This window comes from Hydra viridissima, unplaced genomic scaffold (genome assembly GCF_058129835.1).
Source record: "Hydra viridissima isolate aposymbiotic clone 2 unplaced genomic scaffold, HvirCarnegie_v1 scaffold_11, whole genome shotgun sequence".
Lineage (NCBI taxonomy): Eukaryota > Metazoa > Cnidaria > Hydrozoa > Anthoathecata > Hydridae > Hydra > Hydra viridissima.
The window spans coordinates 15,262,501-15,317,627 of NW_028324310.1; the positions used below are offsets into that span (position 1 = coordinate 15,262,501).

Here is a 55,127-nt window from a genome sequence, read left to right on the forward strand (position 1 = left end):
TTAAAGATTTTTTGCTTAACATTTAAATTAAGAAATATTTTTGTCGAAATGAAAGTTTCATAGCAAAACTAAAACAAAAATCTTATTTTTGAGTTTAATTGGAATTTTAAATTAAGTAATTTTCCTGTATTGCATAAAAATATATTTGTAATAATATTGCATAAATAATAATTGTATAAATATTGTTGATTTATTTAATTTTACGTATATTTATTTAATTTTAATATCAATCAATGGTAATTTAATGAACTGATGGCTCATAACGGTAATCTTTTCTCCAAAAAGTAAAAAAATTCCATCATGGCAGCACTCCATGCCATAAAGTGAATATATATTGTGAGGAGGGAGAATTAAATTAAAAACAACGATCAGAAAAGGCGTACACAACATGGCTCGTCAACCATTCATATCAATAAACGATAAAGCGGAAAGAAGAAAAGTCTAAAACAACTGGGAAAAGATGTACACACGGAGACTTATTCAACCTGCCATGTAGATAAATGATGAATAGGTATCGCAACTATAGAAATAAGCAAAAACTAAAAAAAGCTCAAAAAACATATATAAAAAAAGAGTAGAGGTAAGAGAAGGACAGAATGAGAGGAAGATTCTTAAGATTCTAAAGACTCTTAAAGAAAAATAAAAGAGAAGTTTTAAAAATGTTTTTAAGAAGAATTTTAAAGACAGAAAATATTTTTGTGATTGAAAAAAATTGGGATAAACAAGAAGTTTTATAAGTGAACAAAAGAGAAAAAGAAGAAGTAATTTCTGAGAATTAAAAGAAGTAAGGAGTTACACAGAAGTCAGAAGAAATATTAATCAAAGAAGAATAAACAGAAGTTTTGGCCTTTTCAAATAAAGAAGAAAAGATATTCGTATAAAAAAGAAGAAGAAAAAAGAGGAGTAATTGATAAAAACAATATCGAACACAACAAGTAGAGTAAGAGTATATTATTAGTGTTTTATAAACGTAATGAATAAAAGTGTGCTAACCATTACACACTAATAGAACGTTTATTGAGTTATATTGTATAATAAAATATACTGAGGACGGCAAACACAACCTTAACAAATAAACCTTGCCCATTCCTAACCAAAATATCCCCAAACTTAGCCCTTTCCCATCCACACATCCCCAAAACTCGCCCTTTCCTAACCAAGTAATCTCCACATCATCAACCTCGATCCCAGCCTCTACATGATACCTTCCACATAACCCTACACTCAAACCTTCCCTAAATCCCAAACCATACTACAGCTACAACTAACAGACTTTAAGTTATTTAAATCATTATTAAAAACACCGCCTTCACAATACATATCAACTGTTCTCTACCTTGCGCTGAATCCACATCAGAGATTTTCAAATGGGATGCTATTGGTAAAAAATCTTTAATAAAGAAAAAGAAGTGATTCATCTGATTAGAAAACCCGGGGCAAAAGGTGCTTCTTTCTTTTTCTTCTTTCATTAAAATCTTTATAAAACAGTTTTATCAAATCATTGAATATCTTTAGCAACCATTTGTTTATAAACACAAAAAGGAAAAATAGCCAAAATTTAAAATAATTACAGATAACTTTTTAATTATGCAATGGTGCTAAAACCTTATTTCGCCCCCTTATCCGGACGGAATGGGATAGGTTTTTAAATGATGAAATAAAGTAATTCCAGTGTTTGAAACATAAATAGAAAAAAATTTGGCTAAACCTAAGCGCCTCTGCAAATTCAATAGTCCATTAATAAAACATATTTATTCATTAAGTGCTAAATGAATAGATATGTTTTATTAATACTAATAATGTATTAATGCTTTAGTTGGGACTAAAATATATAAATATATTGTGATTGAATAAAAAAAAAAGTGTCAGAGAAAAATTAGATTTAGACCTAGTTGTCATCATGGCTGATGCCAGAATGTTTAGGTTTTTTGTGTGGAATAAAAATGTTTCTTAAAGTGAAATTTGCTTGCTTTTGTTTCATCTTTTGTTTCGTCAACTTGTTATCATCTCGCATTTTAATCTGAAAGTAACCAACTTCTTCTTCGAATGAAAGTAACTCTAACGTTTCAGTTTAAAAATCAACGACCCGAAAAAAATCAACGACCCGAAAAAAATCAACGACCCGAAAAAAATCAACAACCCGAAAAAATAAGCTCGCTGAAAACAATTGCACAGTTCTTGAAGAGCTTCATTCGAAAACTTATCATCATCTTGTCAATTTAATACTGGTGGAATTAGGGTGCAACCAGCATCACTTTTTATGCAGTGCACCCTCAGAATTGGACCTCAGTTTTTCTCACGCCTAATTCATACATCAAACATTTGATTACGTCATTAGCTGTCTATAAAATTATTTTGCTGTAAATATAGTATGAATGTGTTATTAATGAATTAAATTGAAGTTAATTTAACACGTTAATAAAACCTCCGGCATAAACAGCTCACTCAATCGTTTTTATCAAAAAAGCTGTGAAAATCTCGTGGTTTGGCTGATAACCAATTTATAGGGCTAAAATAAATTATATCTCCTTTCCCTTTATGTTATGATTTCTCTCTCGATGACGATGAAGGCTAGATGCTGGCAATAAATTTGCAAATAATAATTTTGTTGCATTTTAATTGTTATTTCCTTTTCAAGTTGGTTGAAAAGTTTATTCATTTCGTTGTATTCGTTTTCTGAATTCTTGCTATAAAAAAATAACTTTCGAACACATTGTTTGAAAAAGGTGATTCATTCGATTTTTTTTCTTTTTCGATTTAAGGAACGTTTTGATGTATTGGATCGTGGTCTGACATCGTACAAGGAAACCAATTATAGATTGATAATCAGCAAGAATGTGAAAATTATCCTACTGCAAGAATGTCTTTTTTTGTCTGGTTCTCTAGTAAATGGCTTTGAAGTAAATATAAAAGAAGGCCTAAGTTGGAAATAACATATTTAGCATATTTAGCATAATTAATTTTACCTTAGCTTTATTATCAAAAACCTCTTACTCTTGAATTTTCTCTTCGCGTCATGAAGACTTAAAGATGCAACGTCATGAACGTCATGAACTCGCGTTGTTACTGCTTCGAATTAAAAATCAAGAATAAAGATGAGTTTCCACTCATCCGTTTTAGCTACAGGAAAGGGAAAGGGATGGGAAAAATAATCACTTAAGCATGCGCAGTGAGTAGTTTTCAAAATTAAATTAAAAACTGCGCATGCTTACGTGATTAATTTTCCCATCCCTTTCCCTTTCCCGTAGCTAAAACGGATGAGTGGAAACTCACCTTAAGACGATAATCAAGAATGAGATGATACTCTATTCATGCGAGAATAAGAATACTTTAAAATCATTTTTACATCTCAACTTTATTTTTAATTATGATAGAAACATCAAAACAAAAAAAATGGACTTATTAAAAAGCAAACAGTTTTTTTTTATTTCCATGAATAAAGACCCCACTGTACATTGCAGTGAATTCAAATCTAAAAATTACTAAATGTAAATTGGTCCTAAACCAAACAGTAGTTGAAGAATCTGTCGTGAGGTGTATGTGTATTAAGAAGCAGCCTGGAATAAAAAATTTTATTATAAGAACCTTAAAAATAAAGCTTGCAGCTTCAGATTTTAAGATAAAAAGAAATTACAACTTTTAAGGTTTTGATTAGAAGAGTTTTCAGTGAAGTATTATGAGTTAAATATTAAACTTTAATATAAAAAGGGAGCGATTAGAAGAGTTTTCAGTGAAGTATTATGAGTTAAATATTAAACTTTAATATAAAAAAAGGGATTAAATACCTTATCGTAACAAAAACGTTATCGTATATATACGTCATCGTACTTGAATGCTACTTTGGCTTTTAGAAGCAAAGCGAAAATATTTTCGTATCACACTGTACGTAGGGGCAACTCAACTTACAAGTGTTGTTCCTCAGTAAAATCAAAAGCAAAGATATACATTGAAAATTTTGTTTTATTAAAAATATCATTAGACTATGTAGCAGAAGAAACGCCATTTAATTAGAAAAATAACCAGTTATAAGAAAGATTGCTATTTGATCTTCTCCATAAAAAACTGTCGTCTCCAGTATTTTTTCTTTGATTTTGGATCGCTTTGTTTGGTTGTGGAATGAGACCTTTTGTTTAAAAAACGATTATAATGATTGCAATCTGAGAAAGGGCTTTCATGAAAATATGGGTGCCGTATATTTCATCAAACTTCTTTTATTTCGTTAAAATAATTTTTTACATTTAACACAAGTACTTTAATAGATAACTCTTTTTTTTTACACTTGAAATATAAAAAGAGATCTGTTAAAAAGTCCCTCCTCAAAAGTAGAAAAATAATTTGGTTAACGGAAGTTTAGTCATCAGAAAAAAAAGAACAGCACTCCAGTTTCTTATGAAGACGTTCGTTCAACGATTATCATGACTCGATCATTCGGTTTGGCTTAATTCTTTCCGCCATCAAAAGATTTTATCTATAAAAATAAACTTTACTTTAACTTGTGATCCAAAACTTTTCCAATTTTCTGTTTCGATTTTTTAATAAAATAAATTCTACAAAATGTCTGCAAAAAGCTCAAATTTTATTACAGTAATTTTACTTTCCATCTAAAATTCCACCGTGCATCATTTGAAATTAGAAAAAATGAATAAATAAGTTTACCATTTATAAACTGTTAGTTCTGCTGAGCCAAACCATTTCTGATTCTAAAGTTAAAAAAGCAATAAAGATTCTAAAACAGGCAAAAGAAGGAAAAAATTGTTTATGCAAAGCAAAGAAAAAGAAAAAGAAAAGAATGCTCGAACGTAAATGTGAATCATTACCTATTTTTTCGAATAATCCATAATATTCCTAATACTATTAGTAGCAGAACGCACGGAATTATTGCGTACAATGCATAATACCAATTGACTATATTTAAAAAAAAAGACCAACATTATAATATTTATTATCGTCGTCGTCGTCGTCGTCGTCGTCGTCGTCGTCGTCGTCGTCGTCGTCGTCATCATCATCATCATCATCATCATCATCATCATCATCATCATCATCATCATCATCATCATCGTTCTTGTCATCGATAACGATATCATAATCGTCTTCATAATCAAAAACGACAAATAAGAGTACCTTCCTCTTTTCCAGAAAGCGAATCTAAAATTATAAGAAAACCTTATCAATAAATTTACTATCATACAATAAATTAAATACGAAACATTAAATTACAAAATTTTATAATTTTTTTTTTACATTTTCAAAATTGTTATTTGCCAACCTGGACAAGTTCCAGTACAAACTTGCATTTCTGATAGCTTGCCAGAACAAGGTTGGAGAAAACATACCCTATTGCGAAACGAAATACCGGTGCTACACGTAACATTGCAGACACTCCACTGACTCCAAATTCCGTATATTGGGGCTAAAATGTAGAGCTTCTTGGAAAATAAAGTTTTTTTTTTAAAGTGCAGTGTTCATATTGAAACATACTGAAACCCTGCACAAACTACCCAATTTTTAACTCATTTATTGGACATAAATCAGCGAAAATTAAAAAATATATTTACTATCTACTTACTAAAGTCAGCAATTTGAAAATATGTTGTTATTTCATTATTAAATATTTTCAGATGGCAAACATATGTCCCATCATTCGCTACGCTTGAGGTGAAGTTTAAGAATTGTCCATCGCCAATGACTTCATTATTTCCATATTTCGTCCAAAAAACATCTGGACTAGGAAAACCGACGCCTTCACAGCTGCAAGTGTAAATATTGTTGGTAGATTTCTCGCATGTCGCCGGCAAAATGAATTTTGGCGGAACTAAAAATTTCGGTTTACAAAACCTTTAAAAATTTTTGTAAACATAAAACTGAACAGTTAAATATTAAACAGTTAAAAAGTGACTTACTTATTACGAAAACAGCATAATTTATTGAATCACCAACTCCCTCGCTATTCTGTGGTATGCAAGAATAATTCCCTTGTGTGTCTTGCTAAAACATAATTGCCAATTGTGAAGTAATATTTAAAAATTAAGGAAAACAAATGATATGAGCCTCTTATAAAAATCATTCGTGGGTTTAGTCAACTAAGTTTTGTCAACTAAGAATAAAAATCCACATTTAACAATGATCATATGAAGCACACTAACTTGTGCATTTGTTATAACCAATGTTTCCTGATTGACATCAAGTGACTTGTTGGACTTTCTCCAATTATATTGATAAATTGGAGGATTGCCATCTGCTGCACAGCTTAGAGCAAGATTGTCTCCGACCTCAATAAAAATGTCAGAAGGTACCACACTCAACTCTGGGGGATCTGAAAAAAAGAATGAATAAAATAGACACAAAGTCATAGAAGGTTTTGCATATACAAATAGGTTTTTACAGATAGATAAAATACTACTTACACAAAACATCCAAGTAATGCCACATTGTTGCTGAACCTATACCATTGCTTGCTGTGCATGAATAATTAGCTCGATCACTTTTTAATACATTTAAAAATGTCAATGTACTTTCACTCAATGTCATTGACGAATTAACTTTGAGGGGTGTCGTTAGATAGCCAATATCGGTAATAAGAACTTCATTTTTAAACCAATTAATTTGACTCATAGGATTGCTATAGAAACGACATATGAAAGAAATTTTTTGGTAAAGAGAGATCTTTTCTGACGCCGGAATTCTCGTCTCAATTTCAGGCTTCCCTGCAACATTTCAAAAAAGAATTTTTTTTTTTTAAAAAAAACTCTACTCTATTTCTAGCTATCACATTCCTTAATTTGCAACTAAAAAACTCTACTGGCTATCAGATATATTCTTCAATTCGCAACTAAAAAGCTACACAATGGTAATGTCATGTGAAAAGTTTTTTTTTTTTTTTTATAAAAGATAAATTGAAAATTTATAGAAAATATTTATATAAGAAAAACATAAACCATTTAGAAGCAATTAAAAATTTAAACTCATTGAAGATGTTTTAAACAAATTTAATGACAATAATATTTCCGACATATCAACAAAGTGAAAACTAACCTTAATCTCAAACTTATTTCTTACAGTGGTTTTTATAATAAACTTTTGTTAAACTAAATTTTTTTTTATACTTACAGTATACAATGAGCCATGTCACCAATTCTTTTACTCCAAATATGTGTGAAACCCTTGCTTTATAAAAAGCTTGATCTGCTCTTAACAAAATACCAGCAGGAAAGTATAGTCGGCTCTGAATTTTGTATTCAAAATCACGCACTAATATCAATTGAGTTGTCTCAATATTTTCAGTTAATTTTCTATATGAAGTACCATTATCACGGGAAATGAACCAATCAATGTTAGGAGGAGGATTTGCTTCAACACTAACTTGAATGAACTTTATTGAAGACTCTGGATAGGTTTGAATAGGAACTTGAAAATCTGGTACTGAAGTGGGTGGATCTATAAATATAAAGGCCTAATAAAAGTTTTGCATTTGAAAAAAAAAAGTTTTTACTTTATTACAGCATCACTTTCAAAGAATTTTGAAAAGAATGATTAATTAGCTGAAAGAATGTTCAAAAGGAAGGCAAAATCAGCAGAAAAGATGCATCAAATGCTGCATTTAAAATAAAGTTTTGCTTAATGATTATTATTAAAAAATATGAATATGCAAAAAATATTACATACAAAAATAGCGCAAAAGTAAAAAAATATTTCTATTTTTATTTTAAAACATCAAAAATTTAAATTCCTCTGGTTTGCTCTGCAAATATTTTATGGTTTTTAGTATACTTCACATTCAAGCATTTTAAATAATAAAGTTTATTACAAATGAAACTGCTAAAATAAAAATCTCACATTGAACCACAAGCTTTATTGACTTTGTATTTGAAACAATTGAATTATTTGTCATACAGCTATACTCTCCATACTCCCTCTTAGTTATGCTTAAGATAGTAAGTTCAGCAATGATAGAGCCAAACTCTGAGTCGTCTTCAACAACAGATGATGTAAAACTGTATCTTTTGTCAGGTTCAATACCAAATGGTAGTTGCCACCAAACATATGGTTTTGGTGATGCTTTTATGCGACATAACAAGATAACATTGTTTGAAACATTTACTGGAAATGGGTTTGGTGGCAAAAATTCAAACTCTGGAGGGTCTGGAAAGAAATATAAAAATAGTAAGCCAACATAAATATTTCTAGATACTGAAATTAATTTGAAATGACAGCAAGTAGATACAATAAATACTCAAACTTACAAGTCACAGTGAGTCGAGTTGTTTGCTGATCAACACTGTATTTCTGAACAATATTATTGCTGGCTTGACATGTCCAGTTTCCATAATCATTTCTTTTTACATCGTTTAAAACCACAGTGCTGCTCATAATTGTAATTATAGAAGTAGATGTAACCACATATTCGAATAATGTATACGTGGATTTTGTATCATTAAAAGTTAACATCTTTCCATTTTTGAACCAAACTATAGAAGGCTTAGGATTTGCTTGAGCTACACAATTTATCCTATAAACACTATTATGTTCATAAGTTATAATCCAAGAGGCTGGAAACTGAACTATTTTTGGACCAACTAAAAAAAAAACAAAATAAAAATAATTTTAAAATTTTCTAAGTGTAAAATCAAACAATATATTTCTTACTAATCACTATAGCAACCAAGGATTATCTTAGGAACATTTTTTTGTTTTTGAAAAGTGTTAGTAACTTCAAGAAAAGTAAGAGAAAATCTTACAGTAAACAGTTACAAGAGTGCTTTTGCTATCCATTCCCAAACTGTTATTAGCTAGACATGTAAATACAACATTGGAGTCATCATTTGATATTGGATTGATTGACAGATAAGATGAAACAAACTCATTGCCAACTTTTATTTCTTCTATTTGACTCCTATCTTTATTGCTTACAATCAGCTTTTCATTTTTGTACCAATAAAACTTTGACTGTTCTATACTTTTTGCAGAGCATGATAAAGATAAACCTGACCCAAGATTGACATAAACAGCAGGACTCATCTGGGCTGTTATCTCTGGTTTATCTAAGACAGAAAACTTTTCTTACACACCTACAACTACATGATTTAAAAGAGATGTTTTACTCAGCATGCACAGAAAAAAATTTAATGCCTATAAAAAAAGCTTTACTTTTTATGCTAAAAAGCAGCCACTTGCATGTGATTCTTTGGTTAACTAATTTGTTTTACCTCTTGAAATTAACTAATTAATATCTTTTTTACAATAATAACTTATAACAATAATTTTTAATATTTTACTTAAAAAATTTTTCGTTCACTTACAATAGACATTAAAATTAGTTTCTTCAGAAACTTTTCCTACCACATTACTTGCTTCACATTTTAACTTTCCAGTGTCATATTTTGATAAATCATTCAAATTAAGTATGCTACTGACTTTGACAAAATTAGCCCCTATCTCATCAACATTATTTGAAATAGAATGTCTCTCATCTACTATTTCCACACTGCTGCGATACCATTTTATTATTGGTTGTGGGCTAGCAGTAGCACTGCATTTAAATGAATCGCTAGCACCTTCTTTAGCATAAAAGTTTTCTTGATCCAATGTAGTATAAGTTATGGATGGTTCATCTAAGAAAACAGAACTTTATCAAATGCAAAAATATAGCATAAAAACATTCTGATATTTATGTTAAAAAATTTTTAACTTATATTTAAAGAGTATGATGAATAAATTCTTACACTGTACATAAAGTGCAATGCTATACTTGGTTTCACCAAAAGGATTTTTTCCAAAACAGGTATATGTTCCATAATCCTCTCTTTTTGCAGGTAGTATTTTTACTTCACTAAATAATTCTACCAGGGTTGCATTTGTTTGTTTTATTTGTGTATTTACATTTAAAAGATTGTTATTACTGTTTTGTTTCTCCCAAGTTACATCTGGTGAGGGTTTGCCACGGAAATTACAAGCTATGCTGACTGGATCCCCTTCATTTATGGTAATGTTAGCAGATTTTGTATCAAATATATAAGGTTTAACTAAAACACACAAGAGATATCTTAAAACATGAGTATATAAATTTGCTAGGAATATGGAAAGTTTATTACTGATTATTTATAATTCTTCATGATTACACTGTGTATGACACATTTTTACTGTCTGGAAATAAGTAAAAAAAACAACTTACCATTTACTGAAAGTGATTTTGTATCACTAGCCCCCTCTCCAACTAAATTTCTTGGTACACATTTATATTCTCCTTGGTTATAGTTTTTAACAGGATTCAACACAAAAACTTTGCCTGTAGAATTTTGAAGTAAAACGCTTCCAAAATAAAACTGGTACCAAATTTGCATTGGAATCCCATTGGCTGTGCATGTCAATTGGTTTAAGTCCCCTTCAAGGGAAGTGTCAAATTGTAACTGCAGAGCTGTATTTATAGGCTTGTCTTAAAAAGAGTATAATTGTAAATTGTAGGATTCAGTTTAAACTAAAACTAAAAAGAACAAAAACTTTACTGTTAACTTCCATAACACTTTGATTTAAATAAGGTGACATTTTTATAATCAAGGGGAGGACAAATAAATTGAAAAAAATTTAGAAATAAAAGAAAAATTTCATTGAAATAAAAATACACTGTAGTATGATATATGCATAATAAAAGCATTTGTAACATTTTATATTACAAATATGCTGACACTTTTATAAAGAATGACATAACTTACAAAAAGGCGACAATCGATCGCCTTAACTTAAAGCACTTTAATATTAAATTGTTAGTGAAGTTAGTTGTTGATAGTTGTTAATAATTATAGATAGAATAGTTGTAAACAAAATGTTTTGAATTTAATTTTGCATGAAAATGGTAAACAAAAACAAAAGAAAACTTACATTGTACAATTATAGATGTGTTTAGAGTTTCAGAGCCAAGCAAATTTTCCACTCGACATTTTAACAGACCGGTTTGATTTATCTGAATGTTGATTATCACAAAAATGCTCTGAGCTTGTGTTTCAAAACCAGTGTAAACTGATGTTGGTGCTCTGATGTAATATCTGCTGCTATTTTGAAGAACATTATCATCTTTATCTAGCCAAGTAATTTGTGCCTCTGGTTTTGATGATGTTGTGCAAGACAAGTTTAAATTTTTATTTTCAGTTGGAACTGATGCTAATGATATTAACGTATTTCGTGGCCTTCCTGCATAAGATATTTATTTTTTTTAAAACACTTTTATGTATAAAAGTTTTTTTACACAACATTTACATAAGTAAATTATATTGATTATATATGAACTTAAAATAACTTCCTTACTTCCTACATCAAGGTAAACTTTATCAAAGATAGCACGTCCTCCATTGAGATCAACAGAACAACCAACCCACCCTTCATCAGACTCTTTTAACTTATCAATAGTCAATTTAGCACTTCCACTTTTAGAGACACGACCACCGTAGCTTGCTGTATCTTTTTAAAATGTAATTTGAAACATTCATAATGTATATCAGATGATATTATCAATTACAACTAATTAAAAATGAACATTTATTATTATTACTATTACTATTATTATTATTATTATTATTATTATTATTATTATTATTATTATTATTATTATTATTATTATTATTAGTAGTAGTAGTAGTAGTAGTAGTAGTAGTAGTAGTATCTTTATTATTATTACTATTATTATTATCATTACTAACATCCTCATGGTTATTATTGTAACTATATTATTTATATTTTATTTATTAGTAAATTCCAGTACCAGTGAAAAAAATTTAAAAGTAAATGCTTAACATAAAAAGATAATTTTTGATTTCTTAAGTAATAAATTAACATTAAAAATTTTACTTTAGATAATTTCTCCAAAATTTCCAATGTTCAGCTTCATTTAAATTCCAAATTGTTTCATGAGAATTAAAGGGTTCTATCTGCTTTTCTTTATATTATAAGAATTTTTTCATAAAATTTTTAATTAACAATTAGAAAGTAAAAACAAAAAATTTAAAAAATTATATAAGTAATATCAGTTTAATTATAAATCATAAATAACAAAAAAGACCTTTAGTTTTAATTATAAAAAATGACAGAAACAAAACATTTAAACTAAGAAAAATTGAAAGTTAAATTCTTACAACAACAACAAAAATTAGATAGAACCCTATAATTCTTATGCGACGAAATGTAAGCATGATTCTCAAATATTCTTCAACTGCGGTTTAAATTCAATGAAGTTTTCAAAATACAGGTTTATTAAATAAACTTTTTTTAAAGTTATTCAAAGTGGTAATCGTTTTCACAGTAACAAATACAGTTAGAATTATAAATCTGATAAAGAAACTTAAGTTAAAAAATTTAAGAACTTTAGAACTTAACAAAAAAATTAGAACTTAAATAAATATCATGACAAATTATGATGAATTCAACAGCACATCTTATATGGAGACATTTCTTAAGAGGAACAGATGAGTTACATCAGTAAACGTGAATAGTGATAGTGATGTTCAACTGAGCGAGGTTTTGTCAAGCAAGGAGTATGATAATAAGATCAAAACTACTAGTGAAGAATTAAATCAAGTTATGGAAAACGGATTGGCAGCAACACAAACACTAACTATAAGGGTAGAAAGTGTAACTTCTAAAATTCAAAGAGAAATTATCGTTATTTGAAAGTGGTGACACAAGAGTTAATCACCTGATTATATACTATCTATACGGTCAACAAGTGTAGAATCCAAACTAGCATCCTTAGTGGCTGGGTTTTTATGCTCAAAAAATCAAACAACGATTAAACGATTAACGCGATTAAACAATTAAACGATTAACGCGATTAACGCAATTAAACGACGAAATGATTGACGGTTTCAGTTTTTTAAGGTGGCAAATAAATAAAATTAAAAAATTAAAAATTAAAAATTAAAAAAATTCACCAATAAATAAAATTCTTGTATACTCATCTTTATTCATATTATTTTTAATTGTTATTTTTATTTATATTGTGTTATCTTTTTAACGTATTGTTTTACAATTTAAATTACTTAGGTTCATTAGTAAATGAACTATTTTAGTTAACTAAAAAATTAAAAATGATTGATTTATTGATAATATAATTATATTGTCAATTAATCAATCACTTTTCAGTGTTTAATGAGAACTTAAAAGTTTGTTCTTCAGATGATTCACCGCCAGATTTCCCGGGGATAAATTTCTCAATCCCAGGATTTCTGGATAGAGAATGTTCTATCCCTACTAGATTCCTAAAGCTTCTTTGGTTGTTTATAAATACTGTGCCTTTAAATTGTTCAAAAGATGTCTAGCACATTTGGCTAATGTGAAAAAATTTGTAATGTAGAATGTTTTTGGTGAGTGCAGGTATTTTTATCCAGTTTCTTTTTTGACAGTTTTTAAGCAATTCAGTAATCAGAATCACTAACCACTTCAGTTTTATAATTAACCAGTGTTTGCCAAAGAAATTTGTTGATTTATTTGAAATGAATGAAACTTTTTCTTAAACATTATTTATCGCTTGACATCGCTGATGTTATTTTGCAACCAAAAAAACACTTCATGTATTCAGAACATTCAATGAAGTCTAAAAAGAACGCTTTGATAATAGTCTTAATTTAAAGACTCAATGCATTCATTCAAAAGAGCTTTTCATGAATTTGTGATATGTGTCATCCAAAACATATCACAATTTCGTGACAGTTAAGCTAAAAAGCTGTTCAGATTTCATACTGCTATTAAAATCTATTGCATAAAAATAAAATCTACGCCACCCAGATTATGGCAAAAAGTTAAAAGACTGTACAATTGCATATTGCTTAAGACATCTTTACATTAAATCATTTGCATATTGTTCAAAATTTTTCCTAATGACATGGTTTATGGAAAACGTTGTGGATATTACATTGTAACTATTTTCTTTTGTTAATTTCTTTAAATGTTTAAAATTTAATTCTAATACAATTTTTGTTTACATTTTTTCTACTTTTCTGTTTGCAAAATTACTTGATGATATGAATGCCTCAGCCTGATTAATGGGGATGTGGGTAGATTAGTAGGTATGATGGAATAAACAAGTTAAAAAGTTTAAAAAATTTATTTTCAGCGTTTCTATCTTTTTGGTTTTTGGATTCTTTTATTTTTGGAATGCGCAAGACATAAATAGTGTCTACCAGTTACTCTGTTGTGCTTTATTTGTGAGTTTCCCCTATTTTTCCAGCTGTTCATCTTTATAACGTGTCTTCGTGAGGTTCAATTAAATATAATGAAACCGCGTCAGTGAAAAATATTGTTGTTAGTTTGTTTTCAAAAAATAAAGATTATCGAGGAAGAGAAATCATTCTTTTTATGATGGGGGAGGGGCAAAGGAATGGTACAATGATAAGTATTAAATATATCTGATTAGAATGAAAGTATTTCAGGCAAAAAAATGTTGAAACGGTAAAATGTCGGAATATAAAAAATTCAAAATGAAGACAAGTCAGAACGGAAAATCGTACTTTTGTTGTAGTAAAAAGTCTGAACAGAAGAGGTTAGAAGGGAAAGAAGTTCGAAAGGAAAAACTTCACGTTGGAAAAATATCAGAATGAAAAATGCCTGGACGGAAAAAAAAAGAATTTAATTTTAAAAAATCAATTTCTGTTTACAAAAAAGTTGAAGATTCGTATTTTCCTGTACTTTAGATTGACACAGCTCAAGGTTACAAAGAAACCTGTTTTAGCCATGTAATTATTTCACCTTATACTCTTAAGATGGTTTTACGGTATAAATAATTCAAACATAAAAACAGTTGACTTTATCGTGCTCTCTCCTTTCGGGAAATAATCTCACTATTTAAAATTGAGTGTTACGGATTTTTTATGATTTTACTACAGGGTGTCCTAAAGGTCACCACCTGGTTTATCTTGCATATAGCTTCTAAATTAATCACTTTTTTTTCATTTTATTTTCAGATAATTGAAGATAAACTCAAAAAATGTAATGTTGGTAATTACATTTTGCTGTGCTGTAATGATGTATGCACAAAGTAATAACTCAATTTAAATAAAATCCGAAATCTTCCACTTGACCACTAACAGTTCGCCGAATGGTTGCTCGATATAAAGAAGCAGAGACAGCATCCGATATCGAACAAGAAGACCATGGGAACAGTGTTCATTAGAAAATATAGAGTATGTAGCTGAAAGTGTGCAAGAAACTTTAGAAATATCAATAAAAAGAAGAAAGCAACAGTTAGGGCTTTCAAGCTCATAACTGCACCAAATCTTGCCTGGGCCTCACTTACTCAAGGTTTTTACATCAATATAAGGTCACGGTGTGGTGCGAATCACCTGCCCAGTTCATCGTTTGACTGTATTTTTTGAAAATAACAGAGGTAATGCAGCAACAGTTAGCGGCGCACGCTACTAATAAGTGATTGAGGAATTATTAGTGCCTGGAATAAATCAACTAGGACTACAGAATATATGGTTTCAACAGGACAATGCTACGACCCATACTGATCGAGAAACAATTGATGCATTTAAATGTGTGCACGTCTGCATGTGTGCATGTCCCGTGCGCATCATTTCCGAATACAGTGATTTTAATTGGCCTTCCCGTCCACTGGATCTAACAGTTCAACACGCTTTTTTCTTGTGTTTAAATCTGAATTCTAAAGTATACATGAACAAGCCAGAAACTTTTTTAAAAATTTGAAAAAAGTTTAAAAAAATCATCAGAGCTGAAATCAGAAAGCATAACACAGGACTTTGCTGCGTTCTGTTACGAAGAGCGCCTATTTGTTAAACATAATTTTCAAAAACTTGATGTTAAAGAATTAGAAGAATTATATTTTAACTACTTGTTAAAAATTTGTATATTAGTAAATCCTATTGAAAGTTATAAACAAAAAAATCATTAATGACTTTTGGGACATTCTGTTTACAAATATATTTACTGTTATAAATTACAGGGTGCAGTGGTGATTGAGTTCCAAGCAATTTTTAGTTGATGATTTTAGTGACTTAACAATTGAGTGAGTCTTTTTGCAAGCCTTATTCTCAACTACGCTCCACACACTGTAGTGAAGAGGATTCAGGTCAGGGCGGGATCGTGGCCAAAGGTATTTGGGCTAGAAGTTAGCCATATTGTCCTGAAGATATTGTTGGGTTTTTCTGGACCAATGACAAGATGCATTGTCCTGTTGAAAGTAAAAAAAAAAATGTAACTGTTTTCTGGGAATGTCTTCTATAGCCATGGCACCAAACAACGTTTTAGTAAGCTGATATACATTTGAGGTAACTTTTTCTTATTCCTTGACGTAAATTGGTGGATATTTCTCTCCATTAGAAGCAATAGTTCCTAGCATGATGAGTGTGTTTGCTGTAACACACAGGTGGTACTCTGTCACCCTTCTGCACAATGAATCTGTTATTTCGCCTATTGATCACACAGCCAACACTAAAAAGTTTTTCATCTGAGAAACTTTTGACTATTGACGAAGCATGGCTTTTCAGCTGATTCAAAAGCTTCTTTGATCGCTCCAATCTCAAAGTTTATAGCCTTTCTTTCAAAAGTTCGTATGTAGGTTGAGCCATACTGACTTTTCTCTAGTGTTTTTAGAGTTAATCTGACTATTCTCTCATCAACATTGAACAGTTTTGCTGTCTTTTTGATGGACATAGTAGAACTCTTTTCAACATGCTTTTAGTGAACCTTTTATCAACATTTTTGTTCGTTAGAAGAGAGTGTAATGGGGCTCTCTTAGCACATTTACGTTTTCTCACTTTGTAAAATATAGTTTTAGACACTCTAGAAATACGAATCACTTCACGTGCAGGCAAACCGCATAAATGAAATTTAAAACATCAGTTATTTTGGCTTCCATTTTTTACAGTTTTAATTACAAAAATACATTTTTAGCAATGTACTATTGTAATTAAAACTGTAAAAATGTGCTGTTGTAATTAAAACTGTAAAAAATCCCTCTTCCCCACCTCACCCATAATTTGATTTCAACTTTTTTTGGGTACTATGTTTTTTTACAATACGAAGTGTTTAGTAACATTGTTTTAAAATTGTTTTAATCAAAAAAATGATTTCTCGTACTCGTATCAAATTACATTTTCTTTTTTTTCTTTCCGTTCTGACAGTTTTCTATTGATTGGTTAATTTTTAATTTGTTAAACTTGTGGGCATGGGTACAATTTTCTGTCTGACTTATTGTAGCAATCCAAAAGTTCAGTATTTGGAACTATTTCGCAAAATAATGTATATACATTTATAATATAATAGTAATATATATAATAAAAAATATTTATAATATATATAAAGTATATATATAATAAAATTTATAGTTAAAAGCTACTTACTGACAACAGGTGGGTTTCCTAAGGCAATATACATAATATTAGTAACGATTTCATTTTTATCATTGGTTCTGAACCATCTGATAAATTCTGGATTAGCGTCGGTTATTTCCCAAGATAAAGTAATTGAACCTCCAAGTTCGCCTAAACTTCTTGCTTGTGGTGTGTTGTTAAAACTTGGTGAAGAATGTGAAACTAAACAGCAAATTTTTTATTTTAGTTTTTATCATCATTTTCCATGTGTAAAATGAAAAACTACTAAACATGAGTTCTGGGTTTTTTTTTGTTTATATCCGATAAAATTCTCGTCGTGTTTTTCAAAAGGCAAGCTTAGATATATTGTTTGGCATTTATAACTAATTTTTTAGTTAGCGAAATCTTTTTCGAGAAGCTATGTAAAAAATGACGAATTTCCAAAAAAAAAAAAAAAAACGGATAAGAAACATAAAAAAGAATTTTAATGATCTCATTATATGGACGATATATAGTAATAAACAAACATTAATAGTGATTAGTAAATATTAAAGAATATAATTTTAAATATCACAAAAAAGAGTTTTAAAAAACTTAAATTTATATTTAAAAAAATACTAAAATACGTTTTTAAATTTACCTTTTGAAAACCAAATCAATTTAAGCAAAAAGAAAAGCCACGGTTTACTCATTCCGTTTATGGTTTTTGATATTTTATAAAAAAAAATCTTAGATGCCAACAAATCGAACAGTTATCAATTTAATATTTTATGTATAAATAAATATAAGTTAATAAATAATCAACTCATCGAAGGTTTAATTTTTAATGCGATATTCTAAAAAAATTATATAAAATGTAGTACTACTGATTTTTTGTTATTTTTTTACAAATAAAAAGTTGCAATCGAACAACTTCAACTATTTTAAACAAGGTAAGTATATTTACCTAATATCTTCAGTAATCAAAGAAGAGCTACTAGTTTATTTCAAGAACAGGTTTTAAAAAGATATAAATGGCTCATCTTTAATTACGGAAGAGTATGACACCTGAAAAGCTCATTCGAAAAAACGAATTTACGATATTTCGTGTTATACTGGAAGCAAATCAGAAACAAATTATTTTTATTACTTTACGGAGCCAGATGCTAATCCGGATGTGTTGTTGGTATAAGAAATGGAACGAAGACAGGTAGAAAAGAAATTTTATTTGGATGAAGCTTGTTTTGTTTATTTTAATTCTTTTTGTCGTTTTAAAAATTTAACGTTACGGTAGATTTCATTTAACAAAAAGTATTTTTTGCCTTTTTTTTGCTTTGTAATATGTGATAAAATTGTTTCAAATTTTTGGTTTCGTTTTGCATTCCACTACAACGAAATCAGCTATTGCATTACGAATAGTTTACTTTAAAAGAAAAAACTAATTCCAAAGTTCAAAATTAAAGCTTCGTCGGAAAATTTTGCAGCTCTTTTTGTAAATAGATAAATTTGTAAATATAAAATTTCGTTTTAATAGAAAAAAATACAATCAAAATGTTTTGTTTAGTTTTTTTTTTAAAAAAAAAACAACAACTTTAATTTGTCATACGCGAAAACCACCAACAAACACAAAGCCCATTAAATATTCTGCTGAAGGAGTTAGACCAGAAAGCTCCCCTCCCCCTTTGAGCCATCTTTGATGTCTAAAGGCCACCAGACTAAGCTGCCGAAGGCCTAATTCATCCTTTTAACGGCTTTGGCTGTAATTCACAACGCGGGCAAAAAACAATAAATATTCTCTTAAATCAAAATGTAAAGCAATATTTGCGGTAATCGATGTTAAATTGAAACGTTTGAAAGAGTGTTTTTTTTTTGAAACTATGTTTTGTCATTAAAGGGTCTGCGTATCGTTTCATTTCTGTATCGTTATCATTCCGATATGATAGCGGAAAAAAAGTGTCATCGGTTGACGAGAGTTCCGGTATATACCGAGATTTAAACTAACTACAATACCGAATAAATTTTTTTTACCGATTTTTTGTCGTAATTATTACCGATGACACTTTTTTTTTTCCGCTATCGTATCGGCATGATAAAAATACGGAAATGAAACGATACGCAGACCCTTATTTGTCATCATTGAAAAAAAAAGAAAAAAAAAGGCTGTTTAGTTTACTTATTCGAATCTTCATTTTGGAAGCCGATCCTAACTTTTTCGTGACGATTCTCCTCGTCACTGATCTTAATTATTGATTGTTCATACCAGTCAATTATTTGATAATGATAATAAATCTTGAGTTTTGCTGATTTTTGACTTCATGAAGAATTTGATTAAAATACTTTATTACTTTTCTAACAACTTTGAAAGGGATGGAGATACAATTTAAAGTCTGAATTACATTAAACAACTAAGTTGTAAAATGACCAGAAAAGGTTTGCATGTTTTTAAATGCATCTCAATACAAATTTTATTTCTTTCTCATAATTTTTAACTTAGCAATTACAAAATGATGATTCAAACGGTGTTTAATTCTTCTGGACAAATTACTTTTGTGTCACGTGCCAGTAATTAAAGAGTTTCTTAACGAATATTTGGTTGAAAACGTCAGGAGTTGAAAGTTTTAGAACCAAATATTTAGGTGTTAGTAAATTTTAGAATAGGAACCAAAGTTTAACCAGGAATGTTAAATACTTTACAGAACCAAAAATGCAAAATTAGCCTATGGATTGCTCAAATGTTAAACAACAAACCAAGCAATCAATCTTGAGCTTTTCCAAGTTTTTCTTAAAGCCACTCACAGACCGTCAACAGTGATTTAAAACCTTATTTAAAACCGGTTTATTTTAATCACAAATAAGCCTTTTAAAAATTCTATTATTGTTAACATCTTTATAAACAATGAACTTTTTTCCTCTTTATATAAAAACTTCTTATTGCAACTTCAATACAAAAGAAATCCAGAGCATCAAGACTACTCTAAGCAGCTTCTCTCCAGTACAATTGACTACAAAAGTAAAAAATTCTAGTTGCATTTTTGAGTACCTGTTGAAAAACGATTATTTATTTAAATAATTAGAACTCTGAAGAATCTTAATTTACCGCTAAGAGTATCGTCGCGGTAAAGGAACCCACGTGCTGAGAAAACCCTTCAGATTGTTCAAAGTACAGATCCTCCTAATTGCAAAATTGTAAAAAATGAAATCAAGGATGATTTCAATTCATCATAGATTCCAACTAGAAAAAAAAGAGGAAAGTCTTCAGTGGGCTTCCCTCATCATTTTTAGCTATCTTAAATAGGAAAAATCATTTTTAGCTATCTTAAATAGGAAAAAATCAAAAAGCTTTTTTTTTGAGTTGTTCTTACATGCAAAAAAGAAAATTTAAAAATATTTATTTCGATAAGACACAAGGAAAAATATTAGGTGCTACCGAAAAATCAATCAACAATCATGGGCGTCAGGTCTTCTTATTTGGAAGGAAAAAAACGGGGTACTGTTTAACAAATCCAAAAAGGAATCGTCAATAATGGATTAATTGTTAACTATGTAATTTCAGATAATAAAGTATCAACTGTTCAATTTGTAATTTTAAGCTGTGAGTTTTATTGCTTAAAGAAACTTAATACTTTAAAATTCGTTGAAATATCTTCGTTTTTGGGAATATGCAGTTTTAAATCAGTTTACAACAAAGAATAACGAACAAGAAATCAAAAACGCATATATTTTTACTTTGCTTTAACGCATTCTTACACTTTATACAAGATGTAAATCTATGCGCTTGAATTTGGTCCGGTCAGTTCATCGTTGGATATGTTCTCAATGAACTCGTTTCCCTCTCCCTGAGATTCTTCGAAAGATTCAAAGGCATCATGAGCATCTTCATTCTTAAATGTTGTGTTTCCATTTTCATGTTGCTTACTATCTGATTCTCCATCTTCACCATTTGCAGGTTCTTCATTAATTGTTAGGATTTCCTCTGGAAGACTTTCTCCCTCAATTAAAGGGGAATCATTTGGAGAACCTGAAGATTCGTCTTGAACAGCTGAACCTTCATCTTCAACCAGTGGAGTTTCATTAGAAACCTCATCCTGAACAAACGGAGTTTCATTTTCAACATGTGGAGCCTCGTCCTGGATAAATGGGGTATCCGCCTGAGCAATTGGAAATGGATCACGAACAAGTGGGGTTTCCATCTGATCAGCTTCACCTTGAACTTGACTTTTCATAAAAGGATTGTAATCTTTGTAATCTTGTAAGGGAATGACATTCTCGTCTTTAGCTTCTTGTACGGTACCTGATGAGACAATCCCGCTATCTGCATTTTTACCGTCAACTAAAGCAAAACGAATGTTTATTATTTTCTTAAAACATTCTAACTTTTTTTCTATTTACATCAGTTTTACATTAACTAAGTTGATTATAGTTTTTTAAAAAATTTCTTACGAGTTTCTAAGTCCTCTAGTGTGCTCTGGACATCTATTTCATCTAAAATAAAATAAAAGGCGCAAGTTTTAATTCTTACAAAAAACCATTGTTCTTTTACACATAATTGTATTATATAGTAAAACAATTAAATACATAATTCTGTTAATTTTATTTTCATCTTTCCATTTTACTTAAAATTCTTTCTCTGACCTTGCATAATAGGAGCTGAAAAAGCCAGTGAACAAACGAATAACACAATCAGGATCTTCATTTTTTTCAACTTGACGGAGCTTCTTGATAACGCACCGCAACGTTTTATTGTTTTGAATGTTGATAAATATTAATAACGATTTTTATACGCAAAGAGAGTTGTCAAAATCATAATTACGCCTTTGATATTAATCAATAAGATAATAAGATTATGTAACTGCATTGACAGGTTGCAAATGGTTTCTACTCTTTCAAAAAAAAAAAAAACCATCCAATTGATGTACGTTGTGAGTCATTATGATATTGTATCATTTCAAGAACGCACTTATATCACATAAAAGAAAATTTAAAATTTCACGGGAAATTATGAAAAGTCTCTTACGAAACAAAAATAGCTTTCATTAAAAGAAAACTGGTTCAATATAAGCATTTCAAAAAAGAAATATATTTTTTTAGCTAAGAATCAAATAAAATATAAAAGAAATAATGTACCAAAAAAAACTTTTTACTAGCGAATAAGCACAAAATATCAGTTTCTTTCTTTCAAAATTAATTTCTTTTTCAATTTATATATGTATGTATGTATGTATATATATATATATATATATATATATATATATATATATATATATATATATATATATATATATATATATATATATATAAATATACAAAAATGCTTTATGCTGCAACTTTAAACCATACACAACAACTTTCGTAAAAAGTTATTTTTCTTAAGCTAATTCAAATTAAACAAAGTGCATGAAATAATAAATTTTATTCTTTCTAATTTTTAACTTCATTATATATTATAAAAATTAAATTAAATTGTTATACCTTTTTTAAAGGATAATCAACATCAGTGCCGATAAGATGCTTGATAGAAACCGAGTTTGAAAAATAATTCATTTAACATGCATTTTAATTAAAAAATTTTAATTTGTGAAATTTTTACATTTGACAAAAGAAATTTTTTAAGTGATTTTTTAGCAGAAACTCTGGGACTTAATATCATTAACTGATTGATGAAAACCAGGCTTGATAATGACACTCTAGCTTACGGAAAATATCTAACTGATGTTACCCCCACGAGGGCAATTAAGTTTTCCTTTGTGGTAAATCACTTTGTAAGTTAAATATATTTGATGCAATTAAACTATCAAGGGATACCCTTCCTGTTGCAGACATCCAAGTTAAAAATATAAATTTTTATTGTCTAATAGAAACATTTAATACAGTTCAGCTTTTTTCATTTTGTATGCTACAATTTTTCATTAAATTTTAAAACACTTTTTAAATTTGTCCTCAACCGTTTAATAAACATAGTTTGTCTAGAAATTTTGTTTAGAATTTGGGGCACCTTCAAATTTATTTGGTTTCTATGACAACCAAAGAACCTAAACATCTTATGCAGGTCTTTAAAATCTCGTTCAATGAATAAAATTTTCTAAATTTCTTTAAAAAAACATATTGCAATCTAAAATAAATATATTCTTATTAAATACTTTAAAATACATAACGTAATCTAAAGTTAAAGTCTTTGTTAAGTATTTTTTAAAATACAATTTGAAATTGGGTTTGGATGGGTACTTTTCAATTCGCAAAAAAAATAATAATAACAATTTAAAAAATGAGTTTTTTAATTACATGCAGTAATTCTTTACGGATTTATATCTTGAATTCCGGAAGCTTTCAACTAAAAATAAACTAACTTTTTTTAAAAAACCAATATTTCCTTAAGTTAAGAAGCTTAAAATACTTGAAGTCAATGAGGTCAGGTTTAGTAAAAACCTAAATGAGAAATTTTAATGAAAATACCATAATACATTTGTAATTTTGAGAGCACGTTGCTCTAGATTATAGTAAATATATATGTAAATAACGATATAAATTATCTCCTTCATGTACATATATATATATATATATAATTTTTTTTACTATTTAGCGTTTATAATTGATCAATTTAACATATTGGTTCATACCCTTCAAGTTATGTAAGAAGTTTCATTTTAAAATTTTGAAAGCCATTAAAATCAATATTTTCAAAAAGGAAATGTAGAATTCAGTGATAAAGATAATTGGCTCAATTATAAAAAGAGTATAAATGCAAACACCGATCATGTTTTGTATTGGAAGTTTTCAGGCGTTCTTTCGCGACGAAAATGAAAGGAGCTATTTTGCTACTCATTCTTGGATTTTGTGGTGCGACTGAGGTCTATCACAGTAAGTTGAACTTTATCAAACCAAATATTGTTTTTTGAAATAAACAAAAACATTAGTTAAAGGCAAGTTTTCTTTGAAAAACAAATAAATAACGGAAAAATAATATTCTCAGATACATGCGCTAACCAATGCCAGCTCATGAAATGTCCAGAAGGGTACAGATGCGCTCGATACAGTTGCGCATGCTCAGTCGCTTGTGTAAAAGGTTATCTTTTGGTTTTTTTTTAATTTCATTTCAATATCAAAAAATGTTCGTTATTTTATTTCTTATACTCGGCATTTTACATTGTTGTTGTTTTGCTTTTTGTTGTTGTTGTTGTTGTTGTTGTTGTTGTTGTTGTTGTTGTTGTTTTATTTATTTTTTTTGTTTGTTCGTTTTTCTTTAATATGAAAAAGCATGGCCTAACACTGAAATAAGAACAAAAACCATCTTTTTTATTTTTCTTTAAAACTCCAAGTTAAATAAACAAAAGCGACGACTCTATCATTTTTAGCAACTCCACTTACTGTACGAGCATGTGAGCATGCTAACCTCGCTATCAGCTGCCAAGGAAAAGGAACCATTCGCATATCAGCGGCTAACTACGGAAGGAGACAATCGAATCTCTGTACGGGAGGACCAAACCTTAGTAATACAAACTGTGGAAACCCCGTCGTTTCTCGTAAAGCGGTAGCTAATCATTGTGAAGGCAAAGTTTCTTGTGTTATTGCCGCTGAAAATACAGTGTTCGGAGATCCATGTGTTGGAACGTACAAATATCTCGAAGTGCAATACTTTTGCAGCTGGTAATTATATTTGCGTTGCTCATAAAAATAAGATTTTATCGTTTTACTTCTCCGCATTACAAACTCTTTGAGCGTTTATAATGCGGAAAAAAAAAAAATTAATTTCTCAAAATAACACCACTTGTTTCTTACTTTCAGGTAAAAAATTATTTCAACCGACGGATTCAATTGATAAACAAACTTTATTGTAATTATCAGATTAAGAGATCATTTGCAATCAATTGCAGCTTGCTTTCTTTTGTCTGGTTTTCTTTGTTTTGCATTTTTCGTTTTTACGCGTATGCGTACTGTATGAAGTTTGTATCGCACGAAGACATTGTTGGCCAGGAATTGAGAAACGTTAAGAAATATAAAAAACAAAAAGCGATTACATATTAAAAACTTAGGTATTTAAAGGTCGGGAAATCTATTTCTATCTCTAAAGTAGGGAGTTTTGTCACGTGACATTTTATCGCGGAAAAAAATATATCGAACGTTTTTGAAAAACTTCGTCCAAAAAACGCAACAAATGATTTTATGTAGGTGTCGAAGAATGAAAACCCACCCATGAAAATAAATAGTATATATATATATATATAGATGTTATTTTTTTAAGAAAAGGTTGCACTACAATAATATTTTTGGGGACATCGTTTTGCTTTAGAATTGATAAAGTTATTTAACTTTAAATGTTTCAGTTTTGTTTATATACAAGTAAATTAAGCTACTTCTTTCGTCCCCACATAAAAATAGATTCTGCAACTATTTATTTATTATGTCAACCAGTTTTTTTGTTTTGTTTTTGGTAGTCTAATAGGGTGGGTTTTTTGTTTTCTAAGTGGAAATTTTATAAATTTCCCCCGTCTTTAGATATTTTATTGTTAACGCAACTTTTTACGCAAGAAAAAAAAAGATAAAGTTTTTTTTTTCGGTGCCAAAAGTTTAACGAGATACTTTAATGAAATTTTCATAAAATGCATATGAATTGAAAATATTAAAACACGAATATCTTTGGAACTAAATAAGCTACAGAAGTAGTTGAAACCATTTTGAAAACAAAATATATTAAGGAATCCAATACATTTTAAATAAAAAAGATTTACATCGGCTATAAAAATTGCCTAAGCTCCCTACCTAAAGTTTCATATTTCTATCCCTAAAGTTTCATATTTCTATCCCTAAAGTTTCATATTTGACCAAACAGTTTGTGTGGCACAAGCCAGCAGTGAAAGCATTTAATAATGAAAAACTTGAGTGAAAATAATAAGAATTGAAAGCCTTAGAACCGAAAATATATTTCTTAATCAGTAATGTAAATTTTAGAACAGAATTTTTTTTCTAGGAACGATATTTTAATCAGAATGATTAAATAATTTACAGAAACCAAAATGCAGAATCTTATGCATGTCAATCAATGAGTAGTATGGATAACGTTTATAATTCTAAATATTTTAACTTTATATTTAACAAAATCAGTTGAAACTGCTCTGCATAATAGACACTTTTTTACTTCGTCTGCTTCTATTATGTCGGTACATTCTTGACAAAGGCATAGGTGGAGAGGTAAAAAGACAACAATTTTTTGTCTGTTGACTAGGCAAACTTTGTAGTAGTTCTCAATCGGAATACAGGACCACTCTGAGTTATTGGGTCAAAGAATTTCATCTTCTCTTTTCTCAAAAACTCTCCATTATCAAAGTTTCACATTCAATTTATACTTTACAAAAATACATCAAATACCGTCATAAAAAATACATTAAATACCGTCATAAAAAATACATCAAATACCGTCATAAAAAAACCACTAAAATTATATTAACAAGTCTTTTGTTAAAAGCCATAAACTCAGACTACACTCAATTCTTTCCACCACTTCATACGACTGCTTCCGTGCAATTCAATTACATTTTGATCAAAAAATCAAACTAAAAATTTTCGTTTCTAGACTTAATCAGTATTATTCTCATGGCTGGGACGTTTTCCTTATTTAGTTTCTAAAACGATTTTCATTTTTCAACAGCAGAACGGGACACCACAAATTTGTTGCTTATCCCTGAAGTTTCTTATTTTACCAGTTTACAATATAGGGAAGTTCTTTAATTTTAAGAGGAAATCGAAAAAAAACAACAACTACTTTGAATATTGATTATATTAAATGAAATATCGTTTGCCAAATTTATGACATAAAGTGTTTTATTGAGGTTTTGTACCTTCGTACCTCCGCTGTAAAATGTTACTGATTGTTGTTGATGTAACCGATTTTTTAACCTCTAACACAACGATATACTGGAATGGAAATTGGAATTTTTTCACATCTGATACACGCGACCAATATTGCTTGTTTTATGTGTTTTTGTTATATTAGGGAGACTTTCCCACTCTCTATAAATGTTTTTCAAACACATCATCATATTTAAGGAGGTGATAAAGTAGTTTTGACTCTATGATGTCACATCCTTTTTTTGAAAAGAAACACAAAGGGACAAAATAAAACGATGCAGTCAAATACGACGTTCATATTTAGTACGAAAAATACACTAAAATCTTGTTAGAAATAAATAGAGCACAATATAAATATGTGCAAAAAGTTATAAATAAATTATATTACACTAGTTAAAATACCGGAAAGAAATATAAACTAAAGAAAAAAAACGTTATTTACCACGGGTGAAAAAAATACACGGCTTTCAAATTTCAAAGCCAAACAAATATTTCCAAAAACACTGGCTACAGTAAAAAATCTACTGAAATTATTAAAACGTGAATATGAAATGACCAATCATAAAACGTGAATATGAAATGACCAATCATAAAACGTGAATATGAAATGACCAATCATAAAAAGTCCCTTCGAGTTGACTCGCTAAAAAAAAAAATTAATTAAAAAACGTCAAGCATTTCAAACCCGTATCTATTTTAATATATTTTTCTTTTTATTTCATTTGCAGATTTCAATAAAAAAGTTTAATCATTTTTTATGAAATTTTTTGAAACATTTCGCAAGTTTCAAGTCGCGGATTTTGAGGGAAAAAAAAAATTGACGAGGTTATATTTGAAAAACAGGTCTATTAGCATTGAAAAGAGCTAACGCAATATCTCAGAAGGGAATTGTTATAAGATCTAATTTTTATGAACGCGGCAAAATACTTGGAAAGCTGTTGTATGGTCTTGCTTATCCAATTTTATTTCTGCTTACTTCACTCATCATTACTGCGCACAAAAGATGACGCAAACTGAAAAGCGCAAAGTTTACTGCTGCAGCCTGATTGAATCTTTTCACCGTCGGCACTTTGATGTATTATGAGTGCTCATGTGTTTGGAGTATAAATGTTTTACCCGAAATACTTTGCAACACTCAGAACAAGTAAACTTAGGCGAATTTTCGCCTGAATGTACTTTCATGTGACTATTTAAATGGTCTTTCCTAACAAACCCTTTGTGACATACGTTGCATTTATGCTTCTTGTCGCCTAAGTGAATTAACATGTGCTTTTTAAGGTTGTGCCAAACTGTAAAAGTCTTCGTGCATTCGCTACACGGAAACAATTGAGAATCTTTGTGAGATTGGGTATAATGTCGGCTTAAATCTTTCGAATTCGAGAAATCGATATCGCACATTTTGCACCTCCAACGAGTCGGAGTCGACGCAGCGCTTTCTAGACTGTGCACTTTTTCATAGTGCTGACGCAATGTAGCTGCTTCATCAAAAATAATGTCGCATTTTAAACAATGCCATTTCTGTGAATCACCAGTGCATTCTTTTTCATGTACCTGCAATGTGAGCTCGTCACGAAACGATGATTTACATGATAAGCATTGCAAAGTTGAATCTAAAATTGAAAAGAATCTCATATAAACTTTAATAGCACAAGCAAAAGAAATTATTTGCTTTAAATTAGCATGTCCTCATGATGATTTGAAGTCCGTCTTCCTGCCTAAATATTTTTTTAAAGTATTTTTAGTATGGCTCGCAATTTGTAACTTGAAAAAAAAAAAAAAAAAAAAAAAAACGACTTTTAAGAATGTTAAAATATTTTAAAAACCTTTCAAACACTATATTTTCTTAAGGTTTAGAAAGATTTTTTCGTGAGAACTTTACTTGGTACATCTTTTAAAATCTTAAATCTTTAAAATTTTTTAAAAATTACCTTAATGTTTCTTATAAACTTTTAACATAACTAGAGAATTATCATAATTTACTATTAAATTAATAAAAAACCTTCATTGCTTTTATTTGATGCTACATTTTCTTCTTCTGTAGATTTTCCATTGCCTTTAACAGCCATTGGACTTGAATCAACAGGATTTTCATTCTCAGAAATAGGACTTTCGTCTTTCACCCACAAATCAAAACCATCGTCAAGTATTGTCACAGGGATATCGTTCTTTTCAGCAAAATGATTCTCATTTTCTGAGATTGCGTCATTTTTATTAGGAGTGAAGACTTGTAAGTTGTCATTACAACTGACCCCATCATCTTTGTGCGTTTTTGAATGCCTCTCGTACATATCCATGGTTCTGAAGCCTTTCCCACAAATTTTGCAACCATATTTACGGTTATAATGAGTTTGTAAATGGCTCCTGAGATGATCCTTACGCAAAAATGCTTTTTCGCAAAATGAACATTTGTGTCTCTTTTCACCAACATGAATTAAGACATGCTTGCGCATGTTATATTTATCGTTAAATTTTTTGGAGCAGTACCGACAAACAAACTGCTGATTATTGTCGTGAATTGTAACTTGATGATCAGAAAGAAGTTCAAGCGTCTTAAAGAGTAAATCACACACATCGCACTGATAAGGATATTCTGAGCACGGTTCTGGATGTTGATGCTTGTTTGCCTTTTTAGGTAATTTTTTTTCTATGTCAAGTTTGTCAACTTCAGTTAATTCTGATGGCTTAAAATGTTCTTCTTCAGAAGGAAATTTTCCTGATAAATTATCTCCAGGGTATCCGTTTACGTATTCATTATCACTTGTCTGGTCTAGATTGACATTTTTCTCATCAGCCTGGTCAGAATAAAGAACATCATTGCTCATTTGGGTATCTGACTCTTCGTCTAAAAAGAAACAGAGATGATTGAGCTATGTAAATTGTTTTTTTTAAAAATAAATAAATCTTTAAAAAATTTATATAACTTTCTTAAAGATTTATTTAAATTTCTTTTCAGAAGCGAACAAAAAAGGATATAAAAATCTACAAATTGATTGAATCCAAATTTACAATATGACTGAATCTTATGCAACAGTTTATTACAAAGTTACAAAAAAAAAGAAAAAAAAAAAGGTTAGATGAAAAAGCACTCAACAACATTGAGAGTCGAAAAAAAATTGCTGCTATGGCTCTCAAAGAAAAAAGCCAATGAAAAAAAAAAAAAGGAAAAGTTCTCTTTTAGCAAACCATTAAAACATCATCATAGGTTAAGTTAAAATAACAAGAGACCTGGATACTAGACAAGATGTAGAAAGTGTAACATTCTGGGAATCACAATAACATTTTGAGGAAACACAACAACATTTTCTAACTTTTGAAACAACAATTATGAATTCCGCAACAGAAAATTCCATAGATTTAAAATGTCTATTCCTTTTAATGTTACAGTGTGTACCTTTGGAATTAAGCAGTGAGTACCTAATAATGTACTTTTTTGCTTCACCTCAAGTGTTTTTAACAAGATAATTTTTTTCTTTTTTTTGAGATAAGTTGGACATAACCAGCCTTGATATTAAATCAAATTAAATTTCCAATTGTTTTGCATTAAATAATATTCATCCCTAATAAGGGACATATGTCCCTCATTCCAAAAGAAAAGTAAAATATGAGAACAAAAGTAAAATAATTATGTTGTTTGATATTCACTTGTTCTCCAGTTTTATATAATAAATTTTATTTTACAATTCAAAAAATTAAGGGAATAAAGAAACTTCAAGTTTATCCAGAACTAAATGATTTTACACTTAAATGGATTTAAATTAGAAATAGAGAACACACTTAATTTGGAAAACGCAAGACAACTTTAACTCAAATCACAAAGAAAGTCCTATCATGCTATCAAGTATCCAAACTAATCAGATTAACAGTTTAAAGGGTCCATAACGTATGCCCGTCTTTTTTTTTTAAATCATTTACCAACTTTTTCCTAAAGAATAACTTCTCTAAATTTTAGGTGATTGTTAAGAGAAAATGGAAAAAGAAATTTGGATCATTAAACAACCTCTAAAAAGTCAATTAGCTTGATACTTTTAAATAATCAGGAAAAATATTTTGGCTTAAAAAAAAAAAAGTCAATAAAAATTTCAAAAACTCATTGAAAAACATATGAGTTATATGCTGAAATGATTAAAAAATATTTGTCCACATGTTGAATAGGAACATGCTCTAAGACCTTGCAACACATCCCCAGAAATTTTCTTTTTGATTATCATCAAAAAACTTTTTTTATTGGGGGCCTGGGGAGAAATCACATATTTTAGGGGAGTGCCCAGGAAATTTGTTCTTCAAGATAGGTAACTAAGAAGCATGGGGCATACTCAAATTTCAAGTATGTTGATACTGGTGTCAAATGAGGATAACTTGCAAAAAGTTAGGGGCTAAACCAACCCCACCCTGATCCCTAACTGCCCCCTTCCTAGAACTATGTCTCTTTTAAAGTATTTTTAAAGTAGAAAAAGTATTTTTTTCCTTCATCCATAAAAATTTTATTTTTGTTCTGTTATAAATTAGATCAAAATTCATCAACAGTTTTCAAATTTCATCAAAAAATCTCTTTTCATTTAAGATTTATAACCATGCAAAGCTTAAAATTACCTACAATTACTCCCCGAAATAACTTTAAATAGTCTTAATTTTTAAACAAAAAATTTTTTTCTTGATGTTGAATCTGGTGCTGAATTTTGATCTAGTTTAATATAAAACAAACAAAAAATTGAAAAGGGTTTTTAGAAACCATACCCTTGGGGGGGATTCAGGGGATCATTTCGAACACCACAAAATCATGCCCATGCCCTTGTATTTAGATTTTCAGAAATCTTTTTGATAGATCTAGCAATTTTTCTTTTAAAGTATTTTAAAATGTTTGTTTAACATTGAAATTTACAGGGGGATATGTAATTTTCATTAATTTCCCTTTACATTTTTATTGAAATAAAAACAAAGCAAAGCAACCTTTAATTATTAACAATTAGTAAAAGCTAGCAGTTGCTAATTGTTAACAGTTACATAATAACTACTCACGCGCGTTGACATACAAACTAAAAGCAGGTTTGTGGCCATTATATTGACATTTGATTGGTATGACCGATATATCATGCCAATATTATCAATCCATATCAGAAGTTTTTATTTGAAGCATTTATTTAAAATACCTAAACATGCAAAAACACATGTTGATTTTGTTAAAAATTTTTGCATTTGCTGCTTCAGGAAAGGCAAGGATTTATTTCATTATTTTAATTAATGCTGAAACAACTTATTTAAATCTAAAGAAAAATGAATACTCAAACCTTATCAGAACTATATTCTGGAAAGATTATTCAGCAGATAACCCTGACTTTTCTACCATGCTTTGCTAAAAATGTAGAAAAAAACCTTGTTGGGACTGAATTTTACTTCACTATGCGGCCATGTTATGAAGGTAATTATAACTATATTGATGTTAATTTATATTAGTTAAAAATTAGTTACGTTATTTTGGTTATTATAATTGCCATACATATGCTATGAAACTTAGACCTGAATACCAGAGTTATCAGAGGGAGAAAATGTAAATGTTTTATTTGTGAAAATGGGCGCAGATCAAAAATGGAAAAAATATTGGCCCCTATGGTTGAATGTGTGTTGGAAAAACTTGTTTATCAAGGCGCTGAAGCTTTTTAAAATAAACCTGCAGAAAGACTAATTTGTCAAGATTGCTATGCCCAAGTAGGACAAGGAATTCCGCATCCCTGTACAAAATTAGAAAGACAAAAGAATTTGACTGCCATTGTAAAATCAACATCCCCAACAACACAAGGAAAAGTTCTGTCCAGTTCTATCAAAGATTTCAGCACAAATGACTCAGGAAACACCTTAGCTTTGAAAACTTTTGGTTCGAAGCAACTCACTGTCTCTTTTGGAAAGACTGAGGTTGAGAAACCTTTTTTTTAGATAAATTGAACAAACTTCAGTTAAAACTACATGCCATGGTAAGTTTTTGCTGCTTAAAAATACTTTTAAAATAATTTTGCTATGAGTTTAAAGCAAATTTTTGGAATAACTTCATTATGATTTCTAAGTAATTGCAACATGATTGAGATTTCACAATTTCTGAGAAGTGAAGTAGGACGGAAAAGTGTGGAATCTGGTTTCAATATTAAACTGATTGAGAACAATCAAATGATTGGAAAATTATTCAATGGTGATAAACTCCCACTGCTATTAGAATTAAATGAAAGCAAAGAGGTAAGTAAACTATCACCAAAAAAAATATTTTTTGATAACTAGATTGCAATTTGTATCATTCAACTTGATTTGTTATGGATGTATAGTAGGTAGAAAAAGATACTCCTATTGTGTATTGCAATGACATTAAAGAGCTTGTAGCGATGGTACTTCATCACAGAAGTCAAGAAACAAATGATGTTGATATCAAATTTGGTGAAGATGGAGGGAAGGGATTCCTTAAAGTTGCACCATCAATCACCCTAAAACCAGAGTTAAAAAATAATAAAATTCCAGATAAACTGAGCAAGTGTGATGGATATGCGTGCAAAGATTTTAAAGATTCAAATGTCCACAAAACTATTATATTGGCCATTTTGTCTTCATTGAACGAAAAATACCATAATTTGCTTTTGCTTAATTTTCAATAAGTTGAACATTTCATCCAAAGATTTTGCTTCAAATGGTTGGAAAACAAACTTTAATTTAATCTAACCATAAGACCAGAAATTATTTTTATGGTAATAAGTGATTGTAGCAAACTCTACTGGACCCCTTAAAGCCCTCCCCTAGGGTATTTCATTTTTTGATGAAATTTGAAATCTGTAGATGAATTTTAATCTAATTTAATCTAGATTAAACAAGACAGTTCTAGGGAGGGGGCAGTTAGGGTTTGGGGAGGGGTTGGTTTAGCTCCAACTACCCTAACTTTTTGTAAGTTATCCTCAATCGACACCAGTATCAACATACTAGAAATTTGAATATGCCCCATGCCTCTTAGTTACCTATCTTGAACAATAAATTTCCTGGGCACTCCCCTAAAATATGTGATAGGGGATATGTTACAAGGTCTTAGAGCATGTTCCTATGACTGACTTAAAAATAACGTGACTTAAAAATAACGTGACTTAAAAAACAGACTTAAAAATAACGTGACCATTTCTCATGGCTATGACTCAACTTTTTCCTTTACAATCACTTGATATGATAAATGATCAATTAAGAACAAAAAAAATTAGAAAAATTTTTTTAAACTAACATTCTAACTAAACTTGTAACACAAACACTTGAGACACAAATGCTTACCTCCAATATCTTCAAGAACATTAGTTTGGGGCTGTAGCTTAAAACTGCCATCATCCAGCAAAACACGTAATATCTTGCGTGGTAACTTTGACTTTCTTCGCGCAGCCCCCACCATCTGGAAATAATATTTATTACAGCTGTTTATAAGTTTTATCAACAAAGAAAATTAAGGGCAGTATAAATCAAAGTCTATCTAGAAATCAAAACATAGAAGTGTGGATTTCTAAATGGTGGGTGTTTGCTATGATGAATGTTGCCAATATATAAAATAAGTGCTAGTAGTTTTTTTATGAGTTCTAGCAAAGTTTTAAAAAAAATCTAAACTCATTGGGTAATTTTATAAACAGTATCCAATGGAGTATTTTACTAATCACAGGAAAGGATGTAAATGAATCAAGCAAAAAACTTAAAAGTTTTGTTTTTTTGGTGGTTTTACATTTTTAGGAGTCTTAATAAAATAATAATAATAAAAAGATTAAGTGATATGCATATAATAACATTAAAGCATATACTATATAATAATTATAAAATATTTAACGTTTTAAAATTTTTTGATTTTTTAACCATTATTATTCTTAACCATTATTAGCCTAGAGGTTTGCAAAATAAATGTTTTAAAAACAACATGTTTACAAATATGCATTCATATACATCTTATCATCTTCCAAATCTAATTTCACATTTGCAACAACAACAAATTATAATAAATTATCTGCATTAAAAACAAAATCTGCATTTATCACTCATGGAACAAATCACTGCATGCTTAAAAATACCATTTTCAATTTTGAAACATTTAACATGAAAAAACCAACACCAACAGTAAAAACAAAATAGTCAAATCTAAGTACAGAAACACACACAACAATTAATCCACTGCCTGAAGTGAGTTTCAATGAGAATCACCCTTTTAGGAATTTCAGTTTTTTTAAACATTAGTTCCAAAAGTTGGCAGCCAAATTTTGTGGACTTAATAGCAGAGGTTGTTTTTTAAAACAGTGTGACATGCGTAACAATTCAAAGAACCTATACTTTTCACAACCAAAATGTTTTTAACTAGAAAAATCAATGAGGTATGAAACGGAATCAATGAGGTACGAAACGAAATCTAAAAATTAAATGAAAAAAAAGTAGAAAAAGTATTTTTTTCCTACATCCGTTCAACTTTTAGTTGGTTCTAAAAGATGACAAAAAAGCTTAATTTTTCTTCAAAGTGACTGGCTCTGCTAAAAAGATACTGTTGGAAACTTGGCTAAGAAATGGAAAAAAAAGCGTCCAAACTTGCCATAGAAGCAGCAACTATGCTGGTTTGCCATCTGAACTCCAAACAAGTGATCTTCCGACCTACAGGTAAGCTATTTAATATGAATAATAATTCTTTTAACATTTTTGATTAATTCTACATTGGGTTGTCTCATTTAACATTTTTGGAATGGTTAACTCTACAAGGATTGTCTCAAATGCTGTCAGTAAGTGCTGTGAATCTTTAGCTTCTTTTGATACATTACCAACTCTTCTTGTGAATATTATCTGCTGAAGCAAAGAGCGAGAGAAGCATAAAAAATCTGCCTGTGGTTAGAAAGAATATCTCATACACTTTTTTGTACAGCATATCAACTTTAAATCTAGAATCAAGTAGTTTTTTTGATTTCTTTTGAGTTTCTTAAAAAGTTACAAGTAGTAAGATTGGTTCTTTTTTCAAAATATAATTAAAATTTGGATTTTTAAATATAATTTGGCTAAATTACTTCAAGAATCAAAGATTTTTAAAAACTTTTTAAAACTAAAATTAAAAATATATTAGGTAAGCAAATTTGACAGTGAGTATTTGAAAAATATAAAAATGACTTCCACTTTTTTATATGGAGAAAATGATATCCTCCTTTAACTAAAATTATACAAACAAAAAAAAGGTCAAATTTTTAAAAAACATACTGTTTAAAGAAAAATACTAATTTGTGTATAAGATACCATATCTAATTGCCAAAGATGGTTTCTATTTAAAAAGATGAAAATCAAATAAAGAAATTATTTCTTTTACGTAACTTTTACCTGTTTTCCTTAACATCAGTAAATATTTTTAAAAACAGGAACAATTAAATAAAAAAACTATATAGGAAAGGTCTGAGATTACTGAAACCATTTCTTACTTTTTAAACTCTTTTCATCTTTTAAACTCTTTTCGCCAATTCCTTTGTAAGCCTATTTATTTGTAAATCATTTTTAAGAGTAAAATGATTTTTTTAAAAACAATTTTTAAAAAAAAATTCTTTTTACCCTTAAAAATTGCTGTTAAGATAAAGTTTTTTGTTTTTTTTAAAGTTTGAGCAGAAAATTTAATTTCTGAGAAGTTAATTCCAGGCCCAATATATTTTATTAGATGACTGACCCTTACTCTAAGAATCGAAGAACCATCTGTGGAGGTAATGGCAATCACTAAGGACAATGTTTAAGTTTACTGTTCAATGCGGTTTGAAATCAGGGGCTCTAATTATAGCAAATACACTCCTCAACTCCTGCACAAAACAATTTAACAGTTAAGGACTTAAGACAAGAGAGTTCAGAGAATTGATTTAAATACATGAGAGATATTAATACTGCTCTTTTCAGTAAGAGACATGAGATGATGCCTCAAGCAGATTCTTAAAACTTGAACAATAAAAATAATTTTATATTTAAAAATGCTAAGGTTATGAAATATTTCAAAATTGTTAAAAAAAAAAACATTAAAATGCAAACCAATTTCTCAAAATAAAGCAAATAAAAATTGAAGTAAAATTTTAAAAGCATGGTTTAAAAACTACAATAATCAAATGCCAGAGTGACTCTCAATAATTCTGAAAATATTTTCCTTATGGCAGTGGCTTATTGAATATATTTTAAATTTTATACATTAGATTTAAAAATATTGTGTATAACTTTTATATAAAATCAACAATAATGAGTTTAAGTAAATTAAAATTATTCTTGTTTGAACTTTTTTCAAGCTTATTTTGTTTCAACTTTTGTTTCAAAAATTAAATTAAGATTTGTAAACATTACTGAATTAACTTATTTATTATTTGTTGTAAAAACATATGTGTATATTTATTATATATATATATATATATATATATATATATATATATATATATATATATATATATATATATATATATACACACAAACAAATATTATATAAATATAAAAACTCTCTCTATAGTATACACGAATTGGTGCTGAAAGAGCAAACGCCTAATATTAATGAATTTGAGTTTCATATTCTCTACATTACTACATTACTACATTTCTGTAAATAAAGTATTTTGTATAGAGCACAAAAAATCAATTTTCATTTCCTGAACTTATTGAAATACAGATTTATCAAAAGATTTTTCCTTATTTTATATTTATATTGGAAGAAATTGAAGAAAAGCCAATTTTCTCTTAAGTCCTACTATAACTCTATTTTATTGCTAAAAAGATCTAATAGTACAGTGACCTTTTTGTGCTCACTTTAACGTTTTACTGCTGTGCAATTCAATTGTGAAAAGCAAAAGAAATATTTAAACAGATGTAGCTGCAAATAGCTGTAGACTGTGAATATTGGTCTTTTTAGCATCAAGCCAAAGATATATTAATTGACTGTATATGCATTATTGGATTATATAAATTTTACTTGACTATATATTACTTTAAATTTTGAAATGCAAACATAAATAAAGGATAGATTTAATTATCTGAAGTTGATTTTTATTGAATCAAATGAATGGAAATCTTTATATATATATATATATATATATATATATATATATATATATATATATATATATGTATATATATATATATATATATATATATATATATATATATATATATATATACATATACATATATATACATACATATAAATATATATATACGCACATATATATGTATACATATATACATATATAATGCATACATACATATAATTATACACACACACACATATATATATATATATATATACACATATACACACAGATATATATATGTATGCATACATACATACATACATACATACATACATACATACATACATACATACATACATACATATATACATACATAAATACATACATACATACATACATACATACATACATACATACATACATACATACATACATATATACATACATAAATACATACATACATACATACATACATACATACATACATACATACATACATACATACATACATACATACATACATACATACATACACACATACATACATATTTATATACCGTTATAAAGTTATATATATATATATATATATATATATATATATATATATATATATATATAGCAATTAGCTACTATAACAATAATTTTTATACTAAATAGACCTAGAGTTCTAGAAATTAAAGATATCACTTACTTCTTGCCTGGACTGAACGTTTCAAGGCTAGCAATAGCTTCTATTGACTACCCTCCTGCCTTTAGTCTTTCAAATTATTTTCTTTCTCGTCATTTCAATTTTCTGAAAATAATTATACATTCGAAAAGATCAAACAATAGCTTTTCAAAGCCAAAACGTTACCTAACAACAAGCTTTTTTTTTGGTATGCGATTTGTATCAATGAAAATTGGCAGGTGTTCTCAAACGATCACTTCTGCATTAAAGTGAACTTCCCGTAAATATTTATTACCCATTTTTTATTTAGACTTATTATTCTTTAAACAATAAAAAATATTTAGATGGATAGGAGTTACACAACTTGAAATGATTTTACAGGAATTGTTTTTTTACATTCAGACTTTAAAGAAACACTGAAGCGTCTTAATAAAGCATAGTTGATTTTTAAGTATTCGTCCTTAAGTATACCATTAATAAATTTTTAAAATACAGATGATTTCTATACCTTTGTATATAAATATATCACTTTAAAAATGTCTTTTATTTGCACCTAAAAAATATTATATTCTTAAAAATGGCAGTACTCCTAAGTATATTTATCCAGTTGTATCTGTCAGTTAAAAACATCATTGCACTTCAAAAATCTTTTATGTTGATTTACGCGACCGAAATTATTTCTGGGAATCTATTTCCGAAATGAAAACGAAAAATTGCGTTTGTTAACTTTCTTTGAATGTTCGATTATTTTAAGTGATTACCCGTCCACTGTACTTAATATTTTAACAGAAACTCCTAATCAAGGTTTTTTGCCGTTTTTTTTATTTTTTTAATCTAATATGAATACCCACTTTAAAGCACCAGAAATTCAGGTATAAGAGGGAAAAAAATGTAAAAAAGTTAACTTAAATTGGTTTCCACACGTCACGAACCGGATTGTAACTGATCCGAAAAACAATATTTTTAGCCCATCATTAATTTTTCGAAAGCTGACTGAAAGTCCTACTCTAGAATTCTTTTGAAAATAAAATCATTACATTTTTCAACAGAAACGTTGAGCATACAGTCAATTAAACCTCTCATTGGTGTAGCTTCGCTTTGATGCTTCGCATTAGTGTCAGTTTTGATTATTGCTGTTGATCCAATATAACAGAAACGTTGAGTTTTTATTCATTCGGAAATTTTTCCCTGAAAATGTTGCAGTTTTAAGTTTAAATTTTTTATTCAAAATAACTTCTTTTACAACAGAAGCAATGTTAACTTGATATGAGTTGCAATAAAATGTTGTAGAGTCAACGGCTATTCAACGGAGAAGAGACGTGTTGCAGACAATTTCTAATGCGTCTCCACAACTCGTATTCTCTAAATGAGATCTTCAAGTGCACTGGTTAAAAATATGATTTGCAATTTTTTTTACCATAAAAATAAGGCAGAAATTTTTCCGTTGCAGAATTTTGCTTTGCTTATTTACTACTTGCCAACTTTATTTTTAGATTTGCTTATTCACTACTTTCTTAGATCTGCTAGCCAAACACCTGAATGTGATAGCGTTGGAACATTGATTCTATCTTCGGCTGGTACATAAAGCTACTGCTTTGTTAGTTACCAACTTAGCTTTACGCGATGTAGAAAAATCCATTGCTACTTTTTGTTTGGTAGAGTAATTTTCTTTGATCTATCGTCCTCATTAATATGAATGTTATGCTATAAAACAACATTTGGTCTTGATAATGAATCTTGACAACATTTGGTCTTGATAATGAAAGTATTTGGCTTTCGCCTTGAGGACTTTGAAGCAACTTTGTTCGTTGAAAAGTCGATTTTAACTTAGGATTGATTTTATACATCGTGAAGTTTATCTGCTTGTCACTCTCGCCTTTTGTTTTGATTATTTCAAATAGGTTCTCAACTTTTAATGAAATTTTAAGGGTATGAATTAAAAACAATATGGATTGGTGCGGGATGATTTTTAAACTATAAGAGGCTTTCGTAATCAGAATAAAAGTTCATCGTTTTTGATCGCAGGACATGAAAAAAAGTTTGTTTGTTTTTTTGTCAAGAACTTAATGCGTAACTACTTAAGAATAAAATCTTTTTTTTTTCCTCTTAAAAATGTGGGAGGTGTTGCTATAGCAAAAGAATATTTTGATGAAGCGTCATCAGAGGCATAAAAACCGGTAACCGGTTAAATTAAGTAAAAAAATAAAAGTTCTTAAACCATCTCAAAAATGATTTTCTTTAATATAAGCTTAAAATTCATGTGAAAATTTTACATTTAATTATTGATATTAGTAATATTTATGTATTTAAAAGACGAAATATATAATATTTTAACTTTACAAATTTCCTTTATCAAAAAACACTATTTATATTAGGTAAAAATATCTGCGCAGCTAAAAGACCTTTTTTTAAAAGACCCATTTTACATGGCCTAAATATCAAGGATATTTAGGCCATGTAAAAATCTTTTGAATATCAAATGGATGTCCGCTTTTTTTTTTTTTTTTTTTTTTCTTTCTTTTCTTTGTCTATTTTTTTTTTTTTTTTTTTTTTTTTTAGTGTTCATCTTTTTTATATTCTTATATTCGCCAGCTTTTTTTCAAAATCGGCTTTCATTTTTTCGAGCGCTTTTCGTTTTTCTATCACGAGCTTTTCGTTCTCGCTGGGTTCGTACGTTTCGATTTCTTTGGTCTATAGTAAAAATTTAAAAAATATTTCAAATATATTTATAACATTTATCAAAATATTGTAATGAAGAAAAGTATGCAGATTTCAAAACTCACTATATTGATAATTTTAAGTAAATAATGAAAACCTTATTGTGTTGAAGTACACCGGAAATAATATTTGATTTATCGTAGTTTGGTTTTTCAAGGAAACGAGAATCAAAGCCACCATTCAACCGCGTGTCACCATCGCTGTCATAACCGCTGGAGTTGGAAAATATATGGCTGCTGGCAGAGTTTGTTTTGCTGGATTGTAGACCGTTTCTTTCGTACAAACCTGCTTGAGATTGATACGAGGATGGTTCTAAATAAATTGAAGAGCTTGGGTAGTTGTAAAGTAAGGTTGTAGTAGGGTTGCTGCCGTTTTGTAGACTTTCAAAGTATCTTTTGGCATTTGGAGAATCTTTGTATAATGACCCGTCAGATGATTTCAAAGCTTTATTTTTCCCATAGAGAGATGTCGCTTGCATAGTTCGTGGATAAAGCGGAGGATTAACGCTGTAAGGATTAGCTTCTTTATTCAAATGAACTGAATCAAGGTAATTGTTTACATCTAAATAAAGATTTCGATCCTCTGGTCCATCAATTAGATAACTGCCATTAGTTAAAGATGGGGTTTTTATTTTACGGATCTTTTTGTGGACTTGTTTTTTTTTGTAATCAGATTGTTTCATCGCAAGATTAGCGTAAGAGCTACCACCATTTAATAGAATTGGGCTCTTGGGTTTCGAGGTCCCATTGATTGGGAACTTCTTTTTTATTTTGCTTTTATTTGTTTTGTTATTATAGAAGTATCCCGGTGGTTTATGGGAAGGATAAGCAGATTTATTGCTTACATCGTCATTGTCCTCAGTAAAACTTCCTGAATTTTCTGATTCTGTTGGCAGGCTATTTGATCCGTGCGATTGACTATCTTTTCCGGTTATATTTGTAATTTCTTCTAAAGGCACACCGTATTTTAACTCATGAGCAGGCTTCGGTGATGAGAGCTGTACTTTTAACTCTACAGGTTCTTGTTTTTGAAATTTAAGGTGAGATTGATATTCTTCGTTTTTCTGTCCCGCAGATTGATCTGAGTTGTAAGCTTCTTGCACAGACTTTGGTAGAGGATTAAAATCGAATGTATCTGGTCTGCTGGTGCTGCTTTCGTATGTTCGGAAAGGAACAGCAGAGGAAAAACGATTTGCAGCTAAAGCTTTAACACGGTTATAATTATGCTCACTGCTTGACTCGTTCTTCAACTGGATTTGCTGCCGTTTATATTCTTCCAAAGCGGAAAACTTTCCTCCGGATGAAGGCTTAAGTTGGCTAGCAACATCATCCATTTTCTTCCTTAGTTCAGCAAGACGGTTATTTATATCAACGTTTGGACCACTGACAGCATTGAAAGTACCGCCTACAGTTGAATTACCTTTGAGGCTATCAAACGTTTTGTTCGAGATATCTCCGGATATACTACCTACTGACATTTCCGTCGTTTCTGTGTTTTTAGTATCAACTTTCTGAACACCAACCGTGTTTTTATAAGCACTAGAATGAGGTGAAATGAAGAATTCCGTGTTGTTTGGTACTGATAAATCAATTCCTTTTGTTTTATCAAACTTCGTGAGATTTATAGGAGGAAGAAATGAACTAATATGTGTCGGATTCGATTCAGAGCTCTCAGATTCTAAAATTTCAGATTTTCCACTCAGTGAACTTTTCCTTACAACTTTTGGTGCAGATATGTCGCTTGAGGAGGTACCAGTTTTGCTCAAATCTGGCATAGAACGCGAGTAGAGGTTGTTAAAGACATGATTGGTTCTGGACAACGAGTTCTTTATTTTTTCGTCTAGTGAATTACTTCCGTATGTTAAACCACTTGTTGATGTCATTTGAGAATTACTTTTCCTATAAAGAAAAATTCATAAGAAAGCATCCTCTTTATAAAATTCTGCCCACCATCAACAACCGTTTCTGATTTTGAAAACTTAGCCGCTTACTAATTAAAGGTTAATAAGATTTGAATAGCAAACACTGAATTGGATTTAAAGAGCGTTTTCGTTACTGAATCAGATTTCTGTGTGAGTTTAAATGAGAAAAAGAATGGTGTTGTAAAATTTATGTTGCTAGAAACAAAAACGCAGTCCTGAGCATCAAGTATTTTTTTCCCACGCAAAAACTTTTAAAAAAATTTGCTTTGTTTATTTTTGAATTTTCGCGAAAAAATGGCGAAAAATGAAGACCGAATAAATCGTTCAATTTTCTTCGTTTACTGAGCGATGTTATTCAATTTTCGTCTCGTGGAAAAAACTACTAGATCCATAAAACAATCCAACATTTCAGCGATAATTTCAACGATAACCAAGATTGGCAAAATTAAAACGCGACGACGAATAATGTGTAATATGGATAACAATCGCAGAAAAGAAAACTACTTACAATGTATCTTAACATTCTTTAAAATTAAATCATTTCGCTTTCCCCATTTTTAAGTGCAACTGTTTTCCCCATGGATACAGATTATCACTTTGGATTTAGCTAATCGCTATGGTAACAGGTTGCCAAAGAGAGTATAACAAACAGTAGTTTTAATTTCATCTAAATTATTTATTTTTTGCACAAAAAAAAAATTAATATTTAAAAAATACTTAATTTTTGCAATCGAAATAAATTCAGTAATATTTCTGCTTTTTAAAAATTTTCCCAGAAATTAATAAAAAAAACAACAACTACTCTTCAAATATTTATCTTTTTTATTCGGGATGAAAAACTTAATACAAGTCTGCTATTTGCAAATAAATAAATTTATAAATTTTTATAAATATTAAAAATTAAAATAACATTTACAACAGGAGCATTTGATTCGAATTTTATAAGCCAAAGCCATAAAAAATTCCATCAGTACTCTCCGACATGTGATTCCGACATGTGATTTCAATTCGATCAAATATTCGACTTTCCGACATTTGTTTAGGATGGCTTACTAAAGGTTTTTAAGTTCTTTTTCCAAACCATACACATGGGACTTTAGGTTGTGCAATTCACCTGCTATTTTTTTGGCTCGATGAGCAGTGGTGTGTACATTTTTTAAAATTTCCAAGTCAAAGTGGTCGCCAACGTTTACAGTGACCTTAACAAAGTTAAAAAAGATTAAATCTTAACATTGTTTCATTTGAAGCATATTAAAAGTGAGGTTAACACCATCGCATGTTTATATACTTTGTTATCAAAAAGACAAGACATTGTTCATTGACAAGACACCATTTGTTATCAAAAAGACAAGACATTGTTCATCAGCAGGATGACAGAAGAGAAGGGATCTAAATCAAGATGCATCATGGGAAGAACTTAAGCAACTCTATTCATTTTTAGTGGTACAAAGAGTGTCACTGCTCAAAAAAAAATATATAATGGAGCATGATGGCTGAGAAGAGTTTGATTAGAATTAGACACAAAAACATGGTCAAGTTTGCAATAAAAAGTTTTGCAGTTAAAGTTCCATATGAACATTCAAGAATGGAAAACCAGTCTACCACTGGTCTAATTAGCCTTAACTAAAATGCCGCTAGAATCTTATGAAGTTCTCTATTTCTCTCAGTAAAAGAATCATTGAAATTTGCTGATTTAAAATTTTCTATAAACAATTTGTGATGAGTTTTTCAAACTTCGTTTTGAGTTTTTTTTTAAACAAATATTTTCATCTATAGAGTTTGTTTTTTTTTAAATTCTTTAACTCGCATGTATTAAGACAAATGTAGATAACTTACACATACTAAGTTGGGAACCTGTTTCTGTTAACAAATAATTGCAATACAAAATGTAAAGAATAAATAAAGAATATATAAATAAACATATATAAAAATATGTAAAAACAAAAATCAATAAATAAGGTAAATGAATAAAAATAAAAACAAATAAAAATAATTAAATAAAAACAAATAAAAACAAATAATTAAAGATAAATTAATAAACAAATAAAAAATATATATAAAAGATATAAAAAATTTAAAAAAAATTAAAAAAATACAAATACAGCTCTACTATTCGTCTTCCATTATTTTTTTTTAACAAAAAAAAATTTGGCTAAAAAAAGTTTTTGAAAATTTTAGATTTAAGTTTAAACCCATCACCAAATAAAAACCTGTTTTTTTTTTTTTTGGTTCAATGAGGTATCTGGATATAGGTATATGGCATTAGGTATCTGGATAGCAAAAAATAGCAGTCTGAGATGGAATGGATATCTGCAGAAACATGGATGGGAATGGTTATGGAGAAGACCTGTCTAAATGAAACTGATTTAACATGGCGTCTAACATTAAAAAATGACATTAAATAAAAAATCACAAAAACTTCAAACTAAAAATTAATGAAACCTTGAATAATTGTTTTTCCACATCTTTTAACCTTTGCCTCATCATTTTTATATCATTTTTAAAACCTTCCACCTCCAGTCCCCTTCGTTTTTCTAAAGCTTCATATCTTTGGTTCATGAGTTGCAATCGCTGTGTTAGTTTTTCAATTTTTATTTTAAATGAGTCCTTTCCATTATCATGTTCTTCTTTTATGCGAGCCAACTCATCCTCTAAACCAATCACCTGCAAAGACAAACCTTTTAACACTCTTTTTTTGTTTTGTTTTTTTATGTAAATTTAAATTAATCAACTCACACTTTATTCAAATAACTTTTTTAAAAGTTTTGCAGCGAGGTTAGGAAGAAACATTTGATAGCAAAGCCAAAGAGAAAAATAATTGTACAAAGGAAATTTTGATTGCACTGAAAATCAGCTCTAATTGTTCAATTGCATCAAATACAAAAAAAACTATTTTAAACTTTAAGATCAAAGAAATATACTCACACAATCATACTAGCATTAAATATTCAGAATAACATTAACAAACAAAGGTGGGACATCCTGAAACTACCTGCTCACGATACATTTCTGCCATGCTCTGAGTTTGCTCAAGACTGTTGCGCAATTGATTAATAATCATTGTGTTAGTCAACTGAATATTTTCTGTCTTGGATGGCTGCATTTGGGTATCAGCATTTCTGCAGCTTAATGCCTAATGAAAAAAAAAAAAAAAATCATTAAAAAGACAAAAACAAAACTTTTAAATCTATTAAATTTGAATACTTTGAATATTGAACATTTATGCAAAAAAAAAAAAAATAATAAAGTAAAAAACCGTAAAATTTATTGTAATCATATCTAACCTTAGAGTTATATTTTTTTTTATTTCCACAAATTTGTTCTTTTAGATACTCCATTTCCTGTATAATTTTATCTCGCTCATTCATCCATTTCCTCTCTTTTAATCTGATTTCATATTTCACTTCTAAATAATCTTTAGTACTCTCATACAGCAATGTTTGAGTTTTTTGTAAATTGTTTGTGAGGCGATTTATTTTTTCAGTGTCTTGCATTTGCTGTGCTTCTCGTTCATCATTTTGCACTCTACGATCTTCTAGCATTGAGTCAATTTGTTCTCTTGAAAGTTTTGTCTGTTCTTCAAGCTGTGCTTGCAAGGACTCGATTTGCAATAGAAAGTGCTGTCGCTCATCATTATTCTCCACAGGTGATGATTTGTTTGTTTGCTTTTTTGATGAAGATGAAGCTGAATATGATAACACTTAAATACTTTAAACCACATTCAGAAAATGAATATCAATAACAATAATAATATAACAATAACAATACAATAATACAACAATATTAATACAAAAATATATTAAAATTATATTTCAAAATACTATTATTGTTATTATCATTATTATTACTATTACTATTATTATTATTATTATTATTATTATTATTATTATTATTATTATTATTATTATTATTATTATTATTATTATTGTTATTATTATTATTATTATTATTATTATTATTATTATTATTATTATTATTATTATTATTATTATTATTATTATTATTATTATTATTATTATTAATATTTTTAAATGAGTAAAAAATTGCGTATTAAATGTAAAAGCATATTTCACATTGTTTGTTTCTGTTGATAATTTAAAGGGATACCCTATCTTAGCTCTATACTTTAGATCTTTTTTAAACATAATTTATCCTTGATATTAAATCCAACAGACAGCAATAGAGCATCTGTCACAGGGCTACCATTTGTAGCTCAACACTTAAATGCTGTTGATATTTGTTTTATAGTAATTTTTTGCTGCCATTTTGAGGCCATTATCATTTACTAAAAAAAAGAAGGGTCAAAAAATTGATGATAAAAGTTTAAGCAGTTTATTTATAATCTACTTGAATACATTTATAATCAAATAAATTATCATCAGTTTGGTATTTTAAAGTTAAACTGTTTGCCGAATCTTTACAGCAATTTTTACCTTTATGATGACCACCAGGACCACGATCATGAAATGCAACTTGTTCACGGTGCCCACAAACTGGAGAATGGGCTTCTTCTTTTCTTCTTCTTTGGACAATATTTGAAGGTTGATCTGAAATAATTAGATATTTATAACATTTTTTATAAGTTTTTTACGTATTTGTTGTATTGTTTAGTTTAAGAAAAGTTTTTTTGTATTCAAATGTACATTTATTATCATATTTTTGATACATTTTCTTAATAATGTGTACACATCTAGATATTATTATGAGCAAGTAAACCATAAGACTGGTGTAAGAGAGGAAACTATAGAAAATTAGAAAACATTTTTTTAAAACAAGTATTGATTCAAGAAATAAAAAAAGAGAACATCTTCAGAAAATAAGACCTCCAAAAATAAACAAAATCACCAACAAAAAAAATCATTGATAAAAACAAAAAAATAAAAGAAAAACTAGATTTCAATATGCACATGGTGACTGTGGTGATGTTATTGGTACTTTGGCTAAAGATACTAATTTAATAGGCAAATCTCTTTTTTTGGCTAATAGGATTTGTTGATTTGGTTGAATTTTAAATGTCTTAGACCTCTAGATGATCTATGAACGATGATCTAATCATTGATGAATAAGAGCTTTTTCTGCCTGCAGTGCAACTGTTGCCATAGTGTAAAAAATATTGGGAAAAGATTAATACCATGAAATGTTTGCCAAACTTTTCCTATGAAACACAATGTAGAATGTTGATGGAAAAGATTTACCTTTAATGAAAGAAAAAGAAAGTCTTTTTTTTACTAAAAGGATGGTCAAAATAAATATTAAAATTATTTTATCATTATAATAATAATAATAATAATAATAATAATAATAATAATAATAATAATAATAATAATAATAATAATAATAATAATAATAATAATAATAATAATTATTATTATTATTATCATTATTATCATTATTATTATCATTATTATTATTGTTATCATTATCATATAATACATTATTATCATGTATTATTGTAGTAGTAGTAGTAGTAGTAGTAGTAGTAGTAGTAGTAGTAGTAGTAGTAGTAGTAGTAGCAGCAGTAGTAATTGTAGTAGCAATATTGCTTGTAAAGTCAAAAAGTATAGCACATATCTAAGAAAAGATATTTTATGTAAAATATAAAATTAATTTGATATCATAAGAACAAAAAAGAATATTAAACAAATAAACAAAAAGACCTTTTAAAAAATAAGTTATTTCATTGTCAGTTAATTGTGTTAATGATAAAAGATGCTGAATTTTTTTTCGATCATCTAACTCTTGTATTTTTAAACGATCATTTTCAGCATAAAGACGCAAAACATGTTCTCTTTCTTGAAATAAAAAAACTTGCATGTCACTAAGTGCTTTTTGCAGCTCTTTTACTTCATTTTCTCTTTGCTGAAGTTCCCACTGAATTTTAAGCTAAAAGTTATTGAGAAATTTAATACTAATTAGCATATAATTCTGATGTAAACTAAATAAAGTAATATTTTTGAAAAACGTTTCTAATTCTTAAATGTTTTAGGCATGGTTTTATGAACAGAGCCAGTTATATCATAATTAATGTTATAAAACAAATTATTTAGCTATAAAAACCTACCTGTTCATCAAAAGTTGTTTTGTACCGTTCTAGTTTGCAAAGGAACAGATCATGCTCGTTATCATATTCCGCAATTTTTTTTCTATAATAATCTAGCAACTCTTTTGATGGCTTTAATTTGGAAAGCCTCTCTGATACACTAGGGACAGGAGATTCAGAAGAACCATCTGAACAATCCATGTCTAATTCGTATTTGGTTTCTAATTTTTCTTGACCAAAATTTGTTTATGATTGCGCTATTTAAACGGTACCGACATGTTTTGAGTTCTGAACGAAAAGTAGAAAACAAATTGAAAATGGAAGTAGACTTAATAAAACGTGGCTTTATTTCTTTGACGTTTTGTGTACTTACAGCATTGATTTTCACTGAAGTAAATAAAAATGAACCAAATCCATACATGGACGAAATTTTCCATATACCACAAGCTCGTAATTTTTGTAATGGTAACTATACACACTGGGACAGTAAAATTACTACGTTACCTGGATTGTACATGATAAGTCAGATCATATTATCGGCATTGTCTTTTTTTTCAAGTAAGTCTTTGGTGGAGCTCTGTAGTGTCCAGTGGCTGAGGTTCACCAATCTTTTATTAACTTTGAGCTGCTTCTTTGTTTTGCGAGAAATAATTATATTTTTAAATTTATCCAAAGACAACACAACCATTCATTGTACTTGTAAGGATATAAAAATAACTGAAAGCGATATTAAAAAAGATGGAGATAAGAATTTTCAGGTATGATGATATAAAAATTAGTTTTAACTCTGTTACAGATAACTTTTTTTTTTTATACAAACCAATGCTTAATTTTTTTTATTTTATATAATATAGTTTTAAATTAAAAAGTTAACTAACTCATTTAAATCACTTCATTGTGAATAAATCTAATTTTTTAGATTGGAAAGACCTGGCTTTCTGAAGGTTGTTTTGGTTGGAAAGCAGATATAATGGCATTAACTTATTTAAATTTTCCTTTATTCTATTTTTTTTCGTTCTTTTATTATACTGATGTAGGCTCTACATGTTTTGTATTATTAAGCTACTTGTTATCTCTAAAAAACTGCTATTTTCTTTCTGCATCCAGCAGCATTATAGCAATTCTTTACCGTCAAACAAATGTTGTTTGGGTTTTTTTTGTTTCTGCAAGTAGTTGTCTTAGATATTTGAATGAGCAGAAGTTGACAGACTGTAAAGAAACCAGGTTGTTAAAAGTATTACACCAAGCCATATTAGGTTGCATTAAGGATTTTAGGAAAATTTTTTTAATTTTATTTCCATACCTTTTTGTGTTTATTGGGTTTGTTGTATTTGTTTATGTAAATAATGGAATAGTTGTTGGTGATCGAAACAACCATGAAGCTTGTTTAAATTTCCCGCAGATACTCTATTTTAGTGGTTTTGTTATGTTTTTCTCTTGTCATTTGATGATCAGATACAAATCATTACTTTCTTTGACAAAGAACCTAAACTGGCTTTTTTGTATTGGGATTTTAATTGGAATGTTTTTTTGTGTGAACAATTTCACAGTTGTACACAAATACCTACTAGCTGATAATCGGCATTACACATTCTATATTTGGAGAAAGATCATTAACAGATCTTGGTACTCACGTTATATCTTGATACCTGGCTATTTTGTTTCTTGGATGATCATGTATAATGAATTAAGTAAATCGAATCAAAAACTATGGATTATACTTTTTCTATTGAGTATCTTTGTTGTTTTAGTCCCTCAAAAGTTGCTTGAGTTTCGATATTTTATTGTACCTTATATTCTGTTTAAATTGCATATTTCTGTTCCAAGTTTTATAGAACTTGTTTTAGAATGCTTTATGTATACTGTCATAAATATTTTTACTCTTTATTTATTCTTGTATAAACCATTCAGTTGGGTTGATGATAGAGTAGAGTCTTTGCAGCATTTTATGTGGTGAGAAGTTTTTTAAAATCTAACGGAGCAATAACCAGATTTATTTGGTAAAAATCATGAATATTTATGTGATGAAAATATTTATATAGTTTTCTCCCACCAAAGTTTTTTTTTATTTTATGAAAATGATTTTTAAAGTTTTTGTATTGAAATAAAAATTATTCACAAAATAAAATAACAGAATAAAAAGGATTTCAAAAACTTTTTTATTTGCACCCTTAACTTATAAATAGCTGAGGAAGATCTGGTACCACGATATAGTCAAATGTTTGGGTTCTATCCATTTTACTATGCTATTTGATCAAAATTGTTATGAGGATAAGACTGAAAACAAAAATTAGACTAAAAAAAGTGTTTTTTAGGCTTGTATATTACAACATGGTTTCATGCCAGAAATTTGTACCCAAGTATTTGAAGTTGTTACCCAAAGTTGTTTACACCGTAGCTTAAAAACATCCGAAGCAAGATAAACCTTTACATATCTCAACTTTTTCACTCCTCTCAACTTTTCACTTAAATTACATTTTTGAAATTTCAAAAAATTTTCTTCATATTGATTGTCAGATGAGTTGTTTTAAGAGACGTCATTTGACATGAATTTAGAGCTAGGAATTATAAGTCTAAATATTTCAAGCGTTTTGTTTTTATTTTTTTATTTAATCTATTAAATTATTTTATCCTTCAAATATTACAGAATAGTAAAAACTTTTTTCATATAATTTTTTTATAATTTTTTTATAATTTTTTTTCATATAATTTTTCATTTCTTATGTTAAAAATTTTAATGTATTCTTTAATGTATCCTTTAAAAAATGTCCAAGAAAATGTTGACAATATGTTTATGAAATGGTATTTCCTTTTTACATACGATCACCCTGATCATTAACATCGCCATAACGATAAGTGTTTTCTTTTTTCATAAATAAAGCAAATTTATCTTTTCAAACAAAAAACCTCGAGTTTAAAAAGTATTAGACTCGTACGGTGCTTAAAATAAAATTTAATTCTTAAGTAGTTTTTAGTAACGAAATTCGGATTTATCTCCGTAAATCTTTCTATTTAAGTAATCTCGACGCAATCTAGCGTAGGAGCTTCCACTTTTCTGTGAATCTTCTTCAGCTTCTTGCCTTTGATATTCGTCGTTCTGGAGATCACTTACACTTTCAACAACTGAACCTTGCAATTTTTCGTCTCCGTTTCTTTTGCGCTCTTCATTAGCCTCATTACTCTTTTGTTGAGGGTAAGTCTGACTCAAACTATCATTAAGCCAATACTTGTTAAAGTAAGGTGGGTAGATAGCCTGGTAAGAGGATGGACGAAGCACTCTTGATGGGAGGTCATAAACAGGTCTTAATGATCGGTAAGAAAAATTTCCCAACAAAGCCTCATCTTCGGTTCTGATTCTGTTGCTGTAGTATGCTGCCAGAGCTGGAGGTATAGTATGGAGGCGGTATGAATCCAGAGATCCTCCTCTTAAAGACCCCAAATCATCGTAAGCATACTTCATATTTTGCAAATGTTGATGGTATAGATAGTTATGAAAATGTTCATTGTTGACAATGTGTTGCTGTCTTTTGTACTCTTCGGTAGCAGAGAAGCGTTGTTTTGAGCGCGGGGTAATAACCTCAACTTCGTTCATTTTTAAGTTGAGCTTTGCTAAGCGATCTTCTAAGTTTTTGCCACTTTCTCTAGGGTTGATTGATTCAACAAACTTGACTGGAGCAGAGTTCGATAATCTTGGACTGATGTATTTGGAACGGGAATGTAGTTGCAGCCCTCTTGGAGTTTTTACTATTTTGACGTTGAGATCTTCGTCAATGTAATGCTTTGGGTTTCGAAAATCATCACTGATAAGCTTCAGCTTTGGCTGTTGCTGTGTATTTACAGCCGCTGTAGTGTCGAGTGATGTAAAAGGGCTATTGATAACGTTTGCTGTTTTGCCCATAGAGTTTTTTATCTTATTATCTAGATGACTAGTGTTATATAAGAGGTTCACTTCAGGCTTCATTTTAATACCGGTCTAAAAAAATTGCGAGTTATAGTTAACAAACAAATCTATGTAATAATTTCATTGAACTCAATAAACATCTAAAGAAAAGAAAAACGTTACCTTCTTATTGCTCCTTGATTTAATTCTGTCTCAAGTTCAAACCCACCTAAAGAAATTTTTTTTTTGATTGTTGAAGTTATGGAGAAAAAAATGAATTTTATTTTGCTAAGGAGCTCCTAGCAACGTTTGTTTTATTTAATTTATAAACGAGCAGTATTTTTATAAATCGCTAAATCCTTTCCATGGATTCTATGGATTTCTAATGGATTCACATCAGACTTCACTAAATAATGCATTCACATGCGACGTTTCTAAAATTTCCATCACTCATTGAATGAGTAGTTTCATTATTTAATGAGATACTGCTCAATACTCATAAATCTAACAGCTATAAATATCTTACAACTTCTTATGTTACAAGATGACCTTTGAAGCACTTATTGCGTCATTTTTGTTATGGATACTTGAAAAGCTTAAGCAAACTAAGGAAAAAGTTAAATGTCCTGATATGCATATATATATATATATATATATATATATATATATATATATATATATATATATATATATATATATATTTAATCAACTTTTTTAAGGTATCAATAAGTAATTTATAGAAAAAAGTTCAAAAAATGGTAATTGAATTGTTAAAAAAAGGAATTCTCCATTTTATCTCCATGTAGTTCATAAGTTTTTTTTTTGTTTTATTTTGTCATCGATCGACAAGTTTCACATGGAACAAATTTTGCTGAAGTCGTAGTTTTGGCTAATTATATTTTTACCGAAATAAAAAAATACTGCGAAAACTTTTCAACAAATGCAGCTGAAACAAATGTATTTTTGGGGAATGAAACTGCATGCATCAATTTTTTGTATCACCAACAGGTCTCTCACAATATGACCTGGATTTTGTTTAAAATTGTCTTTGATTGTATTTAAATAAGACCTCGATTGTAGGTTATAAAAAAAAAGATTAGCTTATACTTATGTTTAGCTACAAATTTTATTTATTTCAACACATCATATATTACTTCAATACATGTCTTTTTTGAGTATTTACGTTCTCTCTTCTTTTTAAAGTTTCTGACGAAGTATTTTCTCCGTTAGGTCTGTTAGGGTAGACAATTACTTTTCTATTTTTTGAGTTATATATAGTCACATCAGTGCTACAAAAAAAAACCCTCGTCAGAATAGCGTTTTTGGTTTTCTGCATTTTATGGGTACTGCAAATCTAAACGCTGTCTTTTGTTATTTGCCCTATTTAAGATCTTCAATACAAATATAGCATTTTTGTTTTATTTGTATGCTTAGTATACTAAAGTGCATAGATGATAGATTAAAAAAGGAATTGTTCACGTTTATATACATTCATATGTGGATGTACATACGTTGTATACATACATCCTTTTTTAAATCTAATGTCTATGATGGGTGATGCGACTTTTTTATTATCAATTATTTTTATTATCAGCACGTTTAAAAATACAAGAACCCTTAAAAACGTTTTTTTTTTTATCGCTGGCCTCCAGGTTATCGATTGACCATATACCCTAACATCAAAACCATAAGCACCTTTTTTATAAATCCTATAAAGTAGCATTTATTCTTTTGCATTTTATCTTAACGTAATTTTTTTTTTTTTTT

The 55,127-nt window shown here is 29.0% G+C and overlaps 8 protein-coding genes across 10 annotated transcripts; 2 read left to right on the forward strand and 6 right to left on the reverse strand.

The window, feature by feature from the left end:
• Positions 1 to 4,195: 4,195 nt before the first annotated feature.
• On the reverse strand, positions 4,196 to 18,046 carry LOC145190967 (hemicentin-1-like). Its single transcript, XM_090066731.1, has 20 exons — positions 17,953 to 18,046; positions 17,343 to 17,534; positions 11,296 to 11,448; positions 10,873 to 11,181; positions 10,169 to 10,429; positions 9,720 to 10,019; positions 9,297 to 9,608; positions 8,736 to 9,038; positions 8,241 to 8,573; positions 7,834 to 8,139; positions 7,108 to 7,434; positions 6,405 to 6,704; positions 6,144 to 6,313; positions 5,901 to 5,985; positions 5,567 to 5,812; positions 5,267 to 5,410; positions 5,122 to 5,145; positions 4,818 to 4,905; positions 4,657 to 4,700; positions 4,196 to 4,468 (listed from the first exon to the last, which is right to left on the reverse strand). Exons 1-19 carry the CDS (start codon positions 18,002 to 18,004, stop codon positions 4,670 to 4,672), a joined length of 3,936 nt encoding a protein of 1,311 aa, XP_089922857.1. The 5' UTR covers positions 18,005 to 18,046; the 3' UTR covers positions 4,196 to 4,468; positions 4,657 to 4,669.
• A 2,946-nt stretch (positions 18,047 to 20,992) lies between these two features.
• On the reverse strand, positions 20,993 to 22,169 carry LOC149882390 (uncharacterized). The gene is made up of 3 exons (XM_090067587.1): positions 21,924 to 22,169; positions 21,732 to 21,773; positions 20,993 to 21,621 (listed from the first exon to the last, which is right to left on the reverse strand). Exons 1-3 carry the CDS (start codon positions 21,982 to 21,984, stop codon positions 21,059 to 21,061), a joined length of 666 nt encoding a protein of 221 aa, XP_089923713.1. The 5' UTR covers positions 21,985 to 22,169; the 3' UTR covers positions 20,993 to 21,058.
• A 1,850-nt stretch (positions 22,170 to 24,019) lies between these two features.
• LOC145191279 (L-rhamnose-binding lectin ELEL-1-like) lies at positions 24,020 to 25,153 on the forward strand. Its single transcript, XM_080068345.2, has 4 exons — positions 24,020 to 24,146; positions 24,259 to 24,351; positions 24,641 to 24,932; positions 25,071 to 25,153. Exons 1-4 carry the CDS (start codon positions 24,086 to 24,088, stop codon positions 25,072 to 25,074), a joined length of 450 nt encoding a protein of 149 aa, XP_079924471.2. The 5' UTR covers positions 24,020 to 24,085; the 3' UTR covers positions 25,075 to 25,153.
• A 2,259-nt stretch (positions 25,154 to 27,412) lies between these two features.
• Positions 27,413 to 39,501, reverse strand: LOC145190969 (uncharacterized). The gene is made up of 5 exons (XM_090066936.1): positions 39,310 to 39,501; positions 38,826 to 38,927; positions 34,419 to 34,533; positions 29,131 to 29,973; positions 27,413 to 28,741 (listed from the first exon to the last, which is right to left on the reverse strand). The coding sequence occupies exons 3-5, from the start codon at positions 34,531 to 34,533 to the stop codon at positions 28,188 to 28,190; spliced, it is 1,512 nt and encodes a 503-aa protein (XP_089923062.1). The 5' UTR covers positions 38,826 to 38,927; positions 39,310 to 39,501; the 3' UTR covers positions 27,413 to 28,187.
• A 1,512-nt stretch (positions 39,502 to 41,013) lies between these two features.
• Positions 41,014 to 44,113, reverse strand: LOC149882391 (uncharacterized). The gene is made up of 3 exons (XM_090066785.1): positions 43,949 to 44,113; positions 41,617 to 43,417; positions 41,014 to 41,492 (listed from the first exon to the last, which is right to left on the reverse strand). Exons 2-3 carry the CDS (start codon positions 43,399 to 43,401, stop codon positions 41,373 to 41,375), a joined length of 1,905 nt encoding a protein of 634 aa, XP_089922911.1. The 5' UTR covers positions 43,402 to 43,417; positions 43,949 to 44,113; the 3' UTR covers positions 41,014 to 41,372.
• Positions 44,114 to 44,246: 133 nt separating this feature from the next.
• On the reverse strand, positions 44,247 to 49,704 carry LOC149882392 (coiled-coil domain-containing protein 77-like). 3 transcript variants are annotated; one of them, XM_090066710.1, is made up of 7 exons: positions 49,502 to 49,704; positions 49,098 to 49,323; positions 47,874 to 47,987; positions 46,725 to 47,125; positions 46,433 to 46,573; positions 45,883 to 46,104; positions 44,247 to 44,639 (listed from the first exon to the last, which is right to left on the reverse strand). In XM_090066710.1, the coding sequence occupies exons 1-7, from the start codon at positions 49,679 to 49,681 to the stop codon at positions 44,493 to 44,495; spliced, it is 1,431 nt and encodes a 476-aa protein (XP_089922836.1). In that variant the 5' UTR covers positions 49,682 to 49,704; the 3' UTR covers positions 44,247 to 44,492. The 3 variants fall into 3 exon arrangements, with proteins under 3 accessions (XP_089922836.1, XP_089922839.1, XP_089922838.1); XM_090066712.1 differs by lacking the exon at positions 44,247 to 44,639 and having other exon boundaries at positions 46,366 to 46,573; XM_090066713.1 differs by lacking the exons at positions 47,874 to 47,987; positions 49,098 to 49,323; positions 49,502 to 49,704 and adding an exon at positions 47,548 to 47,858.
• A 24-nt stretch (positions 49,705 to 49,728) lies between these two features.
• LOC145190970 (dol-P-Glc:Glc(2)Man(9)GlcNAc(2)-PP-Dol alpha-1,2-glucosyltransferase-like) lies at positions 49,729 to 51,622 on the forward strand. Its single transcript, XM_090066709.1, has 2 exons — positions 49,729 to 50,238; positions 50,400 to 51,622. The coding sequence occupies exons 1-2, from the start codon at positions 49,729 to 49,731 to the stop codon at positions 51,435 to 51,437; spliced, it is 1,548 nt and encodes a 515-aa protein (XP_089922835.1). The 3' UTR covers positions 51,438 to 51,622.
• A 447-nt stretch (positions 51,623 to 52,069) lies between these two features.
• Positions 52,070 to 53,687, reverse strand: LOC145191326 (uncharacterized). The gene is made up of 2 exons (XM_080068394.2): positions 53,544 to 53,687; positions 52,070 to 53,453 (listed from the first exon to the last, which is right to left on the reverse strand). Exon 2 carries the CDS (start codon positions 53,439 to 53,441, stop codon positions 52,452 to 52,454), a length of 990 nt encoding a protein of 329 aa, XP_079924520.2. The 5' UTR covers positions 53,442 to 53,453; positions 53,544 to 53,687; the 3' UTR covers positions 52,070 to 52,451.
• Between the last annotated feature and the right edge of the window lie 1,440 nt (positions 53,688 to 55,127).

Excerpts from the sequence above, each read along its gene's own strand:
- LOC145190967 (XM_090066731.1), bottom strand. The coding sequence starts at position 18,004 with ATGAGTAAACCGTGGCTTTTCTTTTTGCTTAAATTGATTTGGTTTTCA. Across the intron at positions 5,813-5,900 it reads TTATGCTGTTTTCGTAATAA|TTCCGCCAAAATTCATTTTG; the intron begins GTAAGTCACTTT and ends CGAAATTTTTAG. Across the intron at positions 4,701-4,817 it reads TGGATTATTCGAAAAAATAG|AATCAGAAATGGTTTGGCTC; the intron begins GTAATGATTCAC and ends TTTTAACTTTAG.
- LOC149882390 (XM_090067587.1), bottom strand. The coding sequence starts at position 21,984 with ATGAAGATCCTGATTGTGTTATTCGTTTGTTCACTGGCTTTTTCAGCT. Across the intron at positions 21,774-21,923 it reads TTCAGCTCCTATTATGCAAG|ATGAAATAGATGTCCAGAGC; the intron begins GTCAGAGAAAGA and ends ATTTTATTTTAG. Across the intron at positions 21,622-21,731 it reads ACTAGAGGACTTAGAAACTC|TTGACGGTAAAAATGCAGAT; the intron begins GTAAGAAATTTT and ends GTTTTGCTTTAG.
- LOC145191279 (XM_080068345.2), top strand. The coding sequence starts at position 24,086 with ATGAAAGGAGCTATTTTGCTACTCATTCTTGGATTTTGTGGTGCGACT. Across the intron at positions 24,147-24,258 it reads TGCGACTGAGGTCTATCACA|ATACATGCGCTAACCAATGC; the intron begins GTAAGTTGAACT and ends TAATATTCTCAG. Across the intron at positions 24,352-24,640 it reads CTCAGTCGCTTGTGTAAAAG|CAACTCCACTTACTGTACGA; the intron begins GTTATCTTTTGG and ends TATCATTTTTAG.
- LOC145190969 (XM_090066936.1), bottom strand. The coding sequence starts at position 34,533 with ATGGTGGGGGCTGCGCGAAGAAAGTCAAAGTTACCACGCAAGATATTA. Across the intron at positions 29,974-34,418 it reads TGTTCTTGAAGATATTGGAG|ACGAAGAGTCAGATACCCAA; the intron begins GTAAGCATTTGT and ends GTTTCTTTTTAG. Across the intron at positions 28,742-29,130 it reads ATCAAATAAAAGCAATGAAG|ATTCAACTTTGCAATGCTTA; the intron begins GTTTTTTATTAA and ends TTTCAATTTTAG.
- LOC149882391 (XM_090066785.1), bottom strand. The coding sequence starts at position 43,401 with ATGACATCAACAAGTGGTTTAACATACGGAAGTAATTCACTAGACGAA. Across the intron at positions 41,493-41,616 it reads GTGTACTTCAACACAATAAG|ACCAAAGAAATCGAAACGTA; the intron begins GTTTTCATTATT and ends TTTTTACTATAG.
- LOC149882392 (XM_090066710.1), bottom strand. The coding sequence starts at position 49,681 with ATGGATTGTTCAGATGGTTCTTCTGAATCTCCTGTCCCTAGTGTATCA. Across the intron at positions 49,324-49,501 it reads AAACAACTTTTGATGAACAG|CTTAAAATTCAGTGGGAACT; the intron begins GTAGGTTTTTAT and ends AATAACTTTTAG. Across the intron at positions 46,105-46,432 it reads CAGAAATGTATCGTGAGCAG|GTGATTGGTTTAGAGGATGA; the intron begins GTAGTTTCAGGA and ends TTGTCTTTGCAG.
- LOC145190970 (XM_090066709.1), top strand. The coding sequence starts at position 49,729 with ATGATTGCGCTATTTAAACGGTACCGACATGTTTTGAGTTCTGAACGA. Across the intron at positions 50,239-50,399 it reads ATGGAGATAAGAATTTTCAG|ATTGGAAAGACCTGGCTTTC; the intron begins GTATGATGATAT and ends CTAATTTTTTAG.
- LOC145191326 (XM_080068394.2), bottom strand. The coding sequence starts at position 53,441 with ATGAAGCCTGAAGTGAACCTCTTATATAACACTAGTCATCTAGATAAT.